At 37.5% G+C, this 72089-nt stretch overlaps 1 protein-coding gene, 1 long non-coding RNA gene and 1 pseudogene across 3 annotated transcripts; 1 reads left to right on the forward strand and 2 right to left on the reverse strand.

Annotated features, from left to right (window-relative positions):
- Positions 1-25044: 25044 nt before the first annotated feature.
- On the reverse strand, positions 25045-43015 carry TMX1 (thioredoxin related transmembrane protein 1). The gene is made up of 8 exons (XM_004454092.5): positions 42724-43015; positions 39805-39920; positions 37652-37697; positions 35730-35858; positions 32238-32283; positions 32043-32144; positions 31857-31923; positions 25045-26696 (listed from the first exon to the last, which is right to left on the reverse strand). The coding sequence occupies exons 1-8, from the start codon at positions 42873-42875 to the stop codon at positions 26518-26520; spliced, it is 837 nt and encodes a 278-aa protein (XP_004454149.1). The 5' UTR covers positions 42876-43015; the 3' UTR covers positions 25045-26517.
- On the reverse strand, positions 39564-39691 carry LOC111763134 (small nucleolar RNA SNORA70; annotated as a pseudogene).
- A 58-nt stretch (positions 43016-43073) lies between the features above and the next one.
- LOC111763129 (uncharacterized) lies at positions 43074-52094 on the forward strand. Of its 2 annotated transcripts, none has more exons than XR_009185000.2 (3): positions 43074-47817; positions 48372-48456; positions 51081-52094. It is a non-coding gene; the product is annotated as an uncharacterized lncRNA (long non-coding RNA). The 2 variants fall into 2 exon arrangements; XR_009184999.2 differs by having other exon boundaries at positions 43088-47817; positions 48352-48456.
- The last annotated feature ends 19995 nt before the right edge of the window (positions 52095-72089 follow it).

Genomic DNA, 72089 nt, shown 5'->3' on the forward strand with positions numbered 1-72089 from the left:
AAACACAGAAGAATGCACAGTGAATGGACACAGAGAGCAGATGGGGGGGGGGGGGGAGGGGCTGCAAATAAATAAATAAATAAATATTTTTAAAAAGAAATTATACAAAACACTTTCTTTGATCATAATGGAACAAAGTTAGAAATCAATAACAGACCAAAAAAAGGGAAAATTAACAAATATATGGAGATTAAACAAAACACTCTTAAATAATCAGTGGGTCAAAGAAGAAATTGCAAGAGGAATCAGCAAATATCTCAAGATGAATGAAAATGAGAATACAACATATCAAAGCCTATGGAAACTGAGAAGGCAGTGCTGAGAGGGAAATTTATAGCCCTCAGTGCTTACATTAAAAAAGAAGAAAGCACTAAAATCAAATACCTAACTGCATCACTGGAGTGACTAAAAAAGAATAGCAAACTAATCCCAAAGGAAGCAGAAGGAAGGAAATAATAAAGATCAGAGAAGAAATAAATGGGATTGAGCACAACAAAAGTAGCAAAAACAACAAAAACAAATAGAGAATCAACAAAACAAAAGGTTTGTTCTTTGAGAAGATTGCCAAAATCAACAAACCATTAGCTAGACTGACAAAGAAGAAAAGAGAAAAGATGCAAATTAATAAATTCAGAAATGAGAGTGGGGACATTACCACTTACCTCACTGAAATAAGAAAGATCTTAAGAGGATACAATGAAGAACTGTATGCCAAAAAAAAACTAGATAATATAGAAGAAATGGATAAATTCCTAGAAACACCTGAACAACCTAAACTGACCCTAGAAGAAATAGAAGACCTCAACAAAACAATCCCAAGTGAAGAGATTGAAATAGTCATCGAAAACCTTCCCAAACATCTAGCCCAGGACCAGATGGCTTCACAGGTGAATTCTACCAATCACTCAAAAATTATCTAATAAAAATCTTGCTCAAGCTCTTTCAAAAAATTGAACAGGAAGGAATGCTACCAAACTCATTCTATGAAGCCAACATCACCCCAATACCAAAATCAGATAAAGATTCTATGAAAAAAGAAAATTACAGACCAATTTCTCTAAAGAATATAGATGCAAAAATCCTCAGCAAAATACTAGCAAACTGAATCCAAAAGCACATTAAAAGAATTATACACCACAATCAAGTGAGTTTTATCCCAGGTATGCAAGGATGTTTCAACACAAGAAAATCAATTAGTGTAATAAACCATGCTGATAAATTGAAGAAGAAAACCACATGATTGATGCAGAAAAGGAGTTTGACAAAATACAGCACCTCTCTTGATAAAAATACTTGAAAAGATAGGAATAGAAGAAAGTTTTCTCAACATGGTAAAGTGCATATATGTAAAACCCACAGCTGGCATTGACTCAATGGTGAAAGACTGAAAGCTTTCCCACTGAGATCAGAAAAGAGACAAGGATATCTATTGTCACCACTGTTATTCAATATTGTGCTAGAAGTTCTAGCTAGAGCAATTAGGCTAGACAAAGAAATAAAAATCACCCAAATAGGAAAGGAAGAGGTAGACCTTTCACTATTCACTGATGATTTGATCCTATATTAGAAAACCCTGAAAAATCCACAATAAGCCTACCAGAACTAATTGACAAGTTTAGCAATGTGATAGGATACAAGACATATGCAGAAATCAGTCTTGTTTCTATACATTTGCTGATGAGCAATCTGAGGAGGAAGTCAGAAAATAATTGAGTTACAATAGTGACTGAAGGAATCAAATATTTAGGAATAGACTTAACCAAGGATATAAAGGACCTATATTCAGACAACTGCAAAACATTGCAAAAAGAAACCAAAGAAGACCTCATAAATGGAAGGACATTCCATGTTCATAGATTGGAAGACTAAATATTGTTACAATGTCAATTCTACCCAAACTGATTTACAGATTCAATGAAATCCCAATAAAAATCCCAACAGTCTTTTTTTGCAGAAATGGGAATGCCAGTTACCAAAATTCTTTGGAAAGGTAGGGGGCCCTGAATAGACAAAAAATGTCTTTAAAAAGAAGTCGAAGGAAGCAGATTTGGCCCAGTGGATAGGGCATCCACCTCCCACATAGGAGGTCTGCAGTTCAAACCCTGGGCCTCCTTGACCCATGTGGAGCTGGCCCATGCGCAGTGCTGATGCACGCAAAGAGTGCAGTGCCACGCAGGGGTGTCCCCGCATAGTGGAGCTCCATGCGCAAGGAGTGCACACTGTAAGGAGAGCCACCCAGTGCAAAAGAAAGTCCAGCCTTCCCAGGAATGGTGCCACACACACGGAGAGCTGACACACAAGATGACACAAGAAAAAGAAACAGATTCCCATGCTGCTGACAAGAACAGAAGCAGACAAAGAAGAACATGCAGCAAATGGACACAGATAGCAGACAATGGGGGGGTTGTGGGAGGGAAGGGGAGAGAAATAAATAAAAAATAAATCTTTAAAAAAAATAAAAACTTAAAAAAAAAAAAAGAAGACGAAATTGGAGGAATTTCACTTCCTGATTAAATCATATTACTTAGCTACAGTGGTAAACTCAGCATGGTATGGGCCTAAAGATAGACATATTGACCAGTGGAACCAAGAACTCAGAAATAGACCCTTACGGGAAACGGACTTTGGCCCAGTGGTTAGGGCGTCCGTCTACCACATGGGAGGTCCGCGCTTCAAGCCCCGGGCCTCCTTGACCCGTGTGGAGCTGGCCCATGCGCAGTGCTGATGCACGCAAGGAGTGCCGTGCTACACAGGGGTGTCCCCCGCGTAGGGGAGCCCCACGCGCAAGGAGTGCACCCGTAAGGAGAGCCACCCAGCGCGAAGGAGGGAGCAGCCTGCCGAGGAATGGCACCGCCCACACTTCCCGTGCCGCTGACGACAACAGAAGCGGACTAAGAAACAAGACGCAGCAAAAAGACACAGAAAACAGACAACCGGGGGAGGGGAGGGGAATTAAATAAATAAATAAATAAAATCTTTAAAAAAAAAAAAAAAGAAATAGACCCTTACATCTATGGTCGGGTGATTTTTGACAAGGCTGTTAAAGCCCACCCAGCTGGGCCAGAATGGTCTTCAACAAATGGTGATGGAAGAATTGGATAGCCATATCCAAAAGAAAGAAAGAGGATCACACCTTATACAAAATTTAGCTCAAAATGGATCAGAGACCTAAATGTAAAAGCTACAACCATAAAACTCCTAGAAGAAAATGAAAGAAAATATCTTCAAGATCTTTTGGTAGGTGATAGTTTCTTAAACCTTACATGCAAAGCATAAGCAATGTATTCGTCAGCCAAAGGGGTGCTGATGCAAAATACCAGAAACTGGTTGGTTTTTATAAAGGGGATTTATTTGGGGTAGGAGCTTACAGATACCAGGCCATAAAGCATAATTTACTTTCCTCACCAAAGTCTATTTGGAGCAAGATGGCTGCTGATGTCTACAAGGGTTCAGGCTTCCTGGGTTCCCACATTCCTGGGCTTGCTTTTCTCTGGGTTCAAGGTTCCTTCCTTCCTTGTGCTCGCTTCTCTTTCCTTTGGGTGCTGACTTCCCAGGTCTTCAGCACCAAACTCTAGCATCAGAAAATCCCTGCATCAAAAGCTCCAACTCTTGTCATCTGCCATGCCTTTTATCTGAGTCTCCACCCACCAAGGGGTGGGGACTGGGTGGGGACTCTATGCCGTAATGATAACTCAATCGTGCCCAGGTATAGATCAGATTACAAACACAATCCAATACTTCTTTTTGGAATTCATCAATTATATCAAACTGCTACAAGCAACAAAAGAAAAAATAGGCAAATGGGACCTCCCCAAAATTAAACTCTTTTGCTCTTCCAAAGACTTTATCAAGAAAGTAAAAAGGCAGCCTACTCAATGGGAGAAAAATTTTGGAAGCCACATACCCAACAAGTGTTTGATATTCCTGTTCTATAAGATATAATGCAACTCAATATGAAAACAGCCTAAGTGTCCATCAACTGATGAATGGATAAATAAAATGTAGTATATACATATGATGGAATACTATTCAGCTATAAGAAGAAATGAAATTAGGATACATATGACAACATAGATGAACATTAAGGATATTATGCTAATTGAAATAAGCCAGATACAAAAGGACAAATATTGTATGAACTAAATATGATGAGTAAACTCTCAGAGGTAAAGTCTAGAGTATAGGTTACTAGGAGACAGAATGTGGGTTGAAAATGGGAGCTGATGGGAAACGGACTTGGCCCAGTGGTTAGGGCGTCCGTCTACCACATGGGAGGTCTGCGGTTCAAACCCCGGGCCTCCTTGACCCATGTGGAGCTGGCCCATGCGCAGTGCTGATGCGCACAAGGAGTGCCCTGCCACACAGGGGTGTCCCCCGCGTAGGGGAGCCCCACGTGCAAGGAGTGCACCCATAAGGAGAGCCGCCCAGCGCGAAAGAAGGTGCAGCCTGCCCAGGAATGGCGCCGCCCACACTTCCCGTGCCGCTGACAACAGAAGCGGACAAAGAAACAACAAAGAAACAAGACACAGCAAATTACACAGAGAACAGACAACCGGCGGGGGCGGGGGAATTAAATAAAATAATAATAATAAATAAATAAATAAATCTTTAAAAAAAAAAGAAAGAAAATGGGAGCTGATGATTAATATATGTAGAATTTTTAATAAGGTTTATTGTAAAATTGTGAAAATGAGTAGAGTTGAAGCTAGCACATTATAATGAGTATAACTAACACTGCTGATTTAAATGTGATTATCTCTGAAATGGGTAGTCTTTGGCTGTAAATCTCAATTGAAAGGAATCTAGAGAATAATCTAGGGAATGCATAACAGTAATTTTGGTGGTGAATAATGATGGTAGTTAAAGTATAAACATTAGAATGTTTTTTTTTACAAAGTGTTAAGGGTATGGTGACACATGGAAAAATTACAACTAATGTAAGCAATGGATGATAGTTTACAGTAATATGATATTTCTGCAGCAAAGGCAAAGAAGATATATCAACTGTAAGGGGCAACAATAGGGAGTTATATAGGGGTATGGGATTTTTCCTTTTGGAGTAATAAAAATGTTCTAAAATTGGCTGAGGTGATGATTGCACAACTCTGTGATGAAAATGAGAGCCATTGAGTGTACACTTTGCATGGATTGTGCAAAGCATGAGACTGCATAACACAGAGAACCCAGTAGTGGAAGATGGACTGTGTTAACAGAACAAATATTAGAATATTCTCTAATGTACTATAACAAATACATAATACTAATACAGGGTGTTGATAATTGGGTGGTTGGGGGAAAATACAACAAATGTAAGATATTGGTTATAGTTAGTAATATTTTGATGAAGTTTTTACATAATTTGCAATAAGTGTTTTACAACAATGCAAGGTGTTACTGGTGGGGTTACATCGGATGATGATATGTATGTTTATTCTGTAAGTTCACAACTTTTTCTATACGCTTGTTGTTTATGTATGTTATGTATGAATTATATACTTCAGTAAAATCTCATTAAAAAAGTAATATGTAATGATTGCAAGTAGTAACTCAGTGAAGAGGTTAAACAGAAGAGCAGATATGGTTGAAGAGTAAATCACCAAATTTGAAGACAGTTGTGAGGGAGGTATTCAAAATGAAGAAAGAGTAATAAAGAGATGAAAAATATGAAAGATAATAAGAGATATTGAGGACAGATGGAGGATGCCTAACATAATATCTTATGCCTCCCTCCCTCCCACACTTTCCTAAATTAGCAACATCCTTCATTAGTGTGGTAAATTTTTTACAATTGATGAACAGATATTAACGCATTGCTACTAACCATGAACTATAGTTTATATTATAGTTTACACTATGTCCTGCCCAATTTTTAAGTTATGACAAAATATATAATGGCCTGTACCCATCATTGCAATGATATGTAGGACAATTCCGATGTCCCAAAAATGTCCCCATATTACACCTATTCTTCCCTCTCGTTCCCCTCAGAACCTCTGGTGGCCACTGCCTTTATATCAATGATAACAGTTCTTCCATTGCTATAATAATAGTAAGTCTACAGTATAATAATAAGTCTATTTTAGTCCATTGTTCATTCCCCAATTCTGAGGATTTTGGGATAGGGATGCTCACTCTGCTTATAACTGAGAGGTCTTAGATCCCATGGAACAGATGGATGGAACTATCTTGCTTGCAGTTGCAGACACTCTCTATTCCTTGGGATGGGCATTGTCCATCATCATCTCCTTGTTAGTTGTCCTGTGTGAATCCAATGAACTGGAGAGTAGGTGTTGCAATTCTGCTGAGATTCAGGGCTCAACTGGCACACTGATGGACCAAAGATTTAAGTCTCTGGGACATATATTTATCAAGTATAGTGCTAATTATAGGGTCAAATAAAAGGGGCAGAAGAGCCACATGTAGGGAAACTATAAATGAGGCTAACTCTGTTACGCTGGAGAGCATAAATTCCAAAATAAGACCCACTGATAGGTTGCTGAATTCCTGAGCAGTCTGCCCTGCTTATAGTTTCTGGATATCCCTAGAGCCCTCAGGAGTCCTGCTATTTGAGGCACTGGTTACTGTAGCAGTCAATGAGATCCTGCTGAGATGTGCATAAGCATAACCTCTCAAATGACCTCCCAACTCACTTTGAAATCTCTAAGACATAAAAACTCATTTGTATTTATCATTCCCTTCTTTTGGTCAAGGTCTTTTTCCAGATGCATTGCTAATTGGCACTGATAATAATCCCTCAGTGCCAGGGAGGCTCATCCCCAAAAGTCATGTCCCACACTGAGGGGAAGGTAGTACATTTATATATTGAGCTTGGCTTAGTGAGAGGCAACATTTGAGCAAAAAGGAGGCTTTCAGGAGGTAACTCTTAGGTGGTATATAATACTAGCCTAAGTTTCAATTTCACAAGACAAGCTTCATAAGGACAATCACCAATTTAAAAGGCCTGACGTAATGGTCTGTCTTCCTTCACTAGGCACTGTCCTTGCACTCGGGGAATTCTTACTGTCCTACTAGAGAATGTAATAGAACTCCCCAGGATTGGAACTCAATATTCTTTTGGTTACTGTATGGATCTCCACCCACTGAGACAATGCCCCAGGAACACTTGAACATATTCATATGCCTTAGAGGCATGCACCAGGTGAACCCCTCCCCATGCATCCCCCCATCACTAACACCTGCATGAGTGATCCTCCCCTGCCACAGGTGTGACTCTTCTGTGATCCAAAATTTCTCCAAAAATGAAGCAAACAAAATAACCCAATAAAATTAATAAGGAAATGAAATAATGGTCTTAAAATAACAAATAAAATACAAATTTTTAAATTTGAAATAATAAATTTTTAGACACTATGTCTTTCATCACTATAAGATCTGTTGTCTTGAATGTACAGTGACATTTTCTTCTGTATATTCCTCCAGTGTCTTATTTTTTTTTTCATTTTATCTTCAAAGAAGTGTTAGGTTAGAGAAAAGTCACATAGAGAATATACAATATTCCCATATACCCAACGCTCTTCTCCTTTTCCCCTCTATTAATAACATTTTACATGTGGATGGTACATTTGTTACAACTGATCCTACTGGCCTTGTAAAGGTAATAGTTGCAGTAGCTAAAGCAGTGGAGGTATCTGCAAACTTGATTTTAGAGATTCCTTTATACTCAGTGGTATCTCATGCTGTACAATCTTTGTTGCTAACTGGAAATACACACTATTTCTCAGCAAGTAGACTTAGCTCCTATGAAATCCTACTGTTTTCTCCTTTACACATTTTTGTTGATTGTTTGTAATACTGCTGCTACTCTTCTTTCATTCCTTGGAGAAGGGGAAATTTATGATTGTCTAACCTCTGTCCATGAACTACCTATGCCTAAAATTGATTTATAAAAAAATCTAGATTTAATCTTATTTGTTGATGGATCATATCTTAAGATTGAAATGGGGGAAGTGGATATGGCTCAACTCACAGACCATCCACCTACCATATGGAGGGTCCAGTGTTTAATACCCAGGGCCTCCTGACCTGTGTGGTAAGCTGGCACATGTGCAGTGCTGCTGCACAAAAGGAGTACCGTGCCATGCAGGGGCACCCCCACATAGGGGTGCCCACGTGCAAGGAGTATACTCCGCAAGGAGAGCCACCCCGCATGAAAAAAGCACAGCCCGCCCAGGAGTGCCACCACACATGGAGAGCTGACACCGCAAGATGACACAACCAAAAAGAGATGCAGTTTCCTGATGCCGCCTGACAATGCAAGCAGACACAGAAGAACACACAGCAAATGGACAGAGAGAGCAGACAATGGGGTGGGGGGGAAGGGGAGAGAAATAAATAACATAAATCTTTAAAAATAAAAAAAGATTGAAATGGAAAAATGTCAGGTGGGATACACTCTACCAGATCTCACATCACCTGCAGAACAGGACCCCTTCCCAGAAACAAAATTTGCTCAGGTGGCAGAACTCATTATATTCACCAAAACATTTTGGTTAACTAGAGAAAGAGAGTTAATATACAGACTGAGAGCAGATATGCTTTTAGGGTAGTCCATGAATTTGGAATGCCTTGGATACAACAAGGGTTTTTTACCTCAGCAGGAAATCCAATTAAGATCAGTCAGCCAAATAAGAACTTTTAAGTGCTCTAATATTTCCCAAAGGGGTACTTATTCTAAAGGTAGGAACTCATCCAAAGAAGGGATAACATAAAGTCTAAATAAAATGCTCTAGCCAGTCATTATGCCAGACAGGCATCCCTTGCTAAGATCCTAACACTCATGAAAACCCAAGAGACTAAATCTTTGGAGAGTTTCAAAAAGGCTATTAGAAAATAACTGGCAATTAGATCCAGAATCAGATAGAGCTAGTTGGAGAAATCTAAATGCAAATTACATGAAGATAATCTCTGACACTCTCAGCAAGGAATGCTGTAAAATGTTTAGATGAAATTACCCACCGCAATAAAGAAAACTTGGTCACTGTTGTTGGTGGTGTCTCTCCTGGTGGTCTCATGTCACCAGCATAATCCTGGTAAAAAGGAAAAGGTTGAACATGGGCAACAGCACCCAACTCAGGTCCTCTTTGAATACCCTAAATGGATTTATACAAGTACACCCTGCAATGTGGGTTTTAAATATATCCTAAAATAAAAAATAAAAAAATAAAATAAATATATCCTGATCGGAAGTGGATTTGGCTCAACTGATAGAGAGTCTGTCTACTATATGGGAGGTCCCGGGTTCAAACCCAGGGCCTCCTGAACCATGTGGTGAACTGGCTTATGTACAGTGCTGATACATGTAAGGAGTGCTGTGCCACACAGGGGTGTCCCCTGCATAGGGGAACCCCACATACAAGGAGTGTGCCCTGCAAGGAGAGCTGTACCATGTGGGAAAAAAAAGCACAGCCCACCCAGGAGTGGTGCTGCACACATAGAGAGCAGACACAGCAAGATGATGCAACAAAAAAAAGACACAGATTCCTAGTACCACTGACAAGAATACAAGCAGACACAGAAGAACACACAGTGAATGAACACAGAAAGCAGACAACTGGGGGGGGGGGGGGGGAATGTGACAGAGAGGAGAGAAATAAATTAAAAAGAAAGGAAAACTCCCACCCCTTAGCAGTCCTTCCCCAGCCCTACATAACCGCTAATCCAATCTAATCTTTAAAAATAAATGAATGAATGCATGAATATATATATATATATATATATTCTGCTCATTGTTTGCATATTCTTATGAAAGACTAAAGCTGTTCCTTGCTCTACAATAGGGAAAATATTACTTGATTTCATGTTTCCAAACTGGGGAAGTCAAACCTATCTTTTGAGTGACAGGGCCACCAATTTATCTGGGACTGTAATTAAAGAGATTTTCCACTTACTCAGAAACTACAATATCCATACCATACCCAATCATGAAGAAAAGTAGAAAGAACAAATGAATTCTGAAACTCAGTTCAGCAAAGTTCTCAGACTCTCAAAGCGTGATGGCATAAGATACTCCACTGGCTTTAAAGACTACCGTGGGGTTCTTCAACTCTTGCATTACAAGTAAGTAATAGGACAGCACAGGCAGCTAGGAATACTGTGTCTTGATTCTAGACATCACACTATTGCAAGCACACATGGACAAACATCTCAAGAATACACCCAGTCTTATCATCTACAGGTAGAAGCAACCTTTCCTCAACATCCTCCCAAACTAAAATGGATGAACTAAAACCCAGACTCCACCTTCTGGAAGAAAGAAAGACAGCCCTTAAACCTGAAAGAAAACACCTTATAAGATATTGTTAACAACTCACTCTGTAGTGAAACTCCAAGTTGATCAGTGGATTCATGCCTCTCAATTGAAGAGGAATAAATCATCCTTGAATCACTGAAAGATAGTCCTGACTGGAGACCTCAAGCTGAGGAATCTTCTAAGAAGCTGAGGGTCTTCAAAGGAAGACATCTTCCACCCAAGACCTCTGAACCAAGTAGACAAATCGAGTAAAATGTAGAGCTTCCACACAAGGTACATAGACTAAGACCACAAGTCTTTTTCTTTAATCTGCATTCTTTTGTTATTTTCTACTCTCTTTCCTATTTTGCTGGTTTAAGGTTAACATTAACTGTGTTACCTATTAGTCCTCTATTCTTAATACTGCTTTTTGCATTCTTAGTCTTTCTTTGGTATTAGTCTAACACCTAGCTATAATGCACCTGCCCACCCCCAGATGGCTCCCTCATCTGTTTGATTATTGTTTTTGCTCATTGTTTGCGCTTGTCTGCTCATTGTTTTTTCCTCATTATCTGTTTTTCTTTAGGAGGCACCAGGAATCAAACCTGGGACCTCCCATGTGGAAGGCAGATGCTCAGCTGCTTGAGTCACATCTGCTCCCTGCTCATTTTGTTTTTGCTTATTGTTTTTGCTTGTTGTCTGCTCACTGTTTGTCTGTCTTCTTTAGAAGGCACCAGGAACCAAACCCAGGACCTTCAAAGTGGGTGGCAGGCTCCCAACTGCTTGTGCTACATTCGCTCCCTACAGTTTACTTTTGAAATCCCTAAAGCATGCAACAAAACTGTTAGGATTATATGCATTTTTCTTTGGGAGGGGCCAACCAGGTTTCTTTGGTTCCATTTCCTTGTAATAAAATCAGTTATTTTCTGGTTAACTGAATTCATTTATTAGGTGACTTTTCAGATGACAAACACCACAATAGGATAGCTACAAATATAAACGCCCCTATCAAATCATATCTAGAAAAGCAGGTTCCTGTCTCCACCAAAACTATACTGGAAATTTTGGGGGGAGCTAGGTTTTGTACTTGAACTTTCAGAGATACAGAGCATGGAAGGGAACTAGGAAACATATGGCACATATATGGAGGCTGTCTTACTTTATCCAATTTTCAGATAAAATACATGATTTCTCTTTCACTTTACATCTACCTAATTAATGGTCTTGACATTATACGTTTCATTGCCTGGAGCCAGGCCACTCTTTATAAGGGGCACCAAATCATTAAAAAACTATTTGACAACCACACTGGGGCATTTTGACCAAAAACAGATAATTTAGTGGCCACTGATGACTACTGTTGGATTGGTGGCATCAGAGTCCATTGGCTACTACCTGAAAATTGAACAGGAGTTTGTTACCTTGGTAAATGGATGTGGGCCTAGAGATTAGTTCTTAAAATCAACCACTGCTTGTTTTGCTCACTGATTTCCCCTTTTGGGAAAAGAGATTAGACAATTTAATGAAAGGAGAAAAACTGGGTCTTAATTAAAGAATTGAAACTAACTACTCAGGAGAATTCTAGATTGCTCTCTTTTCTCCTCAGATCTTTTCAACTTTACTTTACAAGAGGCCTAGAAGTAGCAAGAAATTCTAAATGCTACAGTGCAGAGAAAAGCAGGACTAGATGGTACCATCAAGACTACAGAACTCGTCACCCAAGAGATTCATGAAACTGAACAGAATAAAAGCCCCATTAGATACAATACGGGTGTCTTGAGAGGCAGCATTGCTGTTTTAGGAAAAGAATGGTGTACTTACATCCCCACAGGCCTCTCTGGTGCCATTAATATTACTAAAGAGAACCTGTAAGCTAACAAAGAAAGCATAAAATAAGGCAATTTGCCTAACAGCCCCATATCTGGTCCTGCAAGCTCATCATATTAGAGATGAAATCTTTTCTTTTGGGCCTAATTTGGGCACTCTTAACCGATGGCTTAGAAAGAGAACTACAAACTCTGATCATAAATCCTTTTCTTGGTATTTGTCTAGTACAGGGCTCAGATGGATGATAGCATTTTAATTGCTGCTGTGCAACTGCTGTCCCATCGCATGATCAAACAAGTGATCATCCAACAAAAAGAACAAAAACACCTAACACTTAGGGAGGTCAAACAACCAAGTGGGAAACTTGATACATGATCATGATACTAGAAATATTCATGTGATCAGAACTGATCACATCTCCATCTCAGGTTGAACAATGTAAGTGGGGACGTTGAGAACTGAAATCATCCATACCCACAAGCTTCCTGTCAATATTAGAAAATTCACTATATTGGCTGTTTTCATTCTTATGGCATTAATATTCTAGGACACTCTTGTTCAGGAAGCTAATGTTGCAAATAACTTTATTTTTCATTTCAAGATCATCCCCAAAATTCATTTATCTGAACACTAGACTACTCTACTCAACTTACCCTCATCAAAGTATACACATCCTTCAAAGAACAGTAAATAGCACTGAATGACTACCTACATTGCAAGATTCACTTTATAAATCTAACCCCACATTTGCGCCATCATAAACAAGGCTCCAAATCAAAAGATCTACCCCAAACCACACCCCCAAACAGAACCTCAAATATCCTGTCTTTGCTTTCCCCCACTCTAAGACACTATTAAGACTGCCAATGTAGGGCTTGCCCTTAAAATGATAAGGGTTAAATTCAGCTTTGCTTAATTGATAGGATTATTTGAGTGTATATTTGTAAAGCCAGCACTTGACAATAGAGGAGGAAGCTTTAATTACAAGGTACCACACAAAAACAGTCCCATACAAAGTTAGGGTAGCACAGTGTAGGAGAAGCTACTACATTAGCATATTTCCCAAAGGGTATGTCAGGTAACACTAATCTCTCAGGATCTTAGTGGTTGTTACTTAAAAAGGGGTTCTATTTTTAAAATAAATTTGGGATATAACTGGTTTGAAGAGGTAAATTGGTCTTGTTGTAAGGGGCCTTAATATACTATAAACATCCACGAGGGACAAAGAATAGGTAGGCTTTCCAAAACTCATTTGATCCTGAGGATCTCCTTCATGAAACAGCTGGTGGGACTAGTGTTCTAGTGTTCTACAGAAATAAATGGAGGGGCGGTGGACTTGGCCCAGTGGTTAGGACGTCCGTCTACCACATGGGAGGTCTGCTGTTCAAACCCCGGGCCTTCTTGACCTGTGTGCAGCTGGCCCATGCACAGTGCTGATGCATGTAAGGAGTGCTGGGCCACGAAGGGGTGTCCCCCGTGTAGGGGAGCCCCACGCACAAGGAGTGCGCCGCGCAAGGAGTATGCCCCGTAAGGAGAGCCACCCAGCACGAAAGAAAGTGCAGCCTGCCCAGGAATGGTGCCGCACACACGGAGAGCTGACCCAACAAGATGACGCAACGAAAGAAACACAGATTCCCGTGCCGCTCACAACAACAGAAGTGGACAAAGAAGAAGATGCAGCAAATAGACAGAACAGACAATGGGGGGGTGGATAAATAAATAAATACATAACCACTGAATTACATATTTGAATGTGGTTAAAAGGGGGAATTTTGGCTTCTGGAAAAATGGCAGGATAGAAAGACATGGGGCTTTCTTCTGGAAATAACTAGAGGGCAGGCTGAAACGGCATGGAAAAAAAGATCTTCAAGAGTTTAGGACACCAGGCAAAGACTGGACACTCTCCAGAAGAGAGAGGGACAAAGGAAGGGAATCGGTGGCAAAACTTTGAGCTGAAACCAGCGGGCTGCTCCTGCCGGCACCTTCCCCCACACCAAAGAAATTTTAGAATTCTTAGCCTCTGAGCTGTCTACAAAGGGGGCTCTAGAGATCTACCATCCCAGGAAAGAGGAGAGAAAGGGACACAGCCTAAGGCTGACCCAGCTTTTGACCCACAGATTTGGTGTGCTGGGTCCCACCAGCCCTTCCAGTCCAGGAGGGGCTGTAACATTGTTTGCCTTGGGAGCCTGCAAGGAACTAAACAGATCGGAGACTAAAGAGATCCGACCCTCCCAATCTCCTTCTCTAACCGGGACTGATTGTTGAAGATGCAAAGGGGAGTGGAATTATTTCCTACCTGGGAAAAGGGAGGGCTGCCAGAGAAGTCCTGAGCACAGTCTTTGAGAAAGTTTGAATTACAGGGCTCTTAGCCTCCAGGCAGGAAGCTCTATCACATTCACCCAGTCTGTGTTGCAGTAAACACACTCCAACCAGGCACTGAACTGAGATGGCTGCCAAAGAGCACCATCTGCTGGCAGATGAAGGAAGTGCACTTGAGAAAATTAAAAATAATTGAGAGGGTTTTTCCAGCCTTTATAGCTTCCCTCCCCAAGGCCTTAGGAAGCAGGTCTACAAACCATTACAACCCAAAGCCCAGTTTTGAGCAACTAACAGGGACAATCCTAACAATCCAGGTTGAACCAAGAATCAAAGAGCAGCAGTAACACACAGCTTTCTGCCACTAAATCCCTATCAAAGAGAAAGAAACTGAGCATCTGAGTAAACAATCATCCTAATCAGATGCCTAGACATTGGCAAAAATTTATAATCCATACTAAGAAAATGGAAGGCATGGCCCAAGACAAGGAATATATCAAAGCCCCAGAAGAGATACATGATTTCAGAGAACTAATTAACAAGATGCACACAAATCTCCAAAATTGCATTAATGAGTTGAATGACAATATGGCTAAGAGATATATGGCATCAAGAAGACAATGAGTGAACACTAAGGAGAAACTGAAATCCTGAATAGAAAAGTAACTGAGCTCATGGGAATGAAAGACAGAATAGGTGAGATCAAAAACACATTAGAGGCATACAACAGCAGGCTTGAAATGAGAGACGAAAGAAAAAATGATACCAAAGACAGAAGAGCTGTAACTGAAGAGAGAAAAGAACACAGAGAAAAAAGAATGGAAAATTTGAGCAGGGGCTCAGTAAGTTGAATGACAACAGGAATGTCATGGAAGTTCCAGAAGGAGAAGAGAAGGGAAAAGGGGCAGAAAGAGTATTTGAGGAAATAATAGGTGAAAATTTCCCAACTCTCACAAAAGAAATGAACTTACATGTCCAAGAAGCACACCATACTGCAATCAGAATAAATTTGAATATATGTACTCCAAGACACATACTACTCAAAATATCAAATGTCAAAGACAGAGAAAATTCAGAAAGCAAGGGAGAAGCAAACCATCACATACAAGGTATGTCCACTAAAACTTAGCACAGATTTCTCATCAGAAACCATGAAGGCGAGAAGACAGTGATATGACACAATTAGGATGCTAAAAGAGAAAAACTGCTAGCTGAGAATTCTTTATCCAGCAAAATTGTCCTTCAAATAAGGTGAGTATAAAATACTCACAAACAAATAGAAACTAAGAGAGTTCATAAAAAAGAATCCACCCTTGCAAGAAATATTAAAAAAGCCTTAGAATGGAAAGAAAAAGACAGGAGAGCAGCTTGGAGAAGAGTATAGAAGAAAGGATAATCAAAAGAGTAAAAAGATGAAAATATGATATGACATATGAAAACCAAAGAATAAAATGGTGGAAGTAAATAATGCATTTACAGTGTTATCATTGAATGTGAATGGATTAAATTCCCAAGCAAATGATATTGGCCAATGGAATATATAAAAATACATGAGCCATCCACATGATCCTTACAAGACATGCATCTTAGACCCAGGGATACAAACTGGCTGCAAGTGAAAGGTTGGAAAAAGATACTCCACAAAAATAGTAACCAAAAAAGAGCAGGGGTAACTATACCAATATCAAACAAAACAGACTTTAAATGCAAACAATTGATAAGAGATACAGATTCCATTATATATTAATAAAAGGGACAATCCACCAGGAAGACATAACAGTCATAAATATCTATTCACCTAACATAGGTGCCGCAAAATATATAAGACAAACTCTGGCAAAACTGAAGGGAGAAAGAGACATCTCTACAGTAACAGTTAGAGACTTAAACACCCCACTCACATCATTAGATAGAATAACTAGACAGAAGATCTAGGAAGATCTTCTACACAGAAGATCAAGGAAACAGAGAACTTGAACAATATGATAAATGAGTTAGGCTTAACAGACATATTCAAAACGTTGCTGCCAAACTCAATGGGTTATACATTCTTCTCAAGTACCTATGGATCTTTCTCCAGGATAGACCAAATGTTAGAGCACAATGCAGCTCTTAATAAAAATAAAAAGATTGAAATTATACAAAGGACCTTCTCTGAAAATAAAGGAATGAAACCGGAAATCAACAGTAGAGAGGAAAGAGGTAAATTCGCAAATATGTGGAGACTGACCAAGACACTCTTAAATAATCAGTGGGTCAAAGAAGAAATTGCAAGTAAAATCAGTAAATATTTTGAGACAAATGAAAACAAGGACATAACTTATTAAAACTTATGGGATACAGCGAAGGCAATCTTGAGAGGGAAATTCATAGCCCTAAATGCCTATATTTAATTTGGGAAACGGACTTTGGCCCAGTGGTTAGGGCGTCCGTCTACCATATTGGAGGTCCGCGGTTCAAACCCCAGGCCTCCTTGACCCGTGTGGAGCTGGCCATGCGCAGTGCTGATGCGCGCAAGGAGTGCCGTGCCACGCAAGGGTGTCCCCCGCGTGGGGGCGCCCCACGCGCAAGGAGTGCGCCCATGAGGAAAGCCGCCCAGCATGAAAAGAAAGAGCAGCCTGCCCAGGAATGGCGCCACCCACACTTCCCGTGCCGCTGACGACAACAGAAGCGGACAAAGAAACAAGATGCAGCAAATAGACACCAAGAACAGACAACCAGGGGAGAAGGGGAAATTAAATAAATAAATAAATCTTTTAAAAAATAAATAAATAAATAAAAAGAAAAAGAAAAAGAAGAAAGAGCTGAATGCAAAGATTTAACTGAACAACTAGAGAAACTAGAAAAAGAAACGAAACCAATCCCAAAGGAAGCAGAAGAAATAATAAAGATTAGAGCAGAAGGAAATAAAATTGAGAACAAAAAATCAATAGAGAAAAATCAGCAAAACCAAAAGCTGGTTCTTTGAGAAGATCAATAAAATTGATAAACCCCTAGCTAGATCAGTAAAGAAAAAAAGAGAAGATGCAAATAAATACAATCAGAAATGAAAGGGGGAAGTTACACCTGACCCCACAGAAATAAAAAGGATCATAAGAGGATATTATGAAAAAGTATATGCCAACAACAACAAACTAGACAACATAGATGAAATGGACTAATTCCTAGAAACGCACAATCTACAGTGATGTTACAAGAAATAAAAGAACGTAACAACCAATCACATTTAAAGAGACTGCATCTGTCATCAAAAATCTCCCCACACCAAGTGCCCGCATGGCAAGCCAAGGGCCTGCACAGCGAGCCATTGCCTGCGCAGAAAGCCAGTGCCCATGTGGAAAGCCGCACAGCAAGATGATGACAAACAAAAAGAGAGACAAAAAGAAGAGTCAAGGCAAGATGCAAGAGAAACCAGGAACTGAGGTGGCACAAGTGACAGGGAACCTCTCTTCACATTGAAGGTCCCCAGGATCAAATCCCGGTGAATCTTAGAGGAGAAAACAAGAAGAAAAGACAAAAAGAGAAATAGACACAGAAGATCATACCGCTAATGGACACAGCAAAAACAGTAGGGTTGGGGAGAGGGGGAAGAAAAAAAAAATCTCTCCACAGCCAACACTGTACTCAATGGGAAAAGGCTGAAAACTTTCCCTCTAAGATTGGAAACAATACAAGTATATTAGTCAGCCAAAGGGGTGCTGATACAAAATACCAGAAATCTGTTGGCTTTTATAAGGGGTACTTATTTGAGGTAGGAGCCCACAATTACCAAACCATAAAGCATAAGTTATTGCCCTCACCAAAGTCTGCTGCCACATGTTTGAGCAAGAGTTGAGGCTTCCTGAGTTCCTGTCCTCCCAGGGCTCATTTCTCTCTGGGCTGAGCTGTTCTGCTTACTCCACAAGGCCCAATATAGACTCTTAAACTGCTCATCTCTTCCTGGGGCCTCTGCTGTGTTCAAATGAGCCTTCTTTCCTTCCTCACATATCTGCTTCTCTGTGTGTTTACTTCCCCAGCTCCAGGATCAAAACTCTAAACTCCCTTCTCTGCAATACAGTTTCTCTGAGTCCTCCTGATGTGGCCCAATCAAAGCCTCAATCATTATTTAATCAAGTAAAAGTGAAACCTCTGAATCCAATATAATCTAATATGCCCAGAGGAACAAAACAATTTACAAACATAATTCAACATCTATCTTTGGAATTCATAAATAATACCAAGCTGCTATACTCCACCCTCTGAATTCCAAAAAGGCATTACAATATTCAAAAAAAAAAAAACAAAACACCTTAAATCAGTAACAATGCTCAATAAAGAATCATATCACAATCAATTTAAAGAAATACAGTTTGTCTGGGGGCAAAGTCCCATCTGCTATAGACCTCTGAATCGTATAAAAGCATTTATTTGCTTCCAATACACAAATGGACAAAGGATAAACATTTTCATTACAATAACTCCAGAGAAGTTAGGAGGGAAACATATGAGTCATGGGTGCCCTCCAGTTTCAGAAACCTACAGAGCATACTTCATTGGATGTTAAAATCTGAGACTCATTCTTAAGATGATGGTTTCTTCTTCCTGGGGTCTCACGAGGACTCACCATTTCCACAGGATCGCCCAACAGACATTTTCTTGGCTCCACCCCCACAAGGATCTGGGTGGTGACCAAGCTCCAGACCTTACCCTCCAAGTACACTGGGATGAGTGCCATACTTTACCCAATCTTTGGATTAGAGTCTTGACCTCTCTAGTAAAGTAAAGACATCATCTCTAAGCTTTGGCATACAGGCCCAAATGTCTCAGAGCAAACAGTTGGTGATCTGGCCTTCCCTAATCCATGGGGAACAAGACCACCCCTCTCTGACCTATGGGGTGCTAACCTCAACCTCCATAATCCTTGGGAAATGTGCTCTACCCTCACTGTACCCTGGAAAAGCAAAACTCTCCCTGAACATCGGGCAGGAACATCCACCCTCTTCAACTGCCTGGACAAACTCACTCTTTCTGTAGACATAGGTGGAGTTCATCTCTTGGCCAAAGAGATGTCTTAATTCTAGATCTTAGTTTCCACAGTTTTCCTCTTGAAGTTGTTTCCTCTTCAGTTTCTCCCTTCCATGTACCTTTTTGTCCACGATAGCAGTGGTTTTGTTCATAGAGCTCTCTCAAAAAACTTGGTTTAGCATGCAGGAAGCAGGAGTCCAAGCCATCAGACAGTTAAGACTTTCTACAAATCTTTCCTTAATAACTGCATCTTCAATCCTGATTTACAAGTTCCAAGTTTAGGAAAGTCCTCAAATGGGGCACTATCATCTGAGAGTTTGACTTCCTAAGGCTTGGAATTTCTGGAATCAGTTTCTGTTTTCTTTGTGCCCAACAATTCAGTCCTCAGCTTCTCTCTCTCATATAGCATGTTGCTATAAGCTGCAAGGAGAACCCAAGCCACATTCTCCAAGTTTACTATGGAAAGTTCTTCAGCTAAATGCCCAGACTCACCATTTTCAAATTCTGCCTTCCATAAAACATCAGGAGTTAATCTTGTTAGATTCTCTGCAACTTTAAAACACAGATAACCTTTCCTCCAATTTCCAATAACAGTTTCGTCATTTTCTTCTAAGTCATCATAAAGTCTCTTTAGCATTCACATTCCTATCAACAGTCTCTGAAAACCAGTAAAGGACCTTTCTATCAAGCATCCTACAATTCCTCCAAAAAAATACCCGTTACCCATTTATAAAAACATTGCAGCATTTTGGTAATTGCAAAAGTATTTCCCCACTCTCTGGTATCAAATTCTGTATTAGTCAGCCAAAGAGGTGCTGATGCAAAATACCAGAAATCTGTTGGCTTTTATAAAGGGTATTTATTTGGGGTAGAAGCTTACAGTGACCAGGCCATGAAGCCTAAGTTACTTCCCTCACCAACGTCTTTTGCCACATATTGGAGCAAGATGGCTGCTGATGTCTGCAGGGGTTCAGGCTTTCTGGCTTCCTCTGTTGCTGAGACTTGTTTCTCTCCAGGCTCAGCATCTCTGATCTCTCCACAAGGCCAGCTGTTGAATATCAGGTAAACAGCTCATTTCTCTTCCCAGGGCCTCTGTTGTGTCCAAGAGAGCCTTCTCTCCTTCCTCACATATTTGCTTCTCTATGTGTTTACTTCCCAGGCTCCAGGATCAAAACTCCAAAGTCTCGTCTCTGCATTGGAGTTTCTCTGAGTCCCTACCCACCAAGTGGGTGGGGACTCAACAGCCTACTGACATGGCCCAAACCTTCAATCATTATTTAATCAAGTAAAAGTGAAACCTCTGAATCCAATATAATCTAATAAGCACTGAGGAACAAACAAATATACAAATATAATCCAGTATCTATTTTCAGAATTCATAAAAAATACCAAACTACTTGCTACAATAAGGATGCCCATTGTCACCATTCTTATTCAACATTGTACTAGAAGTTCTAGGTAGAGCAATTAGACAAGTAAAAAAATAAAAATAAAATAAATAAATAGATAAAAAAATTAAGGCCTCCAAATAGGAAAAGAGGAAGTAAAACTCTCACTACTTACAGATAATCCTATATTTAGAAAACTCTGAAATGTCTACAACAAAGCTTCCTGAGCTAATAAATCAGTTCAGCAAAGTGGCAGGAGACAAGATCAACACACAAAAATCAGTAACGTTTTTGTACACTAGTACTGAACAATCTGAGAAGGAAATTGGGGGGTGGGGGGTAGGGAGGAATTCCATGTACAATAGCAACAAAGACTCAAACATCTTGGAATCAATTTAGCCAAAGAAATAGGACCTATATGCAGAAAACTACAAAACAAGGCTAAAAGAAATCAATGAAGACCTAAACAAATGGAAAGACATTCCATGTTCATGGATTGGAAGACTAAATATTGTGACGGTATCAGTCCTACCCAAACTGATTTATAAACTCAATGCAATACCAATCAAAATTCCAACAGCCTACTTCACAGAATTAGAGAAGGCAATTATCAAATTCATTTGTAAGGGAAAGTGCACCTGAATAGTCAAAAGCATTCTAAAAAAGAACAATGTGGGAGGAATTTCACTGCCTGACTTGAAACATATTACAAAGCTCATGTGGTTAAAACAGCATGGTACTGACCCATCGATCTGGGGAATAGAATTGAGACTCCAGAAATAAACCCTCAACTCTACGGTCAAATGATGTTGTACAAACCTACCAAGTCCATGTTAATGGGACAAAACAGTCTCTTCAACAAATGGTGCAGTGAGAACTGAATATAACAAAAAAAAAAAAAAAATTAAAGAGGTCCCATATCTCACTCCTTATACAAGAACCAACTCAAAATGGATCAAAGACATAAATTAAAAAGCCATAAAACTACCAGAAGAAAATGTACAGAAACATCTTAAAAGACATTGTGGTAGGTGGTAGTTTCTTGGACCTTACAGCCAAAGCATGTGCAACAAAAGAAAATATAGATATACAGGACCTCCTCAACGTTAAACATGTTTGTACCTCACAGGACTTTGTCGAAGTGGTGAAAAGGCAGCCAACTCAATGGGAGAAAATATTTGCAAATCACGTCTGGTAAGGGTTTAATATCTATGACATATAGAGATGTTAAGACAATGAAAAGACAAACTACCCAATTTAAAAAATGGGCAAAAGACTTTAGACAGTTGTCCAAAGAAGAAATACAAATGACAAAAAAAAACATGAAAAACTATTCAACAGCACTAATGATTAGGGTAAAGCACACCAAAACTATAATGAGCTATCATTTCACAACTATCAGAATGGTCACTATTAAAAAGACAGAGAACTACAAATGTTGGAGAGGATGTGAAGAGATAGGAACACTTATTCACTATGTGAATTCAAAATGGTACAGCCACTGTGGAGGATTTGGCAGTTCCTACAGAATTTGAATATAGATTTGCCACATGACCCTGCAATACCACTACTGGGTATGTGCCTAGAAGAACTGAGAGCAATGACACAAATAGACATCTGCATGCCTATGTTGATAGTGGTTTGATTCACCATTACCAACGATTGGCAACAACCCAGACGTCCCTCAACCGATGAATGGATAAACTGTGGTGTATTCACATGATGGAATATTATGCAACTGTAAGAAATGAAGTCAAAAGCATATGACAACATGAACCTGGAGGACATTATAGTGAGCGAAGCTAGCCAGATACAAAAGGACAAATACTGTATGATTGTGTTACTATGAGCTATATTGTTTGTATGACTCCATTTATATAAAATGTAAATATAAATCAATTTATAAAGATGAAATTTAATTAGTGGTTATGGAGGGCTAGAGAAGTCATGCTAAAGGGTGTAGAGTTTTTCTTTTTGGAGTAATAATTCAAAAAATTTTTAACAATGAATGCACAACATTGCAATTTATACTAAAAGCCATTGATTATACACTTTAGATAAATCATATGGTATGTGAATATATCTCAATAAAACTGCTTAATAAACAATTATGCAAAAATAGCCAGAAATAGCAGCTATGTGCAGCAGGAGAAAGAGATTGAGAGGAAGAATTTTATTATTGAATTAATGAATATGCTCTAATATAATGACTGAAGTGAATGCAACACTATGTGATTACACCAAATACCACTGACTGTACACTTTGCATGAATTGTATGCTGTATTAATATGTATCAATAAAATTGATTAGTTTAAAAAATGGGAATTTTAGGTTGCATATGTTATCAAAATAAACATTTTTAAAAACAAAACAAAAAACATATGACTGCAGAACACAAACTGGGAACCCTAATGTAAACTGATTTTATTACTAGTGGGTAGAAAGTAGATAGGAGGGACAAGTTGATTTCATTAAACAATACAATACTGGAATTAACATCATTTGTAATTATTGAAGCAAAATAAAGTCGTTATAGAAGAGGTATTATAGATCTGTTCAAGTCTGTAATTTGACCTTACTACTTACATACTAACAAACTTCCAATTTAAATTTATTGTGCAGTCCTAGTTTTAGTGGTTTCAACTAATAAAATGCAAAGTTGCTAAATATGAAGTACCAAAATATCTAAACTTATATATGGCATACTGAATTTAAAGTTTCACTTTTAGAGTTTTACAATCCCTAAGACCATTTAAATTCCAAAGTGTCAATTATCTCTTACTAATACAAGACCCACGTTTAAGGTAATTTATTTTTAAAAGACTGTACTTTAAACTATGGGGATGAATTAGAACATCCTAGCTAACCTTGAAATACGAAAATGTTGATTCAAAAATATTAATCTCATCATAACCATAATTACTTAAATCCAGAACTATGTCTTCTATGTACAGCTGACTCAGATGATAAAACTGCTTTCAAAAATATCACTTACATTAATATCCTTGATTCTTCAATGCAGTACCCCACAAATCACAATGTCTGATATTTCCATATAGCATCTGTTGCTCTATTATGGTAGAAGTGAAATTTTTTAAGACCTAAAAACAGACCACTAAGTTCTCAGTGATAACACTGAAAAAAGATTGGGTATCAGAAGTGAATTCAAATTTCAACTTTCTGCCTTAGCTCTCTCAGCCTATGTATCTGAAAGGCATATAATGCTTACCAATCCTACATAGCAGTTGTTAGGACTAAATAAATACAGGAAAACTGAGCATCTCAAAGGTACTCAGTAAGTGATAGCTATTTATATATGCCCGGGAATCTTCATTAAAACTTTTTTCAGTCTTGCTGATTATCATTAAGTAATTTGACAATATGTGGTAAAATGCTACATTTTCCATTGTGATAATCAGATTTAACAATAGTGCAGTGGTGTTGCAGGGGGAGAAAGGCATTCCAAATTCTAGAGGATGCTACTGGTATTGAATCTTATTCCCTCCTAAATTATTTGTACATGCTGAGTACCTTTAAGCCAATAATAAAAACAAAAGGGGAGTGTTAAAGTTAAACTATCCCATATAGTTTCCGTATCCTCTATAGTGTGAGAGAATCATTTGAGCTACTACATGTCCTTATGAAACTTCTCCTGATTCTATTAGTCCAGGGAAGTGGTTTAACATTATTTCCTTAAATTTCAGGGCTTTGTAGACCAACACCTGATATTTCCACTGGTGTACAAAGCCCAGTATTACACTGACCCCATATCAGAGGAAATAAAATACAGTACAAGCCAGCATATTTCAGGTAAATAGGAAAGGTGGTCAGAAAGGACCATGGCTGAATTTTCTTACCTCTTTTTGAATTTTAGTAATCTGCTCTCAAACACTGTATAAAACACATACAAAATAAAGATATGCACATGTAGATATTTCCCCACCCCCACACTGCTTCACCCAATCACATCTGCAGTGACAATCCTGAACAACTGTGAGAGTATGTGTTCTCTGAATTATCAATACTCTACTTATATTGTTTTAATGTAACACTTTTTGGGATCTATGTATCTTCAAAAAAATACAACCAAAAAATGGTCAGTTCACTTTTAATATTCTCTGTATAGAGTATTTCCTAATTACTTAAAAACTTATATATCAAACACATTTATAGTGACAGCTATTCACCTGAACAATGGTAAATATAAAGCAATTAGGCATATTTTTAAATGAGCAGTTAGAAATCACACTACTCTTCAGTTTACTGAGTGCTTAGAAAAGTTTATTTCATGCTTGGAATATTTTTTAAGGTATCACAAATCATAACACATTCAGACTCTTCCAATGGGAGAATAACATTCTAAAGGAGAAGACTTTATTTAAAGAAAACTTATACATTATGATATTGTAAGTCTAATGGATTCACACAGCAGCAGAACCTAGAAGAAAGGAGACATTACAGAAAATGTCTGTATTTATGGTCTTTCATCTTCTAGTGGCTAATACAGTTGTCCATCACCCTACCCACCTAGTTCTTTCCTAGTATGAAAATGCATTGAATATTCCATCCTGGTGATATGAATATGTGAAATAAAAGCACAACAAGAAGCAGTCTTTCCAACATCATAAAAACAGTATAGTTTGTCTTTCCAACATCATAAAAACAGTATAGTTTTAAAACATCAAGCAAACACTGGCTTTTTAGAATCCATTAAGAACTTTCTGTATATGGAGACAAAAAATACATTGAAAACACACACTGTAAGATGCTTCTTCCTGAGTAGAATGCAAATTTTTCTATCAATTTAAGCTTCTGTGAATTTTTGAAATGTAAAATATCAAGGGTTTTCCACAACATCAAATAAAAATCAAGAATGTTCACCTTCAAATAAAAAATAAAAAGAATACAAGTAGAGGTTTTATAAGAATGACATAAAATCTGAGATGAATAGCCAAACTTTTAAGCTATCTGTAGACATTTCAATTTTAAGGGTCCCTCAGTAAACTTTATTAATTTGAACTAAGAAAAAAGTACTATATACCAAAAAATGAAAATTTCCAGGAAATTATGAAATTTGGAAAATGAAAAACTACACAATGAACAGAGAGGGATAAAACAGGCAATTAATCACCTTTATGGGAATTTAAGACAGTACCACAGATTTATAAAAAAGTCCTAAATCAGGAGCATATCCTATATTACTTATGTGTAGAAAAATGTAAATTAAGGTAGATTTTACTGATTGCATAATCTAAAAATATGAGGAAATTTTGGACTATATCTCTAAAAAGACCAGAGTTGTCAGTGAAATATACATTTCTTGAGACAGTGGGCAAAATTCCCATTTATGGGAAATGTTCTTTTTTTCACACAGTGAAACTGAAAAAAAAAAAAATCAAATGAAATAGTTTTCCCTAACGTAAATTCGTTAGTACATCTTCTTAAATACCTCAATAAAGCAAAACGTAAGAAATGTAAATTCTCAAGTCAGACTTAAACTAGTCTATTAAACAAAAATATTCAAATTTTATTGCTTGGCACCAGATTTTTAACACCATACTGTTCTTAAATCATATTTCAACTTTTATACCTAATGCTTTTGTTTTCTCAAGATAGACTGTTCAATCTAATGACAATCTAGACTGAACCTTGCAATGTAAAAGTCAGTCAGTTTGCTCCAAAAGAAATGATCTTCTGTTTTTATCAAAACCATAATAAAATATTTTTTTAAATTAGGATTTATCTGTGGTCAACGAAGGACCCACAAAACGCTGTCTCATGGCATTCTGTGGAAAGTCTTTGTCGTTTGTTCGTTCCTTCCTTTCACCTTCCTCCTCTGAAACATCATCTTCATAAGCCTCTTGTTTCTCCATTTTTTTCAAAGGTTGAGAAGATTCTGGTAGTAATTTTTCTTAAAGATAAAGATCAGAAATGTGTTTTTCTTCATATATTAGATTCACTTTAGATCAAAATCAAGACAAATTCACAGTGCAATAATGATCTACAGGCCCATAAATTAGTTTGGTATTTATCTATCACATATTTGGATTTCCAAAAGAAGCAGCTACCATCAACAATAAGACAAAAAATAGTAGATATTATAAATTTAAAAACTGGCTTGTAAGAATCATTTACTTTACAAATTCATTCCAATTACCTATTTGTAAGCTAAACTGAAATTAATGAACCAGAGTTACTGCTCTGAAATATCAAGTTGTAAGAAAATATACTGCATTAAATAGAACAATCTTACAAAGGCACACCTCATTTTAATGGATTTTATTGTGCTTTGCAGATACTGCATCTTTTACAAAGTAAAGGTTTATGGCAACCCTGAACTAAGCAAGTCTACTGACACCATTTTTCCAACAGCATGTGCTCATTTTGTGTCTGTCTCATACTTAAGTAATTCTTGCAATATCTCAAATTTGCTCAATATTATATCTGTTATGCTGATCCTGTAATAGGTGATCTTTGATGTTACTATTATATTTGTTTTAGAAAACCACAAACCATACCCATATAAGATGGAGAACTTAACTGATAAAAGTGTGTGTTCTGACTGCTCTACTGACCTGCTATTCCCCACTCCCTCTCCTCAGGCCTCTCTAGTCCCTGAAACACAACATTGAAATCAGGCCAATTAATCACCCTCTATGGTCTCTAAGTGTTCAAGTGAAAGGAAGAATCACATCTCTCACTTTAAATCAAAAGCTAGAAATGATTAAGCTTAGTTAAGGAAGGCATGTCGTAAGCTGAGAAGCCAAAAGCTAGGCCTCTTTGAGTAGTAGTTAGCCAAGTTGTGAATGCAAAGGAAAAGTCTTGAAGGATATTAAAAGTGCCAATCCAGTGAACACATGAATGATAAGAAAGCGAAACAGCCTTATTGCTGATAGGCAAAAAGTTTAAGTAGTCTGGATAGAAAATCAAACCAGCCACAACATTCCCTTAAACCAAAGCCTAATCCAGAGCAAGGCCTTAACCAGCTTCAGTTCTATGAAGGCTGGGAGAAGAGAGGAAGCTACAAGAGCAAAGTGTGAAGACAGCAAAGGTTAGTTCATGAGATTTAAGGAAAGAAGCCATCTCCATCACATTAAAGTGCAAGGTGAAACAGCAAATTATGATGTAGAAGCTAGAACAAGTTATTCAGAATACCTAGCTAAGATAAGTGATGAAGGTGGCTACACTAAACAGCATATTTTCAATGTAGACAAAACAGCCTTATATTAGAAGATGCCATCTAGGACTTTCATAGCTGGAGAGTAGTCATGCCTGGCTTCAAAGCTTCAAAGGACATGTTGAGGCTCTTGTTAAATGCAGCAGGTGACTTGAAGCCAATGCTCATTTATCATTCTGAAAATCCTAGGGCACTTAAGAATTAGGCTAAATCTATTCTCCCTGGAACAATAAAGCCTGGATGACACAGCACATCTGTTTACAACATAGTTTACTGAATATTTTAAGTCCTCTGTTAAGATCCACTGCTCAGAAAAAAAAGACTCCTTTCAAAATATTACTGCTCACTGACTATGTATCTGGTCACCCAAGAGCTTGACAGAGATGAATATTGTTTTCATTCCTGTTAACACATCCATTCTGCAGCCTATGGATCAAGGAGTAATTTCAACTTTCAGGTCTTATTATTTAAGAAATACATTTTGTAAGGCTATAGCTGCCATAGATAATGATTCCTCTGATGGATCTGGGCAAAGTAAACTGAAAACCTTCTGGAAAGGATGCACCATTCTAGATGCCATTAAGGAAACCTGTGATTCATGGGAGGAGGTCAAAATATCAATATTCGCAGGAGTTTGGAAGAAATTTATTCCAACCATCATGGAAGACTTTAATTGAATTAGACTTTGGTGGAGTAAGTAACTGCAGATGTGAAAATATCAAGAGAATTAGAATTAGAAGTGGAGCCTAAGGGTATGGCTGAATTGCTGCCATCTCATGATAAAACTAAGAGATGAGGAGTTGCTTATTAGGGATGAGCAAAAGAAAGTTATTTGTTGGGATGGCACCTACTCCTGTTGAAGATGCTGTGAACACTGTTGAAATGACAGCAAAGGATTTAGAATATCACATAAACTTAGTGAAAACGCAGCAGCAGGGTTTGAGAGGATTGATTCCAACTTTGAAAGAAATCCTACCGTGGGTAAAATGCTATCAAACAGCACCACATGCTACAAGGAAATTCTTCATGAAAGGAAGAGTTGTCTTAGTTTAAGAAATCACCATACCACCCCAACCTTTAACAATCACCACCCTGATTAGTCAGCAGCCATCAACACCAAGGGAAGACGCTCTACCAGTACAAAGATTACAACTCACAAAACTGCCAGATGATGGCTGGCATTTTTTTTAGCAATAAATCATTTTTTCATTAAGGTATGTACATTGTTTTTTTAGACACAATGCTACTGCACATGTAATAGACTACAGTATAGTTTAACATAACTTTTATGCACACTGTGAAACAAAAAAATTCATGTGACAACTCACTTTACTGCAATATTTGTGTTACTGAAGTGGTCTAGAACCAAATGTGCAATATCTCCAAGGTATAGCTGTACTTTCAGTCAATACGTATACTGAAACAAACTTCACCATTAACCTTGCTTCAGTTCTCAGGGGAATAGGAATCAGACATTTATGGTTGAAGATTCTATTCACATACATATTTTTTTCACCTGGTTTCATAAATCTGCACTTCCCAAACTCTACATACAAAATTTTATTAAGGTACAATTATAAAAATTAAAACGCACAAATCTTAAGTATATAGTTGAATGAATTTTTAATATGTATAAACACAAACACACACCCCTTCTATTTTTTATAGGGCCTATTGCTAGTTAACTTAATCTTAAACCATGTTATTGAGACACAGGCTCCATGTTATTGAGACACAGGTTCATAGAGATTAGGAATCTTCTGTCATACTGCTCTTAAGTAGCAGAGCTGGAATCCCCAATCAGATCTCTCTAACGCAAAGACCACACTGCCTTCTTAGTGAATAATATGGGATGGCATTTAGAAAGCCCATTTCTTTATGTTTTTCAATCTCTCCAAATTCAGATATTTAAAGGTATAGGTTCCTCTGACTTTTACAGTGAATCTTACTAGAGACAAAAAAAAACTTGAGTAGCTTGACATTAATTAGCTAAGACACTTTTTTAAAACTGTGTTTCTAAGAAATGAATGTCCTTGTAACTTGCTATAAGAGGTACAGTATCTTCTCTGATCATTTCCTTAGGTTCACCTCTTAGAAAAAGTTTCTAAAATTATCTGTTCATTGTTTCTACCCTCCTCACTCAAGAACACTTACCTCCTTTTGAATATGCCAATTATACAGCCAGAGCCTTTCAAGAAGATTGTACAGTTAAAACCAAAAGACAAATTCTTTCGGGAAGCCTGGGGGTTGTAGATTTTCCTACTGGCAAACACTTTCTGTAAGACAGTGGTTTTTATAGTGTGGTCCTCAGACCAGTAGCATCCGTTTCACTTGCAAGTTATTAGAAATGCAAATTCTCAGCCCCCACCAGAGAACCTTTGAATCAGAAACTCAGCAGAGGGACCAGCAATCTGTTTTACAAGCCCTCCAGGCAACTCCGATATACTCTTAAGTTTGAGAACCACCATTCTAAGAGGTAAGAGTCACATTTCAACACCTAAATTCTCAGAGAAAAATGATCTATGCAGACTCCCAAAGTAGACTCTTGGCAGATGACTTTGACAGAGATAAGAATAAAATCTGGCAAGTCTATATCTCCCAGGACTCAGTACTGATTTTGGTGTATTTATGGGATCCAAAGCAAGTAGTACCCTGGTTACCCGCCAGAATTTTCTGATACCTGTATAAGATTTATGTGAAGGTGAAGACTGAGAATTGGTCAAGAAAACCAAACCTAACTGTATAGCTATTTTTATATATTTACCTTTTGCATTAATCAAATTTTGTATTACTCATAATGAAAAGCTGGTGAATGAACATTTTATGTTTATTTTACTTCAACACCTTAAACTTAGCAACAACCTTGTCTTTAGGTAAACTATTCTTTTCCTACAGGTCAGTGGCCTTTGATGGATAAAATAATTCCTCCTTAATACATGTCAATTTAGTATCAATGCAATTATTTAGGAAAAGAAAACATATCAGTCATTTATCACACAAGGACTCTAAATGAAATCTTATTTGACCCATCACCAATACTTTTCTACGATTTTATTTCAAGTTTTTATCTCAATAAATCCAATAAAGTAAAAATAGGCAACATAACAGCAGAGTCTGATTAAGGTTCTACTCTTAGCTCTGTCATTTGTTTGGAGAAATATTTCATCTCTTTGAGCCTTAGTTTCCTCAACTACAAAATAGGAATAAAATTGCCTATGCAGTCTACTTTAAAGGAAATAGGATGAGAGAAAGATATGTAAAAGTTCTTAACAAAATGGCAACTACGAGGGCTTCCATGACAGTACGATTTTCAAGATTAAAAATAAGTAATCAATAGGTCATTTATATTAAGACAGTAGCAAAATCTTCTAATTACATAAACTCAGTCTGTAGTACAATACAGAGTCAATACAAATCCTTAATATGCTTTTCCCAATACCCTACACCAAGAAAAACTTAGAATTAGCTGGCATATATAAATAATCTTCGTATGTGCTCACTTACTTATGAATAACTTTAAAGAGTAGAATATTTTGAATTTTTTTAAAAGTCTGACTTAAGTCTATTCAATTGGATCTATGAGTAATATGAAAATTTCAAATGAACTGGTATTAGATAAATGTTACTAAATATCTACTGGCTATATGCAATGTTAAAATCTTTCATACTATAAAAGTCAAGAAAATAACAGCATCCCCTAATCCACTCAGCTGCCATTCTCACATGAAATATATATCCCTTACCCTTTTCTGTATGTCATAACTGATTCAGAGACCACAATTCCATATTTAGAAACCTAAGCTAGAAGGACAATCTGTAAAATGTGTGACTGTGTTTAGCGATATGAACAAGACTATAGTGAATTAAACATGAAACACTTTAAAATATACTTACTTGGAGGGTATGGTTGTGGTCTACGTCTTTTTGAAGGACAAAGGCAATCTGCCACAAATATCATACACTGCAAAAACATTGTAAGAAATGTGAATATGTAATACATGATACAGCTGTGCAACTATATCAAATTATTAAATTTCTTTAAATATTCTTTCCCAAGTACTCTGAAAATGAAGTACTTACAAGTCCTAATAATAGTCCTGAAAGCAGAGTTGCTAAAGCAAAAACTGCATATGATCCCCAAACTGGTAATCCAAGGTCTTCAATAAAATAGTTATGGCAAGTCTAAAATCAAAAGAAAAAAGAAAATAAAAACCTGGTCTTTTATAAAAAGTAGTGTCAAAATGTTTAAAATAGAGATAAAATTTTAGTCCATACCCTGATCCACATAGACAGCTGAAAGAGTGCTGACATACTACTCATCCTAAAATAAGAGAGAGATTACTGAAAAACTAATAAAATACACAGCTCTGAAGTAGAATATACATGTGTGGGTGTATATATCTATATCTGTATCTATATATCTATTTTCTTCCCCACAATTTCCCCAACACAACAGTTTTTATAGCTGGTGTTAATCAAGACTGATTTCATGGCTGAAATAAGAATGCTTGCTCATGGAAAGTAATGTTTCTGAATTTTGCCACTATGTGACTTCCTCATAAATAAAATACTTGAAAATTCTTTTTCCTTCTCTCTTTCTGCTCTGACATTAACATCATTGTCTTATTTGATGATTTTGCCAAGTATGTAATAAGTATGCTTTTAATAAGGAGAGGTAAGTATCTGGATATTGTTTATTTTTTATGAAGTGAAAATAAAATATCCCCTTCTGCCTTCTGAGGCCAAGCAAATAAGATGTTATATGGACTCTCAATATATTCTGAATAACAGATCACAGGCTCTATGAAACTAATTGGTTAAGTTACATTTACTATAAGCAAGCAGTACCCTTAATATCCTCCAAAGAATGAACACGGAAGGGAATCTAAGGAAGAAAAAAAACTCAGGACAAACCAACTTAGTGTTTTCAGCAGAGTCCATTAAAATATAAAATTTTTAAAAAGTAACTAAAGAATAATATACCTTGCAAGCCTTAATGAAGATTTACAGATATATATACCTGTCTAACAACTGCCCAGCTCAAGATCCATTTCCAAAACCCCAAGAGGTTCCTTTGTTAAAACCACTCTACCAACTCCAAAAGTATTCTATCACCAGTGATTAATTTTGCCCATTTTTGATCTTGGCCTTTTTTCCTTTTTTTTTTTTTTTTTTAAACATCTTCAACTTCACTTCAAGAAATAATCTAGAACTTCTAAACTGAGCACACCATTAAAACCTTCTAAAAGACTACAAGACTGGAAGGAACTAAAAGGGAAAAAGTGAACTTTCTAGTAAGGGAGTAGAGAACTGTCACGGGGATTAGTAGAGGGCAGAGAGGAGAAAAGCTAGAGGTCGACACCCTCTTCATGAAGTTTTAAGGAGTGAGATGATCATAGGGACAAAAAGACTAGTCCAGATATCTAACATCCTATCCTAAACTTGCCATTCTATGATCTTCCCCAAGGACAAGCTTTTATAATAAAAGGAAAAAATATTACCAATCTCCTAAGAGTATTTGTTAAATCTGGCCTACCCTTTCAATATTAAATTCAAAAGATATAAAAAAATCTTATATTCACTCATTTATTCCAAGCAATCATAATGACAGGAAGAAGGAAAGACAGATCATAATAGCACATTTTAAAAACCTTAAGGTTTTTGTTAATTAAGAACTCAGAATTACTACCAACACGACAAGACTACTAACCATCTTTCAGATATAGGCTTTGATACCCAGATAATGAATATAATCCCCAAACATTCAACAACTAGTCAAATCACATCAGGTGCACTAGGTCCACTTTTTAGGGATTAAATTTATAAAAAATGGTCCCTGAAAACATCATATAAAGTAAGATACAAGGAGCTGGGAATGAATTAGTCTGAAAGACACCTGATAAACAATATTGATTTGAATGACTGCTAAATAATAAAGAAGAGAGTTATATTTTTTATCGGGAAAGGGCAGAATAAATCTATAGAACTTTGAGGCAAAGTTTACCTCAATATAAGGCTTCCTCCAGGAGTGAGGCCCTAGTAAGGACCCAGGCTCTGAGGTATCAATCAATCATTCACTAACTAGCTCCCTCCCAACTATGAATCAGGTAGCTTCTTCATTCCTTCAAACTCCTAGCACATATTCTTTAGCATCTCCTATGAGGAGGACCTGAGATGTGTCCTATAGGAATAGGTCTTTCTTGAAATCACTGGACTCTTTAAGTGTAACTGCAAAAACACAATGCACAAATAACAAGTTGCAAAGACTGTGTATATAAAGTTTGGCATAAACACAAACAATTTACAATAACATTAGTTTGATGTATTTTAATGCTACATAAAATAATTACATAGGAAAGAAATGCTAAGTCATTATGTAAGTAAAAAAAGTATATGTATTTTTTACAAAATTAAACCCAAGGACTTTAGAGAGCCAATTAGAAAAGGGCTTGCTCCAAAAATAAGAAGGGTTTGTGGATTCCTCATACATAATCCAAAGCTACTGTAGAATGTCCTCATCTAAATACCAATCACTAGGGTGAGAAACCTGATGAGCTGACACTGTCAGTGCCCTTTCTTCCGCTTGACAATAAAAAAAGGGGAAGACTGCTGCTCTGAAGAGTCAAGTGAGACTTATAAACAACCACTTTCTACTGGAAAAAGTAGGAAGATTCATTTACGAGAGATGAGATTTCACAGAACAAAAATCAGTTACATTTTCAGTTCAACATAGCAAATACTTGAATCATATTGCTTTCCATGTTGCTTCTGTGGTTTAAAATGCAAAATGGGGCTAGGAACAAGGAACTGAACATAAAGCACTCTGTAGCATCACTGTAGCCTGCACTGGCTAAGCTATTATTATGAAGACTAGGTTCCTCAATTGGCTTGGGCATGGTGGTTAGATAGGGGAGTTCTATCAGCTAGAGGACAAATGAATTCAAAGTTTTCTCAGGAAAAGAAAGAAGCATGTAAAGGAAATGTGCTAATGATGAAGTTCTATTTCAAAATACTACTTAAGGTTGACCTTACTCCCCAGAAGCCAGGCTATTTTTTTTTTAATCTTATACAGTGTCCCAATTCCCCATTCTTTAAGCATAACTGTGAGGAAGGAAGAGATAGCTCAGCCATGCCAGAATGAATCCGTAACGACCACAGCAAAACTCACTATCCCCATGTCTCTCAGATGATCTATGAGGACCTGCATCCCAATGGCATAGCAAAAAATGCTTGCAATCTCTGATCCTTACTGCTCCGCAGGAAGGTGCTATCAAAAACTACAGCTACCCTCTAGCTATCTATAAAGCTCTGTGGTTATTCTTATTAATATGGTCACTAATTACCCATATTATTCATATAAGTAATCAGACAGGTGGAATAAACAAACATAAATAATTCATTATGGAGAACCGATGTCTAAAGTTAACATGAGTGGGTAAACATTTGATGCTTCTCATTCAAACTATTACGTTATATACTGCAACCCATACACTACTCACGCTTTTGGGTGGATTACTTCCCTTTCTTGATTAATATGGCCATACCTACAAAGCTAAAATATTCCTGAAAAGGGATTCAACTTAAGTCTACAGAATGCTTCTTTTAAGTTTGACAGGATGAAAGTATGTGTTCTGGTCTTAACACATAATAAATCTGAGTGTACCTCAAGAGCCCAGGAAATAATTAAGAATGCTTTACTTGCATGAAATATAATTATTCATTCCAATTAATTCTAAAATGGACAAGAGAAAAATCCTTCATACTCACAGTACAGAACCTGGACCAAGCCATGATGAAACAGGTTCAATACTCTTCCACTCTCTTTCATTTATAAAGTTTATGAAGTCCTTCTTAGTTCTCGGGCCCTGATAGCGCCTGAATTCACCATCCCTACAACTGAAGAAGATCAGAATTAGGAATTAACCAGCACCCTGTAGGTGACAATGCTTGTTGTACTATTCATTCATGTCATTTTACCATCATTCTAATATGTAAAACTATTAGCAATGCACAGGTAATTATACTAATTATTCATGATACCGTAGCCCAAAATTTAAACGAATCTACACTTTTAAAACAAGCATAAGCCTTAAGACTTTTTGTTATTCTTAGAAATAACAAAACTATGAAACACAGTTCAAAGATAAATCTCAGAAAAATCACTTTTAAGCTTTATATGTAATACAAATATTAAAGGAATTACTATACGAAAAGTTGTTAAAATAGTACCTAGCACATACTGAATACTAGCTAGCTATTGTTAAACTATAGGATAAAAATGAAAGGCATTTTTTTCTGGTACTTTCAGTTATAATCACATATTCTCAGCCACACTAGAGTCATCTGGAATTATGTGGTACAGTGCTTCCCTTCCTCCCATTTCCAGTTGTTCTATTTTACAGTCTGCTTTGAATTCTCTCTTATATCTACCTCCTGCTTCCCATTCCCAAAGAATGGAGGTCTCTTATAGGGTCACAACTATTCTCCCTGCTACCTTATCTTCACCATTTTAAAACTACTCTAAATAAACTGCCAGTCTAATCCTAATTAACAGTTCCATTTTTATTACTTAAATGCCAATATTTTCAGTAGCTCCCTACTACATATGATAGGTAAGGGGATCCTTTACCCACCCAGAGCTAATGACCACAAGTTCCACCTCCTACCCCGCAATAATGTTTTGTGGAAGAGGCATTTGAGCTGTACTTTGAAAGACGGGTAGAATTTCAACAAGCAGAAATTAGGGGTAAGGGCATAGTAAACAATGTAACGAAGAGCAAAAGAGCAGGAAATTCCAAGTAAGTTCAGGGGGTGATGAGAACTGAAAAAGAAAGGAAATATAGCCAACTAAAGGCATGTAGGGAAATGCACTGTGTGAAAAAGGAGGGAGACACACACTCATGGAGAAAGAGAACAGAAACAGATACAAAGGGAAAATGGACAAATAAAAGACACAGTAAACAGAGTTAGACAAAAAAAAAATGACAAGAGATATAAGCTAGAGACACACAAAATACTGCCAATTAGTGTTTTCATAACTTCAAATGAGGATAGATGTGCTGTTTTTTTTAATTTATCAGCTAGATGGCATTAAGGTACAGGGCAGGTACAGAGTTTTGAGGTTTCCCATCCCTGTTTTAGAAGATAAAGCTATATCACCACTACTCTCCCCAAAGTTGAGCCACGGCCCTTTTTTTTTTAGCTACTTTTTGAACATACCACATTCCTATTAATCACCGTTTAAGAGACTGTCCTCAGACTGGAATGCCTATCCTACATTTTATTGACCTGTACTCCCTTCAGAATGTGTTTAAACTCGTAAATTCTCTAGGAACCACACAGCCCACAGTGATTTCTCCCATCCTTAACTTCTACAGGACTTAAAATTTGTACCACTACTCTGGGCCCCATAATCATTTATTCTGCTGAATAATATCACACCATTTCATGCAAACCCCACATTCCAGAATAATTACAATCTTTAAGAACAGGAAATATGTTATACACATCATTTGTATCTTCAGACAGCTAGGACAACACTAAGAGTAAAATAAGCCCTGCAATATACTTACTGAGCATAATGAAATTACCTCCACTTTTTAAATATGATCCAAGCCAGAGGCCTCCTATTCTGAATATTATACTATAATCCACTTTTCTCCATAATTATAAAATCTTCAAATACTTACTGATAAATAGTAGGAAGAGCAGTTATGATAAATCGTCCACTCAGTCCTATAGAAATAAAGAAGGGCTTTATAAACACATACAAGAACACTTTGAAGGTTTTATATGGGTCAATCACTGGTTACTTTTAAGTTGACTCTGAATTATTTAAATACTAATAGGGAAAGAATATGAAATGATACCTGACCTGGTTTCTCTTTTAGAGATCCCAGAAAATTATGTTCCTAAGCTAAACAATTCCTATGCCTGTAAATGCAATACAGATGTGGCCTTTTGAATAGATTCAGTTAAGGGATCTTTAATTAGATCACTTAATTAGATCTGATAGCTTTAGGACCATTTGGTTGGACTGTGTCAGTGAGGAGTGACCCAGGTTGGATCTCCACCCGCTTGCTGTTATCTTATATAAACTGAGAACTGAAAGCAGAAACACAGAGAAAAGAAGCCACCATTTTGACCCTGCCATGTGAGAGAGGATCCCCTGTAGTCGCAGAAAGACAAAGAAGCCTGAGAGGCTAGACACACAGAGCAGCTCAAAGCTGAAGAGCCCAGCCCTGCCATGTGTTTGACTGCCCATAGCTGAACCTGGGAAGAAAGTAGAGGGCAGAGACCCAGACTGAGACAGGCCATTTTGCTTCACCATGTGGCAGGAGCCCAGGATACAACCAGTAGCTGACCTTTGGTGAGAAAACAAATGTCTGATGATGCCTTGATTTGGACACTGCCGCAGCTTCAGAACTATAATTTCCCTAGTAAGTGCCACATTATAAAAGCTAACCCATTTCTGGTATTTTTGCATCAGCAGACTTAATAACAGTTGAGCTTTGTAATAAACAATGAAAAAAATCTCAATTATGTACTCATGGCAACTTTATAAAAATACTACCGTCCATCATCTAAATAAAAAATTTTATTTATTGGAGACATTCGTAAATATATATAAACACTTGCCAATTATACCACTGTGTGATAAGATGACTAACAGAACAGCAGAATATAACACTATCATTTTACTAAGGTCTAAAATCAAATGCATTTGTATTTCACAGCTGTGAGGCTGGGAGATCCCTGCTGGTTTGCTAATGTCATACCTCATCCCTACCCACCCCTTCCTTGGCCCCCTAGAAGTCCCTCAATAAAATGGCTTGACCTTAAAAAAAAAAAAAAAAAAGTAAAATCAAATGTATTTGACATTCAAGAAACAAAAGCAGATTTTAAGGTGTTGCTGAAACGGAAAATGTTATTATGAATCTTTCATAAGAGGGGCAACAGCAACAGCTAGTTTTCATTATGAGCATGCACCAAGTATTGATAAAACTGAGGATTAACCTCTTTGTGCCTCAGCTTTCTTACCTGTAAAATAAGGATGTTGCCTACTTCACAAAGTTCCACAAAAATTAAATAATAAATGCAAAACACTTATAACAGTGCCTACAATAGGGAAATGCTCATAAATATTAACTATTTTTACCATTTGGGATGGGAAGAGAGCCAAGGACCAAGTTTATTGTGATCACCAAGAACAAGTGAGATGAAGCTGGTTCTGAAGAAGGACTCTACTTATGGTCAGGGCCTGCCACCTATATCAGGCATCAAGTCAGAAATGTACTGGACTCTGCACCTTGAGAGCTTTTATAAGAGCTCCTTGAATCACAGGCATTAAATTTGGGAAAAATCCAATTTCAGAGATAAGGATCTTCTCCAGTCAGGGAACTGAACCCTGATCTACAAAGAATCTCAACCTCATGCTCCTCGTTCAGAAGCTACATGGGTGGATGTGAATGATGGCTGGGCCAATGAGTACCTGGATCACAATGTTCTAAAACTTCTCAAAGGCATCCTACATTCTAGTCTGGGGCCCAGGATGTAAACAAAAAAAGATCAGAGTCAGTTATTTGGGCAAAAAGTGGGGAGGGCAAGGTGTCACCCAAACAACATATACAAGGAATGAGCTGTATTCACAACCCAGGAGTCTGTTTTTTGCAGGGACTGCACACTGAGCCCCATCAGGGAGGTGAGCAAGTTGGCTTAACCAGCTGCAGATAGGTTTTCAAAACCTCACAAAAGGTAGAACTGAGACCACATAAGTGGAAAATAGGAAAAAACTATCAACCCAATCTCCAAAGAAACAAAACCAACCACAGATTTACAGTACCTGGCTGCTCTGTGACATCTACTTTTGCAACATTAATCTCAAGATCTTCTCCCCATTCAGCAAAACTTTCCCATTCTGGTTGAAGATTCTGACAAGCAGGACACCATGGAGCATAACTAAGAAATACAGTTAAAAAGAAAAAAACAGGAATTAAAGATGAAAGATATCTAATAATCTATGGAGATTTTACAAATATATACAAAGACAAATAAGTAGCAAGATTTGAAAAATATATGGAGGTCACTGGTAAAGAGAGAAACTTCTAATGGCTTTCACGTAAAAACTTAATATATTTTTTATGTTACAAAGCTAAGCATTCTAACCTGAACATCCCTCTTGCTATAAAAATATTTGTGTGTAGAAAAGTATTTTCTACTGAAAATACTAACAATCACAAAACAGTTAATTTTATGCAGCAGATGAAAAAGTTTTAAGTGTGGGTCTAATGCTCTGGAAATCAGGAACTATGAAATGATGATGCTAATCACACACAAATAATTCTGAGAAATCAGTTCTGAAGACAGGAAGGCTTTCACATGCAAAATAGTTCTTTAAAAACCTTTGAATTTCTCTATTAAAATGTGGTCTCTATTAAAATGTGGTTTAGCTCAGAGCTAAATTTAGTGTTCACCAGTTTTATTAATTTCACACTGTAGGAAATGGAATGTATAAGGTGTTGGTTTAAGAAAAATAGGAAGTGACTGAGTTGTGGTAAATAATGAAGCACATGCCCCATTGCAAGGCCAGGAAGGATGAAGTAGCACTGTAGCCACAGAGAAATGCTGGCTGAGTGATGCAGGGTATCCATATGTAAAAGAAGTTGGAAATCGACATTTTCATGTAAAAATTATTACCTTAAACTTAATCCTCACACACAAACACTAGGCAGGCCAAAAGAAAACTCTTTTGGACAAACTATTTTGGTTTATTATAAATTCGACAGTCAAACATATTTGCATTTTAATTACCTCTCTAGTATTCACAATCCTCCCTCATGATTTGTCCCTATGATTTGTACTTTTCCGCTTTACTGTATATTATCTTATTATTTGCCCAGTTCTTTTACAGAACCAACCAAGAAGAATAAATCCTATGCCTCTTCAGTACAAGAGTACAGTTTCGTACTTCTTGACTTAAATAAAACTCCTAAAATAGGCATTGCAGAACAAGACAAACTAATACCATATATAAAAGTCAAATTCCATAATAAGTTGTATCACGATGAAAATATCTCTAACAAAGCTTCTAGTCAGGGATGAATTTACTGTAGAAAATTCACTGGTTATTAAGACAATCATTAGGACTTCTAGAACTTTTTTCCAAGTTCCTTTTGTTTCTTAGTTGGACTTCCTTCTGAGAATCCTTAGGCTAAGAAAAAGAAAAAACACTACCCTACACTATAATTTCAGACAGAAGCTCTAATTTGAATATAGTGCATATACAATGCTTTGTGTGTTCTCCTTAATACTTCTTTTTACTGCTATATTTAGTTTGAGCAAATGAATTTAAAAATCATTAAAATGAAGAATCCTTGACTATGTGTTCCATGTAAATCATAATTACTATTGATGAGCACATGTTTATGAAACTGAATAAATCATCTAATACAAGTAACTCATGACAATGACCGAAAAATGCTATTTGTCTCCCCAGCACCTTCAATGGTACCTGAAAATTCATTTCACTGAGTTGCATAATGTATGCATACCATAAACTTTTGTCTCCTATCTTACTCTCCTCTAAGCTTTTTTATTTTTATGACTCAAGAGTTACTGCTTCCGCTTTCTGGGTTCTCCCGTGGAGACGACCACCTACACCTGCCTCCCTAACTAGCAGCTTTAGGCATCTGTTTCTCATCTATAAAATGGGGTAAATACTTATTTTATAGAAGTTGTAGAGGATTAAATGTAATAATGTATGTAGAGTGCTAAGAAGTAATTGGTACAAAATTAATACTAAAGTACGGTGCTTTTACTAATATTTCTAATAAAACCACTGTATCACTAATACTATCACAACCACCAATTTAGCACTGAATGTAAAGGCAGATCGTTTCTTTTTTATGGCTTTAGAATGTACATTATAATGGAATCACCACAACATGAATTTGTTTAACAAGAGACGAAGAGTTGGAACGCTTAAGAGTTTATAATCACACCATGTATATACTAATTTTATCTTGTAATGCATCATCACTTACAGGCTCAGGAGTCACAAACAAAACATTCTCTACTTTACAAAAACACACCGAAAGGAAAAAGGAGATGAGACGTGAAAGAAGAAAAAGAAGAAGAAAAAAAAGAATAACAAACCAACTTCAAGTTCCTCGGCATTTACAATTAAAAAAAAAAAAGGAAAGTAATGTACTAGTCTGCAAAAATTAACAATTAAAGAGCCCCAAGTTTCAACTATAAATTGACTCTCTACGAAGGATAATGAGACAAAAGGAAGGCAAGGAGAGGCTGTGCTCAATTTCCTTTTCTGTAAAGTTCGGTGGAAATAAATCGAGAAAGTCTGCTTACGAAAGATCGTTCTAAAATAATTTGTATAGGAGCTAGCAGACCCCCATCCTTATAGCCATGAAAAACGCTAGAGGGAATGAGAAGAGGAACATAATCTCTAATGCTCACCACAGCCCTAGGGACGAAATTAGGGTGCACGGTTTAGAAGAAACTTAATATTCCCGTGTAAGAGACGACGGGGGTGGGAGTGGGGGACAAGTTGGTGGCTGATCCGAATATGCTTTTGAAGAATCGGAGGAGTCTGGGGACGCCCGCTCCGCTGCTACAAGACCTAGTCGCGGGGAACACCCGGCCCGCATAAGGGACGAGGGAGAGAAGTGGGAAGTCTAGGCTCGAACCTCGGACCTCAGCCGGCCCGACCCATGGAAGTGCTCCGAGACAAGTGCCCCGCACTCACAATTCTATCATCCACTCTCCTTCCAGTAACTCTTTCCAGTTCGCGTCCGTGATGATGCGCACGTCGCTACGCCGCCCGTGGATCCAGGGAGCCCCCCAAAGTAACAACACTAGCACTGCCAAGGGAACTACCAGACTCCCGGAGGGCGCCATGTCAGCCAATTGCCCACCCCACACCCAGAGATGCGGCTCCCACCACCCAGCACAAAGTCCGCACTTCCGCCCTCGCGGGCCGCTTCGCTCATGCGCGTAAGCGCGCACTTAGCCGCGCGCGTGCCTAGAGAAATCTCACTGCGCATGACGGTGACCTGGTCCTTCTAAGTGGTTGGTAGGAAATGAGGAAAGAGCGCCTCTCCCTAGTGCGCATGACCGCAAGCCGGCCTCTTTCAACTCCCGGCGGCTTCCAATTCTCCCGCCGCACGTGCCCCAGAGTGGCTGAGAAGAAAAAGAGCAGAAGAGAGGACGTGGAGTAGGAAGTGGAAAGAGTGGCGTAAAAGTCTGTGCCAGAATTTTGGCGCCAAATGGTTGGAGTTTTCACTTAAGGCAAGTGATAAATGATTAAAACAGTTTCCAAGTAAACATCCCTTAAAGCTTTCATTTGTTTCCTTTGAGAAATTTTGTAGTAAAACTAATGGACGCTTAAGTGAGTTAGAATATTGGTTTCCTAATGGAGGATTGCAAAGGTGCACGAGGGAACGCAATGAGGTGCTATTTTAGTCCGAACAATGATTACACGGGTGTGTACATATGTTAAAAAGAGCATTGATCATTACATGTACGTTTAGTGCTCTTAATGAATTTTAGTATGTATATTATCCCTGGTTTTTTAAATTACAGTAGGTATGAGGTAAACCCTGCAGGGTTCTTGTCCGGACAGATGAATTGGAGTCCATGCGAGGGGATGGTCATGAGAGAAAGCAGGTTTATTAACCCAGGCAGGACAGAAGATGGGGGTGTCTCTGCCTTCACGCAGAGCGGGAGTTTTTATGGATTCAAACAAGAAAATAAAGTGGTTACCATCACAATGGCAAATATACACAAGGGTGAGCCTAGTTCTGAAATAACCCTAAACAAGGGTAAGTTCTGTCTAGAATTACCATCAAATAGTAAGTATGCACAAGGGATAACCATAAACAGGGATGAGACCTGTTTAGAATGACCATCAGAATAACAGGTCTAGGCTAAACCAGCCAGTTTCAGCAATTTCAGATAGTAACCTTTTGCTATTTTATAAAATAAAAGAATCTATTTAGTGATTTTGTTGTCATAATTATTTGTTAATTCTTAAACTTTTAGTTATAGTTTCAGGCTTCATTTTTCACTTGAAAACAAATTGGGCAGTTTTATTTATCAACTAAGCAACTAAAACTATTTTAATGTTCTGTTATGGAGCACAGGACTACTTCAATCAAGACTGTTTGCAGAAACGAAAGTGAGGCTGAATTCAAATTGCTTTATTCAGATATAATACCCCCCTATATTAGAAATTCAGCACAGAACTAGGCACATAGAAATTTTCCCTCAAACATTTGTAAATATAAATGCAAACCAAAACATACACTGCCCTTTGGAAAGTATTGATCAGTCAAATGAGAATAGTCATTGTACTTCCTCACCTCACATTTTCTCCTAAACTCACTCCAATTGGCCAACTCCCTCACCCCTCCAGAGAGCTCCCCTCCTCAAGGACACCAGTGGTCTCCAAGTTAACAAAGCCAGTGGTTGCTTCTCTGTATTTATCTTGCTTGACTCCAAGCAGCTTTCTACAGTGATCATGCCTCTTTCTTTAAATACTTTATTTTTTTGCCTTCTGTGGCACTACACTTGCTTATTTTTCTCCTTCCTCACTAGTAGCACCTTCTCAGATTTCTTCACTGGTCTCCCCCCTCTATTTGCCTTCCAGACAATGGCATGCATTGGGAGGCTGTATTGTCCCCTTCCTTCTCTTCTGTCCCACTTCTTTCTCTTCATATTACACACTCTTTCATATAACCTCAACCTGGATTTAAAAGCCATCAATATGCCTGTCATTCCAGCCCTCAGCCTCCTGGGAACATCAGACATATGTATTCAATTACTTGCTTGACATCTCCGTGTTAGATATTTAATAGGCAGTTCAAACATAATGTGACCAAAAATTAGAAGTCTTGATTCTCCGTTTCCTGCTCTTCCATTTCAGTACAGAGCCCTAAAGTTCACCTGGTTGAGGAAGCCAAAATTCTTGAGTGCTCTCTCATTCACCCCCTCCTCATCTTCTCCAACAGCAAGTCCTATAAATGCTACCTCCAAATCATATTCCAAGTCTGAACACTAATTTCCATCTCCACAGCCAAGTAGTCCAAGGTTCCATCATATCTTGTCTCTACAACTATAGTGGGTTCCTAACATCCCCCTGAATCCTCTCTTGCTCCCTTACACACAAGAGTAAACTATCTGTCCTTAAAACACACACACACACTCGTAATTGCTTTCCAAGACAATTAAAATTAAATCCAAATTCCTTCAATTCCTTTTCTCACTGACAAAATCTTACGTGACCTGACCCTTCCTAACTCTGCATTCTTCTTCATTACCACTCTCCTCCTCCCCATCCCCCTACACTCCAGTGGTTCCCTGAATATGTCCTGCCGTAGGATCTTGATTTTAGCTGTTTTATCTGCCTAGATTACTTATCCCAGCAGTCTTCATGACTCCGTCTTGTCCTTGAACCTCCAAAAACTTTCCCCACTCTGTCTAAAGAGGCCACCCTGTCATTCTCCATCATAGTCCACCCTCATTCTCTTTATAATATTAATTTAATGTGTTTATTTGCTTATTATATGACTTCTTTCCACCTCTCAATGAGAATATAGTTCCATGAGAGAGGAAAACCTGTCTCTTTATTCACCACTGTAATCCTCAAGGTTTGGTGCTAAAACATTATTAGAACCTGACACATAATAAATAATAGATACTTGTTAAGTGAATGAATGAACAAATATCTCTCAAATATGAATGAGAGGGAAGCGGATGTGGCTCAAGCAATTGGGCTCCCATCTACCGTATGGGAGATCCAGGGTTTGATTCCCAGGGCCTCCTGGTAAAGGCAAGCTGACCCAAGTGGTGAGCTGGCCCACATGGAGTACTAGCCTGCCCAGTGAGCTGGCCCTGAGCCAAGTGCTGGCCCACGCAGCAAGCTGGCGCAGGTAGAGAGCTGGTGCAGCAAGATGATGCAACAAAAAGAGACACAGAGTAGAAACAATAAGAAATGCAGCAGACCAGGGAGATGAGGTGGTGCAGGAGATTGAGCACCTCTTTCCCACTCCAGAAGGTCCCAGAATCTGTTCCCAGGGCCGCCTAAAGAGAAGACAAACAGACACAGAAGAATGTACAGCTAATGGACACAAAGAAGACAGCGAGCACAAATAACAAGGGAGGGGGAATAAATAAGTCTTAAAAAAATATATGAATGAGAAAAATGATAATCACAGATACACCATGCTTTCTCATAGAGTATGCACTGCAATGATAAAAAGAGTATAAATAAATTCTTACATGTAATAAGGAGATAATACCTGCCTTTTTATACTTCACAGAGTGAAGATAAAATGAGATTATGTTTATCAATATTTTTATTCATGATAATATTGGTTAACATTAAAATTTAGTTTTAAGGGAATTTTTTTGTATTAAAGAAGAAATGCAGTCTCATTACTAAAATGCACACAGTACAGAAAGTTAAAAAGTGAAAAATAACCCCTAAACTCCTTTACCATCTCCTATTTGTACACCAGAGGGAACTGCTGTTAACATTGTGTTTTGTTTGCTTTCAGAACTTTTCTATGTACATAGACTATTCCTTAAAAAACAACACAGACAGAAAGTTCATACCTCAATTACTATTCAGTGTTTTTCACTTCACAAGATGTACATATGTAAAAGCATTGAATGTAAAAGCATTCTAATGCTGACTCTGAAACAGTGTCTAAAATTATAAATATTAATAAATATATGAAAGTATATAATGTCCTGGTATTAATGTAAAAGCATAGAATGTAAAAGCATTCTAATGCTGACTCTGAAACAGTGTCTAAAATTATAAATATTAATAAATATATGAAAGTATATAATGTCCTGGTATTAATGTATATTAGTGATACTTATTAAACATTTAAATTTAATTAATATAATACATTAGAATTAAATAACATCAAATGCTATTCTTATTGTCATACTGAATGTATTTACTGATATTAATATCATTTCTCCCATGCTATGAGTACTTCCCTTCTCTCAGCCAAAGAAAGCTAGTATGCAGATCACCATGCACTTTCTTGTCCAGTGAGCTCTATTTAGCATCATACAATCACTATCAACCAAAATACCTTCTATCATGCCATCATTAACGCATGCAGAAATGAATGCTGTCCCACGAAAGACCAAAAAGGCAGCTGCTTGTGGTGATTAAGTGAATGGATGCTGGAGCCAGACAGGGTTCAAACCTGGCCTTTAAGTGCTGCCTTGTTGGAAACTGAGGTACAGTGGCCTCTCAAGGAGAGACATGCTGTCTCCATGGCTACGCTTGCAACCTAAGGAATGTAGTAATTAAGAGTTCCCAGCAAATGGGACGAAGCTGTTAAAGGCTGAAAGAAAAGATGAGCACATATCTTTTGTAGTGAATAGAACACTTAGACTTGGTACCTTGAGATAAGATTTTCTTAAATTCCTTAGATTATGGGTAATGCTGATAGTTAATATGTGTTGCTGCTTGGTGACATGTAGGATATGTGTTTGTGCTTATTGGCACGTAGGCTACATATGCCTGCTCCTTGGCACATACACTGGGGTATATAAAGAGCCCCTTGTAAACAATAAAGTTGTCTGAGGAGTTATTACTCGCAGACCCCCTGATTCCAATGTTTTTCTTTCTTTCACTCTCCTTTTTCTCTTTCTTTCATTCCTGATACCCTTCGGGTCCAAATCTCCAACATCTGGTGCCCCAGCGTGGGGCCCGAAGAAGTTAGTGAGTCTTCCAAATCAGTATTGGGAACCGCGGAAAAGACCTCTTTGAGGGTCATGTAACGTCCAAAGCAGTGTGACTTGAGTCTTCTTTCAAGTAAGTAACATTTTCCACGAAGTCATCAGGGTAATGGGTAATCAAATGGGACATGTGGAAGCATATTTGCAAGCATTAGGGAAAGTTAATGGGGTGCCTGTAAAAAGCTATGAATTACTACAATTGTTAGCTTTAATACAAAAGCATTGTAGCTGGCTTCAGCCTCAGGGGTGTAATGTTTTAAATTTGAAACAGTGGAGATGTGTAATGAAAGCTTTACAGAGAGCATGTCAAAAAAGGGAATTCATTCCATTATCAGTATGGGTCTTATGCCACCAGGTAGTGGTAGCTATAGATCTTTTACAGTCTGAAGAAGGAGAGAAAGATGAAATTACTATATTTCCTAAGCCCATAAGTAAATTTAAAATGAAAGAAAGTAAATTGGAACAAGAACAGGAGCTTGAGGTGCTCAGTATAATCTTAGAGTAGTAATCCAAAAATGTGTGTCTAAACTGCTAAGTAAGAACTTAACTACATTTATGCTGCTCAAGTTATCTTAACTGATTGCTGAGAACTAATAAAAATGTTTCCAAGCACAAGCTTGCATGTTACAGGCAACATGGATTCCAGAAGAAATTTTAAAAAGTACAATCTAAGATGTGATATAATGGAGAACTTCAAAGCAGCTATACCAACAAAGTAAGAATTACGAGTCAATTGTAAACTGTATGTTTCTGTTAATGTGTTGTAATTGTTTTGTGTTTGTCTGTAATTGTTTTGTGTTTGTCTGTTTGTTCAATGTCAGTGTATATTTTGATACCTCCGGATGGTAATAAAAATTAATAAGTAAAAATTTTTAAAAAGAGCTCTATTCAAATGGCCAAAAATTAAATAAGCACTTATATTAATACATAAGTTTAAATGTTAATAAGATCTCTACAATAATAAAAATTGTAAGTCTTGATTAACAAAATTACTGTAAGTCTTTTCATAAAAAAGTTTTTGCCTAGATTGAAATGAATAGTTTATTTTTCTTCACAGGATAAAATGAAGGATGTAAAACTTAAATGAATATTTAAAAAGGTTAAAAGTTTGTGGGACTGCTGACAGAAATTTAATAAGTTTTTTTTAAAAGGTGTGTTTTGTCCGAAAGTAGGATGGCTAATTTTCATAAACTCTTGGAACTTAAATGCATGTGGCAACTTGTAGAAGGTATTGTGGTAACTTTAAGTAAGGAAATGTTTTCTCTGAAAGTAAAATTTGTCTTAAAATTATAAATAATTATAAGAAGTTTAATGAAGCATTGTTTAAATTAAGGTATTTAAATGGAAATTCCAAAAAGTCATTATTAAACTAAACCTAAATTGATAATACTACTAATAAAAGGTAATTTTATAACAGGAAAACTTATTGGTGGCCAGCCTCCCCTGCCAACTTGCTTCTAGGGGACTGTTTCTAGTATTGCAGGCTACTAAGTATTTAAAGTGAAGAATGGTTCATTATTTTAACCAGCTTGTTTAGTGTTAATGGCAATTACATGTTGTAAGAAGTTTGCCTGATAACTTGGTATGTGGAATATATAGAATGTATTTTTATTATTAAAAATAATAGTAATAATTTTGTCCTAAGATAAAATGATTGATTGGGAAAGAGTAAAATGTGGGACAAAACCTGAATGAATACTGAAAGTGTAAAAGGTTCATGGAAAAGAAATTTTTATGATTTAAGTGGAGTAAGATTTGATGGGTCTGTCTATAAAGTTTTAAAAGGTTTAGTATCAAATAGTATACTAATGCAAAGTTAAAAATTTGGTCCTTTTTCAAAGCCTCTCAAGTCATTAGTCTGTTTTGGTAAAAGTTTCCTGAATAATCAGTATACAAAGAAAGTCTGTTTTATCAAAACAGCTTCTTGTGCTTTAACCTCATCATTTCCTCAGTGTTCAAAGGAAAAAAGGATCTTATCTCTTTTAAAGGAAAATAATGTTTAAACCTGCTTTCTTTTTATTTCAAACTATTTACAGGAGATTTGTTCTTTTACCTTAAAAAAAAAATTAACAGTTAAGTTCATTTAATATGTTATAAGTTAAATAGAGTTTTAAAAGTGTTATAAAATTAACAAGATTTTTTAACCCCCTGTTAATTAAAGTTGTTTGAGTAAAAGTTTCAAATGAGTACTTAAGAGTGTATAAATTTACCAATATTTCAGCATAATATTAAACAGAAGTACAATGTGGTTAATTATGATTTTAATTATTATAAAAAGGTATGTGTCACAAAAACAACCTCTTATCATAAAATAACATTGTAGTATGCAGCAGTCTCAAATACTGCTAGTTTGTTGCAAGAAGTTAATGTCCAACTATGTCACTATCACTTTGTTTTAAAACGTGCTAAGACTTTCTTTAGTATTTCCTTAGGCAAGTCAAGCCAGCCTACATTCTCCTACCTGTAGAAACCCAACAGTGGACTCTTGCAGTGCTTCCCCAAGGTTGTGTGCATAGCCCAACCATCTGTCCTGGCATGGTGATAATAATCTAGCCGTGTAGAAAAATTTGGTGGCTGAAACTCTACTGATGACATTATGTTAACCAATATCCTTTTTTCATAATGAAAAGAAACATCAGAGATAATAGTATCTTCTCTTAAAAGCCTGAACTAGGCAAACAATTGAGACAGGCAGGAAAGTCCCTGTTGCTCTATCAAATTCCTAAATGTGGTTTGGTTGGGTGGGATGAAACTATGCCCTCTGTTATAAATGATGGAATGCAATGTTTTCTCATGATAATAGAGTTTGTAATAATGTTGAAGTGCTAAAAATCTTTCATCCCTCATTTAGCTCAAAAGTTAAAACCATTGTATGTATTAATTGGGAAAAGTCCTTCATGGAAGTAGGAAAACCTCCAGCAAGCTGCCTTAAATAATAATAAAAGGAAGGTAAATTGTGGTCATTAACTTAGCCTATGAATTGGATGTAGCAAGCACCTATATTGGCTTTGGGTGGAATTTGTGGCAAAGGCAAAATTCTAAACAAGTACCCCTTGGGTTTTAATCACAATTCTGAAAAGAGGCCAAAAGTACGGTATAAAAAGGCAATTGTGTGCAGCATAAGAGGTCTTGCTAAAAGTGAAAGACTTAACCCAGTAGTGTTTGGTCATTCTAAAGACTGCCATCCCTATCCAGGAGTAGATTGCAAATACTAAAAGCAAGATAGAGATGGTGGACTGTTGTAAATCACCCTCAAATTATGAAAAAATACCCAGGATACCTGCTAGTAGTAACAGGTGACTGTCATGTCCCTGCCCACTCCTCTAACATCCCTTTTAGGACTGTTAACGCAGATGCCTTTGTGAAGATCCAGGGCCTACCACTGAAACCTGAGAAAAGGCAGAGTGGCTCCACCAGAAAGGCGAACATCATGAGTACCAAACCTTGTGGTGCCTAGCCCAGCAGTTCCAGCTGCCTATTACTCACCAACAGCTCATAGACATCCCCCATAAGTTCCTTCATGCTTACGCCAATGACTGACATCAGAACCCTACTGCTCTTGAGAGGAATGAGCCCCCCGATGCACTATTCAAACCTTCTGAAGCTGTATTCATTATTTTACAAAAACAGAAAGGGGGAAATGTGGAAATATGGCCGGAGATTAAAATACTTCACTGAGAACTGTGGCAATTGCTGCCACGCATCACACTAACTTTACAAATTCTGGAACTGTGAACTTGCAGCTTGTGTCTACCTATGGACCTTGGGCCTGTGTGCTCTCTTCTTATGCTATTGTGGCAGGAACTATTAACATTACAAAGGAAAATGGATACCAGCCCCTTGGGCTAATGGCACTCATAGTCATAACCTGCAAAAGAATTTGTGGAAAATTTCTTGGAATTGCCCCTACTTATGAATGGTTGGGAAATATAAATAAGACAGGACAGTATTTGACATTTAATCAGACAAATACTTAAAGCCTGTGTTAGAGATCCATTTGTTTTCATAATGGTAAGATAACTATTAAGAATGACTCATAGTTTAATGAAAATGGTGCATTGTATATATGTCCATCAGAAAGTGTGTTGCAGGATGAAGAAACAATAGCGATGGCCAGAAGAAGAAAATGCATCTGGATACCAGTGAGAATGACACAGATTTGGCAGTCATCTTCTGAAAGTCAGTTATTGCTACATATGGCACAAGAATTCTTGAAATGGAATAAATGCTTTATTGGACTGTTTATTATAAGTATTTTGGGACTGACTGGAATCATTACAGCTGCTGTTGCTGTTATGGTAGCTTTATGTGAAAGTACAGACTCAACAATACATGCATGATTGGCATAAAAATGCTAGTGGTTTGTGTCATAGCCAAGAGCACATTGATGAACAGTTAAATCATCAGGTTAATGATTTAGAATCAGCTGTTTTGCATATTGGCGATCAATTGTATAATTTAAACTTAAGGGGATTGAAATGTGATTGGAGTGAAAGTAATTTCTTTATAACTCCACTTGCATATAATTATCTGATATAGAATGGGGAAAAATTAAGAATCATTTGCTAGGCCATAAAAGTAATATCTCTCTGGAAGTAATGGAATTACAAAGAAAAATAATAGAAATGTCTCAAAATCAATTTCATGTAGCCAATAATAAGGATATTTTCTCAGATATGATTTCACATATTACAAAATTTAACCCAGTTAATTGGTGGAAATCACAGCATTTCCTGTCAGCTTTAGGAATAGGGTTAACCGTATTTGTTCTGTTGCTCACGATTCTTGCCTGTGCCGGACAGTGCTTTCGAAGAAAATTGCAAAGCATAACAGCCATGGGACATGCGAATAATCTGATGCTAGCAAAAGCACTTCAATAATTTCCCCAAGTCGAAGAGCTTGGCCACTAGTCAATGATGGGTAAGACTCTCAGAGGAGGGCAACCTAAGACAGGCACGGTCACCTCGACTAAAAAAGGGGAAGATGTTGGAAACTGTGGCACAGTGGCCTCTCAAGGAGAGACATGCTGTCTCCATGGCTACGCTTGCAGCCTAAGGAATGTCGTAATTAAGAGTTCCCAGCAAATGGGATGAAGCTGTTAAAGGCTGAAAGAAAAGATGAGCACATATCTTTTGTAGTGAATAGAACACTTAGACTTGGTACCTTGAGATAAGATTTTCTTAAATTCCTTAGACTATGGGTAATGCTGATAGTTAATATGTGTTGCTGCTTGATGACATGTAGGCTATGTGTGTGTGCTTATTGGCACATAGGCTACGCATGCCTGCTTCTTGGCACATACACTGGGGTATATAAAGAGCCCCTTTATATAGTTGTCTGAGGAGTTATTACTCGCAGACCCCCTGATCCCAGCTCTCTCGTTCTTTTTCTTTCCTTCATTCTCCTTTTTCTCTTTCTTTCATTCCTGATACCCTTCAGGTCCAAATGTCCAACACTGCCTGGCCACTGACAAGTTAGGTAACCTCTTTGCACCTTGGTTTTGGTGTTTGTAACAAGGGGATAATGACTATACCTGCCTCATAGAGTGGTTATGGGGATTAAATGAATTAACATTTGTGAAGTGCTTAAAACAGCGTTTGTCAATTCAGGTCCTCACAGAAGTAGATGTTAAAATGGAATTAGAAGTGCAAAGAATTTATTGGTTTAAAAAAAGACCTGTGAAGGACAAAGGGGAAAGGAGCGGGAGTGAGTGTGGAGAATCTCCAGATTGCAGTGCCAATCTGATACTTGTGAAAGGGCAGGGGGAAGGAGGACTGGGTAGGAAGAGGCTTAGATCACTGTGAAGTTCTACAAAAGTCTCAGCCAGAACAATGGGAGTCCTGAGCCAAAATTGCTCCCTAGAGGAATTTCAGGTCAGGCAGTGTTAAGGTGTCCCCCAAAGATACATTCAAATCCTAACGCCTGGTCTTGTGAATGTGATCCTATTTTGAAATAAGATCTTTGAAGGTATTAAGGTTTGGCCAAACTGGATTAGGGTGGGCCCTACTCCCATATGACAAGTAACCATATAAGGAGAGAAAATTTGGACACAGAGAGAAGACAGACATGGAACAGGCAGAGATTAAGTGATTAAGTTATGCCACAAGCCAAAGAATGCCATGGATTGCCAGCAAATCACAGCCAGACCTCTTCAGTCTTTAGAGGAAGCATAGAAGCATGGCCTTGCCAACACCTCGACTTAGATTTCTAGGCTCCAGAACTATAAGACAATAAATTTCTGGTGCTTTCAGTCACCCAGTTTGTGGTTCTTTGTTACAGCAGCTCTAAGAAACTATGACAGACAGGAAAGGGCCTGTCCTAGTAAATCCATCATTCAGTCATTGGCTGGGAATCGTGTTTGGTGGGAGAGGGTTGGGGAAAGAACCCGTGACCTCAGCATTCATGGCAGGAACAGCTGGGGCCATCACTCAAGTATGCTTCCCACAGCAGGCCCCCCTGAAGGTGATCTGAACAGCATATCTCCCTGGCTGCCACACAGGGTCTGGTACCTAGTAAATACTAACAAGTGTTCAATAAGTGATTGAAGAAATAGGGTATAGGGCAAAACTGTCCAATATAAATATGAGAAGCGTACATATAATTTACAGTAGCCATATTTTTTTAAAGTAAAATTAATTTTAATATATTTTAGGGAAGCAGATGTGGCTCAAGCAATTGGGCTCCCATCTACCATATAGGAGATCCAGGGTTTGATTCCCAGGGCTTCCTGGTAAAGGCAAGTTGGCCCATGTGACCTGATGGCTGAGCGGGGTGCTGGCCTGTGTGGATAGCTAGTGCATCAAGATGACCCAACAACCAAAAAAAACACAGAGGAGAGACAATAAGAGATGCAGCAGACCAGACAGCTGAGGTGGCACAAGAAATTGAGTACTTCTCTCCTACTCAGGAAGGTCCTGGGATCAGTTCCTGGTGCCGCCTAAAGAAAAGACAAGCAGACAGAAGATCACACAGCGAATGGAAACAAAAAGCAGACAGTGAGTGCAAAAAAATGTGGGGGGAGGGGGGAGCGGGGAATAAGTAAATAAATACATCTTTTAAAAATAATATATTTTAATAATATAATTGAAAACTTCAATCTAATAGACCTATATCAAGCTCTAAATTTTAATAACAATATACTTTCTCAGTTACTCAGTGAACTTAGCTAAAATAAGCTTATATAATGTGTGGTGATTGAATCATGTCCCCCACAAAGACACATTCAAGTCCTACCCCAGTCCTATGGGTTTGAACACATTCAAAATAGGATCTTCAAAGATCCTATTTGGATGAGGCCAAATTAAATCAGGGTGAGTCTTAATCCAATATAGCTGAAGTCCTTGTAAGTAAAGGGAATTCAGAATCAGCCAGTCAGGAAAAGTTGGAAGCCAGAGGAGACAGATATCATTATGTGATGGAGGCAGAGATCAAGCCAGCACCAGAATGCTTCAGATTCTGGGAGAAAGCCTGCTGATATTTTAATTATGGACTTCTAGCTTCCAAAACTGTAAGCCAATAAATTTCTGTTGTTTAAGCTAACCAATTTGTGGTATTTGTGGTAGCAGCCCTGGCAAACTAAGAAATAAGGTTACAGAGAAACTCTCAAAAAATTCCAGAGAGTAGAGATAGTATTTCACAGTGGATAGACACTCTGGGGTGAATCCTTCTTCCACCGTTAGCTAGCTAGATGACCATGGGCAGTATTCTCTAGAATCTCCTCTTTACAATATATTACCAATTAGAACTAAACAGTGGTCATAGTGCTCTAGCAAGGTCCTGGTGGCCTCCTGTGGCAAGTGCTAACCCTTTAGTTGCTGGGATGTCTCTTAATAGGAGAGGTAGGATGAAGCAGGAGTAGAAGTTGGATGACCACTGCAGCTGGGAGAGGCCTGGGTAGGAACAGGAGGTAGTTATTTGTGGCCTTCATGGAAGTATTTCAATTTTTAACAACTGACACACCTTTACTGTATCATATTCCAGATGAATATCCATCCTGGGATAGTGTTTTTCTTTACCTCTGAGAGCTGGATTTGTTTTGTTTTTTGTTTGTTTGTTTCTTCTTTGGTTCATTTTTGAGGGGATGCACCATTTGTGATCTATTTGCACTCTTCATCTTACTATGAAAGTAAGTTTTCAAGGAAATGCTATTAAATTTGAGTTACCCAAACCAGATGGACCTTCCCAAAAAAATTAATCACCAAGTCCTGTTTATTCTAACTCCTAAACGATCTCAAATTTCTCTCTTCATACCAATGTTACAGCTTTGATAAAAATCATATTTCAGAGAGAGAGTATACATAATTCCTTTTTTATAACAAAGTTATTAGATATCATTCTTATACCACACAATACACTCATTTAAATGGCACAATTAAATTGTTTTTTGCGTATCCAGAGTTGTGCAAACATTACCACAATCGATTATATAACTTTTATCACTTCCCTGAAACAATATCATACCCAGCAGCAGCCCTTTCTGCCCAACCAAACAACCCTCCCTCCAGCTCTAGGCAACCACCAATCTACTTTCTGTCTCTATGATTTTACCTACCCTGAGTTTTTCATATAAATGGAATCATACAATATGTATTCCTTTGTTACTAACTTCTTTCACTTACTATATTGTATTCAGATTCCTTCATGTTGCAGCATATCAGTACTTCAAATTATTGCTGAATAAGATTATGCTGTAAAGATAAACCATATTCTGTTTATCCGTTCATCAGTTCATGGACACTTGTGTGATCCCAGCCTTTGGCTATTAGAATAATGTTATTGCAGAAATTCAAGTACAAGTTTTTATGTGGGCATATATTTCCATTTCTCTTGGAATATACCTAGAACTAGAATTGCTGGGTCATATGGTAATTCTATGTTTAACGTTTTGAGGAATAGCCAGACCATTATCCAAAGCTGCTATACCATTTTACATTTATATGAGGAGTGGAGGACCACTTGGATTTCTCCACATTCTCACCAACACTTGTAATTATCTGTCTTTTTTCTTATAACCATCTTATGGCTGTGAAGTGTTATCTCACTGTGGTAGTCAGTTGTATATCTTTGATGTCTAATTATGTCAAGTGTCTTTTTATGGGTTTAATGGTGAGTGGTATATCTGGTATATCTTCTTTGGAGAAGTGTCTATTTAGATCCTTTCCCATTTTTCAGTTTGGTTGTTTGTCTTTTTATTATTGAGTTTTAATAGTTAATATATATATATATGCTAGATAAAGTCCCTTATCAGGTATATGATTTGAAAATATGTTTTCCCATTCTATGGGTTGTGTTTTCACTTTCTTGACAATGGCCTTTGGAGCATAAAGGTGTTTAAAGTTGATGATGCCCAATACATCTATTTTTCTTTGGTTACTTGTGTTTTTGGAAACCATTGCCATATTTAAGAAACCATTGCCAGGGCCAAAATTATCTATGTTTTCTTAAAATATTTTTATAATTTTAGTTCTTACATTTAGGTCTTTGATCAATTTTAAATTTTATATATAGTATGAAGTAGAGGAGTCCAACTCCATTCTGTTGTTTGTGCATCCAGCTGTTCCAACACCATTTGTTAAATAAACTATTCTTTCCCCATTAATTTGTTTTGGCATCCTTGCCAAAAAATCATTTGACAATAAATGTATGTGTTTATTTCTGGATTCTCAATTCTATTCCAATGATATATATTGTCTTAATTACCCTTTGCTGTTATGACAAATAACACACAATGGTTTGGCTTAAATCATGGAAATTTATTGGCTAACAGTTTTGAGGCTAGGAGAAGTCCAAAATCAAAGTGTCAGCCTGCAATGATTTCTTCCCAAACTCTGTAATATTCTAGTGCTGACTGCCAGTAATCCTTGGGGCTCCTTGAATTATATCCCTATAGCAATGTCTTTTTTTCCCTTCCAAGATCCATTGACTTCCATCTTTCAGGCAGTCTCCATGGCTCTCTCTGGCTATGTACATATTTCTTCTGCTTACAAAGGACCCCAATAATATGGATTAAGGCCCACCTTCATTTCATTGGGCCACACCCTTAACTTGGACGCGCAAGACCTCTGACTGTTTTTTTCAAGATTGTGTTGGATATTCTGGGACCTTTGAAGTTCCATATAAATTTTAAGATCACCTTGTAAACGTCTGGAAAAAAATATCCCAATGGGATTTTGAAAGACACTACATTGAATCTGTAGATCAATTTGGGGAAGATTGTCCTTTGTTTTAGTTTCCTTGGTTCTAAAACAAATAACATTCAGTGGGTTGGCTTAACAATGGGAATTTATTGGCTTATGGTTTTGAGGTTAGGAGACTTGTTTCTTGCCAGGGTTAGTATCTTCTGGCTTCTAGGCAATCTTTGGAGTTCCTTGATTTTCCATCACATGGCAGTTCAAGTGTCAGCATCTTCTCCTTTCACTTTAGATTCCATTGTATTCCAGCTTCCCATGGTTTCTCTCTGTGGCCTTCTCTATAAAGCCTCTTATAATATGATTAAGACCCATCCCAATTCAGTTGAGCCCAACCTTAATTGAAGCAACCTCATCAAAAGATCCTTTTACAATGGGTTCACACACACAGGATTGGATTAAGATTAAGAGAATATTTTTCTGGGATTCATAACTCCAAGACACCACACCCTCTTAACAATATTAAATTCACCAATTCATGAACATGGGATGTCTTTCCATTTATATAGGTTCCCTTTAAGTTATTTCACAATGTTTTGGAGTTTTCAAAATTTTTAATTTCTCTTGTTAAATTTATTCCTAAGTATTTGATGTCCAAATTAAGTCTTCATCAAGATGGTACTTTCTTCCTGAAGACCAGCTCCTGGCAATCCTGGGCCTCTGTCACATGGCAAGACATATAGCATTATCTGCAGATCTCTACCTTCTCTTTCATTATAGAAGACTCCAGTAAGAGGATTAAGACCCATCCTGGGCCATACCTTTAACTGAAGTTACCTAATCAAAAAGTCCCACTTAATAGGTTCACACCTAAAGGGATGGATTAGCTTTAAAAATATGATTTTATGGCTTACATACAGTTTCAAACCACCACATCATTTATTTGATAATTTTCTTGTGGATTTCTTAGGATTGTCTATCTTCAAGATCTATTATCTGCATATAGATATAATTTCATGTCTTCGTTTTCTATCTAAATGTCTTTTATTTCACTTTCATACCCAGTTGCACTAGCTAGAGACTCCAGTATAATGTTATGTTAAGAAGTGGCAAAAGCAGACTTCCTTATCTTTTTCATGATCTTAGTGGGAAAGTGTTCTCTTTCACCATTAAGTTTGTTAGCTGTGGGTTTTTTGAAGGTGTCGTTTATAAGGTTGAGGAAGGTCCATTCTATTCCTAAGTATTGAGTGTTTTTTTTATAATCAAGGGTAATTGGATTTTCTCATATTTTTTCTACATTTATTGAGAAGATTATGTGTTTTTCCCCCTTTATTCTATTGATATAGTGTTGTATATTTATTGATTTGACAATATTAAACCAACCTTGGATTCCCAGTAAAAATCTTCCTTGGTCATGGTGTACAATTCTTTTTATTTATTGTCGGATATGATTTAGCAGTATTATGCTGAGGATTTTTGCATCCACGTTCCAAATAAGGGATATTGGTCTGTGGTTTACTTACCTTGTGCTGTCATTGTCTGGCTTTGGTATCAGAGTAATACTGGACCCATAGAATAAGTTAGGAAGTGTTCATTTTTATTCTGTTTTTTGGAAGAGTATGTGAAGAATTGGCATTAATTCTTTAACTATTTGTTAGAATTCATCAGTAAAGTTATCTGGGCTTCAGCCTTTCTTTGTGAGTAGTTTTTTAAACTCTGAGTTAATCTCTTAACTTGTTACAGTTCTATTCAGATTGTCTATTTTTTAATAGGCTGTATTAATAGTTGTGTCTTTCTGGGAATTTATCCACTTCATTTAAATGATACTTATCATTGACATATAATTGTTCATAGTAATCTTTGTAAGATTGTAAGATTTTTTTATTTCTGTAAGGCCAGTAGCAATGTTTCCTCTTTCATTTCTTTTTTTTTTTTTTAAGATTATTTCTTTATTTTTTTCTCTCCCCTTCCTCCCCCCCCCCTCCATTGTCTGCTCTTTAGTGTACATTCACTGTGTGTTCTTCTGCATCCACTTGCATTGTCAGGTGGCACTGGGAAAGTGCATCTCTTTGTTATTGTGTCATCTTGCTGAGTTAGCGCTCTGTGTGTGCTGTGTCACTCCTGGGTGGGCTGTGCTTTTTTCACGTGGGGTGGTTCTCCTTGTGGGGTGTGCTCCTTGCGCATGGGGCACCCCTATGCAGGGGGTCCCTGTTTGGCACAACACGGAACTCCTTGTGCACAGCAGCACTGTGCGTGGGACAGTTCACCACATGGGTCAGGAGGCCCTGGGTATCGAACCCTGGAACTTCCATATGGTAGGTGGATACTCTATCAGTTGAGCCACATTTGCTTCCCCCTCTTTCATTTCTGATTCTAGTAATTTGCATATGCTCTCCTCATTAAAGCCAATTAAGTTGATATTTTTAAAGCACCAGCTTTTTGGTGTTGATGATTTTTCTAGTCTCTATTTCATTAATTTCCACCCCTGTTGGTGATTTGGACCTGAAGGGTATCAGGAATGAAAGAAGGAGAAAAAGGGAGAAGGAAACAAAGAGAAAGAACGAGTGAAAGAGAAAAAGGGAGAAGGAAACAAAGAGAAAGAACAAGCAAGAGAAAAAGAACTAGAGAGCTGGGATCAGGGGGATCTGCGAGTAGAGACTCTTCAGACAACTTTATTGTTCACAAGGGGCTCTATATATACCCCAGTCCACATGGGTAAAACCATCAACATTACTCATAGTTTAAGGGATTAAGAAAATCTTATCTCAAGGTTTAAGTGTTCTATTTACTATACAAATGTTATCTGCTCATCTTTTCTTTCAGCCTTTCACAGCTTCATCCTGTTTGCTGGGAATTGCCACGTTCCTTAGATTGCACGTGTAGCCATGGAGACAGCATGTCTCCCTGAGAGGCCACTGTGCCTCCATTTCCAAGATCTCTCCCTTTTTGTTTTAGCCGAGGTGACTGTGCCTGTCTTAGGTTGCCCTCCTCTGAGAGCTTTACCCATCATTGACTACCGGCCAAGCTCTTCGACTTGGGGAAATTATTGAAGTGCTTTTGCTAGCATCAGATTATTCGCATGTCCCATGGCTATTACGCTTTGAAATTTTCTTCAAAAGCACTGTCCGGCACAGGCAAGAATCATGAGCAACAGAACAAATATGATTAACCCTATTCCTAAAGCTGACAGGAAGTGCTGTGATTTCCACCAATAAACTGGTAGTAATACAAAAGTTGCTTTCATTCCAATCACATTTCAACCCCCTTAACAAATTTAAATTATACAATTGATCTCCAGTATGCGAAACAGCAGATCCTAAATCATTAACCCGATTATTTAACTGTTCATCAATGTGCTCTTGGCTATGCCACAAATCACTAGCATTTTTATGCCAATTATGCACTTATTGTTGAGTCTGTACTTTCAGGTAAAGCTATCATAGCAGTAGCAGCAGCTGTGATGATTCCAATTAGTCCCAAAATACTTATAATAAGCAGCCCAATAAAGCATTTAGTCCGTTTCAAGAATTTTTATGTAGCAATAATTGACTTTCAGAAGATGACTGCCAAATCTGAGTCATTCTCACCGGTATCCAGATGCATTTTCTTCTTCTGGTCATTGCTATTGTTTCTCCATCTGGGGATGTCTATGAGTAACAGACAGCTGGAACTGCTGGGCTAGGCACCACAAGGTTTGGTCACCTTCTGATAGAGCCACGCTGCCTTTTCTCAGGTTTCAGTAAAGGCATTTGTGTTAACAGTTCTAAAAGAGATGTTAGAGGAGTGGCAGGGACATGACAGTCACCTCGAGGTTTTTTTCATAAACTGAGGGTGATTTACAACAGTCCATCGTTTCTGTCTTGTTTTTATATTTGCAATCTACCCCTGGATAGGGATGGCAGTCTTTAGAATGACCAAACATTATTGGGTTAAGTCTTTCACTTTTAGCAGGACCTCTTATACTGCACACAATTGCTTTTTTATGTTTTGCTTTTGGCCTCTTTTCAGAATTGTGATTGAAACCCAAGGGTTACTTGTTTAGAATTTTGCTTTTGCCACAAACTCCACCCAAAGCCAATATGGGTGCTTGCTACATTCAATTCATAGGCTAAGTTAAATGTCCACAATTTACCTTCCTTTTATTATTATTTAAAACAGGTTGCTGGAGGTTTTCCTACTTCCATGAAGGTCTTTTCCCAATTAATACCTACAGTGGGTTTTAACATTTGAGCTAAATGAGGGATGGAAGATTTTTAGCACTTCAACATTATTACAAACTCTATTATCATGAGAAAACATTGCATTCCATCAGTTATAACAAGAGGGTGTAGTTTTATCCCACCCAACCAAACCACATTTGGGAATTTGATAGAGCAACAGGGACTTTGCAATCTGTCCCAACTGTTTGTTTAGTTCAGGCTCTTAAGATAAGATAGTGTCTCTGATGTTTCTTTTTATTCTGAAAAAAGGATTACTGGTTAACATAATGTCATCAGCAGAGTTTCAGTCACCAGTTTTTTTCTACCCAGTTAGATTATCACCATGCCAGGACAGATGGTTGGGCTATGCACACAGCCTTGGGGAGGCCCTGCAAAAGTCCACTGTTGACTTTTCTACAGGTAGGAAAATGCAGGCTGGCTTGGCTTGCTAAAGAAATACTAAAGAAAGTCTTACTGCTGTTTTAAAACAAAGTGATAGCAACACAGCTTGACATAACTTTTTGCAACAAACTAGCAATATTTATGACTGCTGCATACTACAATGTTGTTACTTTAATTTATGATAAGAGGTTGTTTCTGTGGCACATACCTTTTTATAGTAATTAAAACCATAATCAACCACATTATGCTTCTGCTTAATATTATGCTGAAATATTGGTAAATTTATACACTCTTAAGTACTCATTTGAACCTTTTACTCATACAACTTTAATTAAAAGAGGGTTAAAAAATCCTGTTAATTTTATAACACTTAAACACCTTCTGTTTAACTTATAACATAGTAAATGAACTTAACTGTTACTTTAATTTTTCTTTCAAGGTAAAAGAACAAATCTCTTATAATTAGTTTGGAATAAAAAGAAAGCAGATTTGAACATTATTTTCCTTTAAAAGAGATAAGACTTTTTCTTCCTTAAACACTGAGGAAATGATGAGGTTAAAGCACAAAAAACTATTTTGATAAAACGGACTTTCTTTGAATACTGATTATGAGGATAGAAACTTTTCATAAACTTTTACCAAAACAAACTAATGATTTGAGAGACTTTGAAAAAGGACAAAGTTTTTATCTTTGCATTAGTATACTACTTGATATTAAACCTTTTAAAACTTTATAGACAGATCCATCAAATTTTATTTACCTTTAATCATAAAAATTTCTTTTCCACGAACCTTCTACACTTTCAGTATTCATTCAGGTTTTGTCCCACATTTTACTCTTTCCCAATAATCAATCATTTTATCTTAGGACAAAATTATTACTATTATTTTTAATAATAAAAACACATTCTATATATTCCACATACTAAGTTACCAGGCAAACTTCTTACAACCTATAATTGCCATCAACACTAAATGAGCTTGTTAAAATAATTAACTTTTCTTCACTTTAAATACTTAGTAGCATGTAACACTAGAAACAGTTCCCTAGAAGCAAATTGGCAGGGGAGGCTGGTCGCCAACAAGTTTTCCTGTTATGAAATTACCTTTTATTATTTATTATTATCAATTCAGGTTTTATTTAATAATGACTTTTTGGAATTAGCCACTTAAATATCTTAATTTAAACAATACTTCATTAAACTTCTTATAATTATTTATTATAACCATATGGACTATAATTATATTATTTTAAGACAAATTTTACTTTCACAGAACACATTTCCTTACTTAAAGTTACCACAATACCTTCTATAATTTGCCACAAGCATTTAAGTTCCAAGAGTTTATGAAAATTAGCCATTCTATTTTAGGACAAAAACATACCTTTTAGAAAAAACTTATTAAATTTCTGCCAGCATTCCCACAAACTTTTAACCTTTTTTAATATTCATTTGTTTTACATCCTTCATTTTATCCTGTGAAGAAAAATCAACTATTCATTTCAATCTAGGCAAGAACAACTTTTTATGAAAAGACTTATAGTAATTTTGTTCATCAAGACTTACAATTTTTATCATTGTAGAGATCTTACTAACATTTAAACTTATGTATTAATATAAGCACTTATTTAATTTTTGGCCATTTGAATAGAGCTCTTTTAAAAATTTTTTACTTATTAATTTAATTTATATTACCATCCAGAGGTATCAAAATATACACTGTCATTGAACAGACAGACAAATACAAAACAATTACAACACATGTAATAGAAATATACAGTTTACAATTGACTCATAATTCTTACTTTGTTGGTATAGCTGCTTTTAAGTTCTCCGTTATATCACATCTTAGATTGTACTTTTTAAAATTTCTTCTGGAATCCATGTTGCCTGTAACATGCAAGCTTGTGCTTGGAAACATTTTTGTTAGTTATCAGCAATCAGTTAAGATAGCTTGAGCAGCATAAATGTAGTTAAGCTCTTATTTAGCAGTTTAGACAGACTGTTAACACACATTTTTGGATTACTACTCTGTAAGACTATACTGAGCACCTCAAGCTCCTGTTCTTGTTCCAATTTACTTTTTTTTTTCATTTCATATTTACTTATGGGCTAAAGCTGCTGCTATCTGGTGGCATAAGGCCCATACTGATAATGGAATGAATTCCTTTTTTTTTTTTTTTTTTTGATATGCTCTTCCTAAGCTTTCATTACACATCTCCACTGTTTCAAATTTAAAACATTACATCCCTGAGGCTGAAGCCAGCAACAATAATTTTGTATTAAAGCTAACAATTCTAGTAATTTATAGCTTTTTACAGGCACCCCATTAACTTTCCCTAACGCAAATGAATGTGCTTCCACACATCCCATTTGATTACCCATTACCCTGATGACTTCACGGAAAATGTTACTTAAAAGAAGACTCGAGTCACTTTGCTTTGGACATCACACGACCCTCGACAAGGTCTTTTCCGCAGTTCCCGATACTGATTTGGAAGACTCACTAACTTCTTTGGGCCCCACGTTGGGCACCAGATTTTGGAGATTTGGACCCGAAGGGTATTGGGAATGAAAGAAAGAGAAAAAGGAAGAAGGAAACAAAGAGAAAGAACGAGCAAGAGAAAAAGAATGAGAGAAAAAGAATGAGAGAGCTGGGATCAGGGGGTCTGCAAGTAGAGACTCTTCAGACAACTTTATTGTTCACAAGGGGCTCTATATATACCCCAGTCCACATGGGTAAAACCATCAACATTACTCATAGTTTAAGGGATTAAGAAAATCTTATCTCAAGGTTTAAGTGTTCTATTTACTACACAAATGTTATCTGCCCATCTTTTCTTTCAGCCTTTCACAGTTTCATCCTGTTTGCCAGGAACTCTTAATTACCACATTCCTTAGATTGCAAGCATAGCCATGGAGACAGCATGTCTCCCTGAGAGGCCACTGTGCCTCAGTTTCCAACACACCCCAATTCTTATTATTTCCTCCCTTATGCTTGTTTTGGGTTTAGCTTTCCCTTCTTCCCCTGGGTGTTTTAAGGTAGAAGCTTAGGTAATTTATTTGAGGTGTTTTTTTTTTTTTAAGATTAATTTAGTTTATTTATTTCCCCCCCTTCCCCTCCTCCCACCCTGCTGTTTTTGCTGTCTGTGTTGTCTTTTCTTCTCATTTTCTCTCCTCTAGGAGTCACCAGAATTCAATCCTGGAGACCTCTAATGGGAAAGAGGTTCCCTGTCAATTGCAACACCTCAGTTTCTGGTGTCTGCTGCACTTCACCTTGACTCTCCCCTTGTCTCTCTTTTGATGCATCATCATCTTGCTGCGTGACTCACTTGCATGGGGCACTGGCTCACTATGCAGGCACTCATGCCAGCATTGACTCACCATATGGGTACTCACGCAGGCACTGGCTTCCTGTGTGGGTTCACTTTCTCTTTTTCACCAGGAGGCCCCAGGATCAAACCCAGGTCCTCCCACATGGTAGGCAGAAGCTCTATCACTTGAGCCACATCTACTTCCCTTATTTTTTTTAATGTAGGCATTTGCAGCACAAATTTCCCTCTAAGCACTGCTTTAACTGCATCACAAAAATGATGGTAAAATATGTTGTTATTTCATTTTTCTCAAACTATTTCTTAATTTCTCTTTGTCCATTGGTTATTCAGGAGTATGCTGTTATTTCCACATGGTTATTAATTTTCCAATTTTTTTCCATTATTTTTTATTTCACCCATTGTGATTGGAGAACATACTTTGCATGATTTCAATCATTTTTAATTTATTAAGGATTGTTTTATTGCCTAGGGTATGGCCTACCCTGGAAAAGGCATTCTGCTGTTGGTGGTAGAATGTTCTATAGATGTTTGTTAGGGATAGTTGTGTATAATGCTGTTCAGGTTATCTATTTCCTTTTTTGTTGGTGAGCTTGCTGGCAAACAACATGTAGCCAGAATGGCTGCTAAGCATATACAATGGCTATCACAAAAGGCACCTCCCTTCTTCCTAGCCAGCTTCCCGCCAGAGAAGCCCGCACGCGCGCCAACTTCAAAACTACCTCATCCCATCAAGTAGCTGCTTCATATTATCCCAATCCCCTTAGCCCATCTATAATTGACACATCACCTCAAGCCCCCACCCCTGCCTATATAAGCTGTACCACTTCCCCAATAAACCAGACCTGCGCCACGAGCCTGCGTCTCCGGGGTGGTTACTGTGTGTTTAACCTGGCTGTGTGATACTGGGGCCCTGTCGTCACTCACAACCCGTTGGAGAAGTTTGCCTCACCGAGGCGAAAGCTGTCTAGCTAACAGCCCGGCCAGCTGTATAGCTAACGGCCCCAGGGGCACGCCCACACTTTTTGATCTTCTGCCTAGTTGTTCAACCCATTATTTAAAGTGGAATATCGAAGTCTCCATCTATTACTGTTGAATTGTCTATTTCTTCCTTCAATTCTGACAGTTTATGCTTAATATATTGTGGAGTTCTGCTGTTAGGTGAACGTGTTTTCATAATTGTTTTATCTTTCTGTTAGATCGACTCTTTTATCATTATAAAATGTCCTTTATCTCTAGTAACATTTTTTGTTTAAAAGTCTGTATTGTCTGATATTAGTATAGCTACTCTAGATTGCTAATGGTTGCTGTTTTCATGATAAATCTTTTCTCATTCTTTTATGTTCAAACCTTATGTATCTTTGGATCTGAAGGGTATTTCACGTAGACAGCATTTAGAAGGATCTATATGTGTTTTTTTATCCAGTTTGACAATACCTGCCTTTTTATTGGGTTGTTTAATCCATTCACATTTACTGTTATTACTAATATGGTTGGATTTACATCTGCTATCTTACTTTTTGTTTTCTCTATGTCTTATGACTATTTTGTTCCTCTGTTCCTCCCTCTGCTATCTTTTGCATTAAGTGAATATTTTCTAGTTTACCGTTGTAACTCTTATAATGATTTTTTTGGTTATTTTATTAGTAGTTGCTCTATAGCTTACCATATACATCTTAACTTATCAGACTCTACTTTGGATTTATACTAACTTAATTCTGGTGAGGTATAGAAACATTACTCCCATATAATTCTATTCCCTCTTCCCCCCTTCTGTGCTATTGTTACATATACTACATCTGCATATGTTATAAACCCAACGATATATTGTTATCATTGTTATAATTATTACTTTATATAATTTTACATCTAATAAAGAAGCTGAAACAAGAAAGGACAGCAAGTATGTATTTATAGGGTTTTTAAAATTAATCTTCTTATTACTGTTTCTAGTTTTCTTCTTTCATTCTTATGGATTTGAGTTACCATCTGGTTGTCATTTCCTTCTCCAATACAACTTTGGCTTCATTACCCTCCTTTGTGCTGCTATTGTCAATTATATTATATTTCTATTTTTTTCAGGCCCCAAATTACAATTATAGACATATTGATTTATAAAGTTGCATTTTAAATCAGTTAAGAGAAGAAAGATGCACTTAAACTATCTTTTTATAATAGCATTATTATTTTTACTAGGACTCTTTGTTTCTTTGTGTGGATTCAAGTTAATTTTGGGGGTCATTTGCTTTCAGCTTGAGGAACATTTTTTATTTATTTATTTTTTAAGATTTATTTTTATTTATTTCTCTCCCCTTCCTCTTCCCCCACCAGTTGTCTGTTCTCTGTGTCTATTTGCTGCATGTTCTTTTTTGTCCACTTCTCTTGTTGTCAGTGGCATGGGAATCTGCATTTCTTTTTGTTGCGTCATCTTGTTGTGTCAGCTCTCTGTGTGTGCAGCACCATTCTTGGGCAGGCTGCACTTTCTTTGGCGCTGGGCGGCTCTCCTTACAGGGTGCACTCCTTGTACATGGGGCTACCCTACGCGGGGACACCCCTGCGTGGCACAGCACTCGTGCGCATCAGCACTCATGTGGACCAGCTCCACATGGGTCAGGAGGTCCTGAGTTTGAACCGCTGACCTCCCATGTGGTAGATGGACGCTCTAACCATTGGGCCAAGTCCGCTTCCCAATCTTTTAGTATTTCTTATAAGGAGGGCAACAAGTTTTCTCGTTTTTTTTCCCTAATCTGGAAAAGTTTTTATTTTCTTTCATTTTTGAAGGTTAGTTTTGCTGTATGTAAGATTATTGATTGACAGTTTTTATTTTCCTTCAGCACTTTGAATACTGCAGCCCTCTGATGTCTGTCCTTAGTATTTTCTGATAAGAAGTCATCTATTAGTTTTATTTGTGTTCCTTTAAATGTGATGAGTTGTTTTTCTCTTACTGTTTTCAAGATTTTCTCTTTGTGTTTGTCTTTCAGCATTTTTATTATGATGTGTCCAGGTGTTTATCTATGTGTGTTTATCTTCTTGCAGTTTGTTGAACTTCTTAGATTAATATTTTCCAGCAAATTCGGGAAGAGTTCAGTCATTATTTTTCAAATATACATTTTTTGCTCCTTTCTTTCTCTTCTTTCCTTCTGGTTTCTCCATTCCTTATATGTTGGTGCTCTTGATAATGTCCCACATTTCTCTGAGGCTTTGTATATTTTTCTTCATTCTTTCTTCTCTCTGTTCCTAGGATTGCATTATTTCTATTGATCTATTACAAGTTTATTGATTATTTCTTCTGCTGGTACAAATCTACTGTTGAGCCCCTCTAGTGAATTTTTCATTTCAGTTATTGTACTACTATTGCCGGATTTTCTCTAGATTAAAAAAAAAGAATTTTAAATACACACCACTTCAGGTAGGCCAGTATTTTATTAAGAAAAAGAGAGAAGAGAAATGGAAGAGAATAACAGATTAGGGGTCCCAGGTATACTTGTGGGCTGGTTCAAGCCAAGAGAGGAAAAAGGGCTAATTTACAGACTACAAGTCCCCATTACAGATTACAAGTCCCCAGGTCTACTTGCGTGTTGGTCCAGGTAGGGAGAGAAAGAGCATAAAAAGAAAAGGTTAAAAAAAGATTGATTTAACTTAACTTCTGCACTTGCTTTTTAAACCATTAATTATCCCACCCCTTGTTAATGTTCAGGGGAGGAGTCCCAGCTGTTTGTGTTTTGATTGGTTATCCCACCCATCAATTCCCCAGGGGGCCCCAATGGCAAGGGCCCTTGAGAATATCCTGGGCTTTTCCTTGATCCTTGATGAATGATGAAATCCCATTCTGAATGGGGGTTTTCATGGGGTTCTTCAAACAGCCATCTCATGGGGTCTCCATGGCCATATGTATTTCTGCCAGGTCCCAGATTTGTCTCTTTATTCCCTAATCTAGCCTGCCTCACTATTAAGCTCCAGACTTTCCATTTGTTTTTTTTATATATACATATAAAATTTTCTCTTGATTGATATTTCATAAAACATTGTCATACATTTTTTTCCTTCCCCTCCCCCTCCCCTTTCCCATCCTGCTATTTTTGCTGTCTGTGTCCATTCACTGTGATCTTCTATATCTATATCTCTTTTTGTCTTCTCAATTTTCTCCTCTAGGGTTTGCCAGGATTTGATCCTGGGGGACTCTGATATGGAGAGAAGTTCCCTGTCAATTATGCTGCCTCAGTTCCTGGTTTCTGCTATGCTTCACTTTGACTCTCCTCTTCATCCTTCTTTTGTTGTGTCATCATCTTATGCAGGCACTGGCTCTCTGCAAACGCACTCAGCTTACCACGCAGGTACTTGGCTCACCATGTGGGCACTTGCTTGGGCACTCAGTTCACCATGAGAGCACTTGGCTCACCATGCAGGCAGTGGTGTGCCACACAGGCACACTTTATCTTCTTCTTTTTCACCACAAGGCCCCAGGGATCAAACCCGGGTCCTCGCATATGGTAGGCAGAGGCCCTATCACTTGAGCCACATTCACTTTCCCACTCCTTTATCTTTTTAACTGTGGTTTCCTTAAGTCCTTTGAACATTTTTTTTCCCAAATTCTGCTCAATTTATTCATTTTTTTAAAAGATATTACATTAAAAAAATAAATGATGTCCCCATTCGCCCCCACCACCCCCACCCCACCACTCCCCCCACAGTAACACTCTCCCCCATCATCATGTCACATCCATTGCGTCTGGTGAGTACATCTCCGGGCATCGCTGCACCCCATGTTGAACATTTTATAATGGTGATTAAATACAACATCTTGGCTCTCTCACAGACAGTTTCTGTTGCCTGCTTTCCCCACTCCCCCCCTCCCCCACATATGGGTCACAATTTCCTGCTTTACATGTCATAATTTTTTGTTGTTGAAAACTGGGCATTTTGTATGATGGTAATTTAAATCCAGCACCACTTTGGTTTCTGCAGACACCAGGGTCTTGACTGAGGTACTCCTGTCCTCCTTAACCTAATATATAAAATAGTTTTAGTTGCTTAGTTGATGAACAAAAGTGCACAGTTTGTTTTGAAGTGAATATGAAGCTTGCAACTATAGCTGAGAATTAAGAATTAACAAATAAGTATGATTACAAAATCATTAGATGCCTTTATATTATTAAAAAAAACAACAGCAAAAGGTTAATATCTGAAATTACTGAAACTGACTGGATTTAGCCTAGACCTCACCCCTGTTTATGGTTACTCTAGACTTAGCCTCTCCCTTGTGTATACTTACTATTGTGATGGTAATTCTAGACTGAATTTACCTCTGTTTATGGTTATTTCAGAACTAGGCTCACCCCTGGGTATACTTGCCTTGTGATGGTAACCACACTACCCTCCAGTTTAATATCCATATGGAAAACCTTGTGACTGACCTCTACTCTATATACTTTCATATCCCAGAACCTGGATCTCTGATAATTGTAACTTTGTAACTCACCCTGGTTTGGCACCTACCCCATCGTGTTTAACCCCTTCATGTTTATTAGTGATGGAACCTATGTCCAGTTCTGCTCCAATTATTCATTAGCACGCTGATGGCATAAAATATTAGAATTTCTGCAGATGGGAGAAGGTGATTTGAGATTGTACATCTCTAGTCTCCAGCCAGTGAATAAGCCCTCTTTTCCTTCCAGCCTCATTTGGTGTATCTGTCTACTCTGCCATGCTGAGCAAATGAACCCAGCCAAGGACCACCCCAGCTCCTCTTCAATTTTAGGTAATATATTGAGCAACTCTGGATTATGATTGCCCTCATCTCTCCAGCGCTTTTTTGTTGTTGTTTGCTTGTTTGTTTGTTTAATGAATTGAGTAGGCCAGTTCAGTGAAATCTACTTCCCATATGACATGAAGCCTTTGGTATCACCCTTCACAGGGCACAACCATGAGCATGCATACAGTCACTCCAGGATGACAGTGGTTTTAGCAGGCTTTTCTTTGACTACCTCTTTTCCCTGATCTCTCTGTTAAACGGAGTCATTTGGTATTTTGCCCACCTATTAGGCACCGTTAATTACTGCCCGATTGCTTTTTTGTTTTTGTGAATGCCCTGGTACATAAGTTGCTCTTTACACTGATACAATTAAATTCAGGCAGGGGTAGTTTTTAAGCCCAAGCTTTGATGTTTGTTCTGTCCCCAGGAAGGCTCTCTTAGCTGTCTCTTTTTTTTTTTTTTTCTGGTTATCTGGTTATATCTCGTGAGCTAGCTAGAAATGAGCAGTTATATATCATTTAGCTTTTTGCTTTG

The sequence above is a fragment of the Dasypus novemcinctus genome, chromosome 3, assembly GCF_030445035.2.
Source record: "Dasypus novemcinctus isolate mDasNov1 chromosome 3, mDasNov1.1.hap2, whole genome shotgun sequence".
Classification (NCBI taxonomy): Eukaryota; Metazoa; Chordata; class Mammalia; order Cingulata; family Dasypodidae; genus Dasypus; species Dasypus novemcinctus.

Coding starts and splice junctions, on each gene's coding strand:
- TMX1 (XM_004454092.5), bottom strand. CDS start 42,875: ATGGCGCCCTCCGGGAGTCTGGTAGTTCCCTTGGCAGTGCTAGTGTTG. Junction 37,698..39,804: donor AGATGTCACAGAGCAGCCAG/GTACTGTAAATC, acceptor TTATTTCTATAG/GACTGAGTGGACGATTTATC. Junction 31,924..32,042: donor CAGGACTATTATTAGGACTT/GTAAGTACTTCA, acceptor ATGTTTTTGCAG/TGTATGATATTTGTGGCAGA.